This window comes from Ranitomeya imitator, chromosome 4 (genome assembly GCF_032444005.1).
Source record: "Ranitomeya imitator isolate aRanImi1 chromosome 4, aRanImi1.pri, whole genome shotgun sequence".
Lineage (NCBI taxonomy): Eukaryota > Metazoa > Chordata > Amphibia > Anura > Dendrobatidae > Ranitomeya > Ranitomeya imitator.
In genome coordinates this window covers 707,279,182-707,351,270 of record NC_091285.1, presented here as the reverse complement: position 1 = coordinate 707,351,270, position 72,089 = coordinate 707,279,182, and the positions used below count along the sequence as shown (strand labels likewise).

Here is a 72,089-nt window from a genome sequence, read left to right as displayed (position 1 = left end):
AAAGTCGGCGACTTTTGAAAAGTGCCGATCTGTTTCGCTCAACCCTACTAATTAGCCCCAAAAAACAAAAGTACAACCGGTACCTGTATGCCAGCAAATCTGATGGACCACTTATATATGAAGCAGCGGTGAACAGCCCAGAATCCATACAAATGTATGCAGATGCGCTTAATGTCCCATATGTGGGACTATAATAGCCGCATATCAATAAGGTATGCAAAGGTCCCAGGTCCAGCCAAAAAGATAGTACAAGGCAGATGAAGAAATGTCACCAAACGGGCAAGGTGAATAGAGGCAGGGATAAATATGGGGAAAGATCCCACGCGTATCGCCGTTACAAGGACGGCTTCGTCAGGGGAAGAGTGAGGGAAACGCTGACAATAGAAGCTTAACAAAATGACACAAGAGGGTATCAGTCACACACATCCATACACATAGGGATACAAAGGGGACATGATAAATGAACAATAAGAAGGAATAGTGCAAAAAAAGGGGTATTAGAACCACCTGATAAATAAAGAAACTAGTAAAACTGCATGATGTAATTATTTTATTTAAAAGAAGCCAAACAATTAGAGGAAAAACTTCAAAAATTATGTTGGCACACAAGAATACATGCCCAACATTGTATAGGGACCTAAGGAAAAAATGCCCCATGATGTCAATACAGATGGCAGAGTGATGAAAAGAGTTTTTCCTAGAGCCGAAGAGTGGTAAGGATATACCTGATAGAAAATATATACAGTATATATAGACCAGAATACAAATACAGAACCCCAAACGTCTTGAAACTAAGGGAAAGATAAGCATAGAAGGCAATGCCACAGCAATGTACACAACAATACGAAAAATATATATAAAATTATATGTAAACCCTGAAGGGGTAAGCCCAATACTGTACTGGACCATTGACCAATGAAAAATATCCCTAAACAATGTAGAATGAAGGGATATAAGTACCAATGAGAGATACAAAAAGACGTCAATTACGGTCCTAGTTGGAAGCTGGAACATACAGGTACCTCCCTATCTACATATGGCTATATCAAAAAATCAGGCTAGAAGATGGCTATATCCGGGAATCAGAGCCATAAAGAAATATTGACATCCAAGGCGTTTCATAAAAACACACAAACACAACACACAAATTTGTTCAACTTTGCCGATATTATAGATCATAGCACAAGATCCATATTCCCATACCTAGAACTAAAATCCAATCTATCCATACAGGGTCTCTCTCTATTCCAGTATTTTCAAATTAGACACTTCGCCTTAATCACTTTCCAGGGTCTACAGCTCTCCTTCCCAACCGTTTTTGAAACATTATGCAGAAACGGGACATCAACGAAGGGATTTATTTCTGCAATTTATAACATCATTCAAAAGCCTGAGGCAGGCTACCTGATGAGACATCCCTACATGCTTAGATGGGATAAATATTTGGGAAAAGCCTTGACCGATGTGGATTGGGGCCTTGTCTGATCGAGAACAGCTGTATTGGCATCTTGTGTCACATATAAAGTAAATCAGTACAAGATCCTTCATTTCTGGTATCACACACCTGAACTCTTACATAGGCTGGACACATCTATCTCTCCCATCTGCTGGAGGTGCAACCTTTTGGGAGGATTGATCTTTCACATATTCTGGGATTGCTCACTGATTAACACATATTGGAAGCAGGTGAACGTATTGATAGGCCAGGTCTTGGATTTGACGTTGACTCTGGACCCCCAGAATTTTCTCCTTAATATTTTCCCCCATTTCCTAACAGAAAAAACTACTAGGCTCCTCTTGCACATCTGCAAGATGTTTGGTGGTGTCCCAACTTCTCCTCCATCTACACTTGACTTATATGCCAGAATTAATGATGTTAGGAATGTTGAATACCAGCAGCCCTGCATAATGACACTATTGATAGATTTGATTCTATCTGGTTTTCTTGGGACTTCTTTTGGCCAAAATAAATAGATGAACCCGATTCTCTAGACTTTATAGCCACTCCCGGTCTCCCCTTTCTGATTTTCAGATACCCCCCCTTGTTAATGTCCTGTCTTGCGTCTGTTTGGTTGGTCCCTTACTTTTGAGTATACCGATTCATGTATATAATGGTTGAACATTCTGCTGGTTTATAGTTCATTATAGTGTCGCCTAATATAAAGTTGGCAACATCCTACTGGTTCATTGATTTGACAATTTATTGTTTGACACTGTTTTATATAAGAGCATGTCGATATTCATGTTATATGTTAATCACTTTGAAAATGTTTATTTTCAATAAAAATTGGCAATTATAAAGAGAGAGAGACAACTCCCAGCCACACCAGAGATGTCATGATACTGCAGCAATGTCACATTCCTACAGAACAGCTACTCCTTGCTTTCCAACAGTGTTTGCGATGCTGTAGCTGCCCTTACTAAGCACATTCAATTTTAACACTCCAATCACTTGGGCTGTCTGAGACTTCACATCTGTACTTTTATATAAAGTATTCATGCCCTAAGGTAGACATTAGATTGCGTTATTGTAGGCTGTGAGGTTTGGCCTAAACATTCGGTTTTATTGCTTTCAAAAAAATCCAAGGAATTCAAACCCCAAAACAGCCTCTTCTGGGCACACTCACTCTGCAGCTTCAGCAAACAGACTGCTCAGAGACTCTGGCTAGTCTCTCTACCAGCTATAGCTCACATTTTGGCTGGTAACTCACCAGCAGCACACTCGACTCTGCTTCGTTCAGCAGACTGACACACTTAGTGAACACTGGCCCTCGTTCTAAAGGTACCGTTACACATAACGATATCGTTGCTTTTTGTGACGTAGCAACGATATTGTTAACTAAATCATTATGCGTGACAGCGACCAACGATAAGGCCCCTACTGGGAGATCGTTGGTCGCTGGGGAAAGTCCAGGACTTTATTTCGTCGCTAGATCACCCGCTGACATCGCTGAATCAGCGTGTGTGACGCCGATTCAGCGATGTCTTCACTGGTAACCAGGGTAAACATCGGGTTACTAAGCACAGGGCCACGCTTAGTAACCCGATGTTTACCCTGGTTACCATTGTAAATGTAAAAAAAAAAAACACTACATACTTACATTCCCGGCGTCTGGTCATGTCCCTCGCCTTCAGCTTCCCTGCACTGACTGTGAGCGCCGGCCGGCCGTAAAGCAGAGCACAGTGGTGACGTCACCGCTCTGCTTTACGGCCGGCGCTCAGTCAGTGCAGGGAAGCTGAAGGCGAGGGACGTGACCAGACACAGGAATGTAAGTATGTAGTGTTTGTTTTTTTACATTTACAATGGTAACCAGGGTAAACATCGGGTTACTAAGCGCGGCCCTGCGCTTAGTAACCCGATGTTTACCCTGGTTACCCGGGGACTTTGGCATCGTTGGTCGCTGGAGAGCTGTCTGTGTGACAGTTCTCCAGCGACCAAACAGCGATACTGCAGGGATCGACATCGTTGTCGGTATCGCTGCAGCGTCGCTTAATGTGACCTTTAGTTAAAGCAAGTCATGTGCATCTAATCAAGACCTGCAGTGCTAGGATTTAGCCTTAGCCTGCCTAACTTTACTACACTAGATGCAAGGATTTATTTAGAGAGGAGTATAGTTGTTTGGTGAGATTTGAATATGCCTTGTATTGTTCTCCTAAACCAGATTTCATTTTTGTAATTTGTTACATGTAAATTAGCAAAATGGGGGCCAGCTAGATGTAATTTTGCGAAATTGTAGGGGACCAAGAAAAGGGCTAAAATAAATAATACTCATCCTGTCACTCACCTGTCCTGCCTTTGCCGCAGCCCGCCGTTCAGTCCACTACTCCATATGTCCCATGTTTTCCATCTTTCTAAGGCCCACAACATCCTATACAACCTTTTTTACTCTGCACTGTCTTCTGTTGCCAGATAAACAACCAACGTATGGCAAATTTAGTAAAGTCATTGTGCACATTGTAAAGCTACAATGTACATTGAATATGGTGCTCAGAAGACTGTAGGCAAAACATGTTCAAAATATGCTCTGTGACTTCATGACGTGTACCATGACATCAGAGGCCAGAGTGGGAAGACAGAAGTAAGAGGCCGTACCATAATGGGCAGTGAACAAGTGACCAGCAATGTATTATTATTCTCCACACCCTACATTTATTATGACTAATGTCTGGAGAGAAGTAAATTGAACTTTACTTCCAATTTTGCGCAATCTAACAAATTTGAATCTCAGTTGGATTGTTCTTTTCCAAATGTATTGCTATTATTGAAAATCACATTGTTCAGGAACGCTGGTAAAGAGCCACTCATATATTGTTAGGGTTGGCGGATTTGATTGCAGTAAATAGAAATAAATAATAAAGTGCAATCGCAACCCGGGGTCCACCGTGAAGGGATGGAAAACTGCTGCTAGTGAATGATGACGGAACAGACAGCGAGTGATTATCATTACCGCAGTGTGTTAAACGCCACAGTGTGCACAGAACTCAGAGTACCTAGCACAGAAAGGCACTGCTGAAAGTAAGTAAGAAGCTAAATCCTGTTAACCATCACAGGGATGATGGCATGTGGGTTGCATTCGCTCTGCAACAAAACTGTGTCAATCACACACAAGAATGAAGCAGATGCAGAGCCAAAGGAAAGAACTCATGTGACACTAGGTGCAATGCCCTGACGCTTTCCCTGAGAGATGCAGCCGGAGGGTTGGAATTGTTCTGTAACTCAGCTATGCTAACCGCACACATGGAGGAAACAGATGCTAAGCCAAGGGATAGAAACCCAGTCCTTACCCTACCTGCCACCTAAGAACTCAGTGTATAGAACGTCACGTGGAAACAGAGTGGTAGAGTATACACTCACAAACACCATACATAAGTGCTACTAGCATGCCCACGTGCACCGCTGAGAGGCTTTTAAACCCTAGGCTCCATCCTCAAACACTCATGCCCAGCTGGCCGTGATATCGCCCACAGGCCAATCTGGAGCTGCCACGACACCAGAGCAGCTAACGCCCGACCACCAATGAGAAGATGCCACCTCACGGACATGCTCAGTAAGGTGATCTCTGAACTTAGACTCGAATATCACTGATTCCCTTAGACTTGGCTGGAGAGCCAGCAGTAACCAAGTGAATATCACAAGCCTGAGCAAGATGCTGAGACTGACACCATTGCCGAACAGCACTCGCCTTGGCCAGACCTGAATGGGAGACCACAGCACCAGGCAATGCTTGGGATCTATCACGTGCAATGGGAGAATCCCGACGCTAAACATATACTACTCTGGAACCCTCTACCACAACATATCAGACTCTCGCCTACCATCGAAACCTTCAAAAAGAACCTGAAGACCCACCTCTTCCAACAAGCCTATAACCTGCAATAACCACCGATTGACCAAACCGCTGCACGACCAGCTCTACCCTCACCTACTGTATTCTCACCCATCCCTTGTAGATTGTGAGCCCTCGCGGGCAGGGTCCTCTCTCCTCCTGTACCAGTTATGACTTGTATTGTTTAAGAATATTGTACTTGTTTTTATTATGTATACCCCTCCTCACATGTAAAGCGCCATGGAATAAATGGTGCTATAACAATAAATAATAATAATAATATATGACCCCAAAACTCTCTATAACTTTTTATGTTTTGCTGCTTGCCAATAAGGCTTTTGCCACCAAGTAATAAGTCTTGTTTGCCAGAATGATCAAATACTTATTTCTCATTGCAAAATGTAAATACAATCATATAATTTATACAATGTGATTTTCTGGATTTTATTTTTGAAATTCTATTTCTCGATGTTAAAATTAATTTAGCCCTAAAATTATAGACTGTTCATGTCTTTGTCAGTGGGCAAATTTACAAAATCAGCAAGGGGTCAAATGCTTTTTCCTCACTGTACTTCCTCTCCCCGGTATTAAATCTCTCCCTATGCTGTCACAACCTAACACATAACTAATCTTTACTCTAAGTAGCTCTTAAAAGAGCTTTTAGGACTCAGAAACACTCCCTATATGCTCAATTCACTCTCCCCACACTGACACTACACTCTCACTACACTGTTTCCGGTTGCAATGTGCGCAAGATGGTGCTGGCAGGGGTTAAATATCCCCATATGATCCTGGAAGGCCAGCCAATCACAGTTATGTCACACCAAAGATGGCACCGGCATTACTGTGACTGGCAAGCCAGCCCATCATGTTCAATGGCTGCAAATAAAGCGCCAAACAAACTGGGCAGTCACTCGAATATACCGAGGTGAATATCTAATTACTGGCCCAGTAACGAATGGCCCAAATACTGTACTATTCGTGCGAGTAACAAATAGTGCCGAATGTATTCTCTCATCACTATTAATAGTGAAGAATCAAATCTGACCTTTTATTTAAATCCATGGGGCGATACAGTAAGTTTTGAGCATAAGGATCCAATACATCACCCTCTTCAGCAGTGATTTCCTCAAGTGGGTCTGTTAACTCTTTCAAGGGCACAGAATGAAAACTGGGTAAGATCACCCTAGCAAATTTGTTTGGAAACATTTGATCCATTCGGTGCATTTGGGTCACTGGAATCTCTGATGTTTCCTTGTTCTTTAGTTGAGTTTTCATGTAGCAAAGCCGGTATAAGATTAATTGCACTGTGCACTATATAAGCGGAATTACAATTGATAAACTGCTTTAATTTGTGCACACTATTGTCATTACAGTTATGAATTTCGAGATTTTTTTAAAGCATATCTACTGTAGGAACATTTGCTTGTTACACATTCATAGAAACCAAATTGATTCAACCATTTGGTATTGTGGTTGCTGTTATTTTTTGTTTTTAAAGGGACACTGTCACCTGAATTTGGAGGGAACAATCTTCAGCCATGGAGGCGGGGTTTTGGGGTTTTTGATTCACCCTTTCCTTACCCGCTGGCTGCATGCTGGCTGCAATATTGGATAGAAGTTCATTCTCTGTCCTCCGTAGTACACACCTGCACATGCCTGCAATCTTGCCTTGTGCAGGCGTGTACTACGGAGGACAGAGAATGAACTTCAATCCAATATTGCAGCCAGCGGGTAAGGAAAGGGTGAATCAAAAACCCCAAAACCCCGCCTCCATGGCTGAAGATTGTTCCCTCCAAATTCAGGTGACAGTGTCCCTTTAATTAACTAGGGGACAGAATATTGCCCAAGGTAGGAGCTCTCCTGGCCGAAAAGCTGCATCCATCCCGAATGATCAAATGTGGTTTCTCATCCTGGAAAAGATGTCTTTGGAGTGACATGAACCGGAGTAAAGAATAGCATTACACTCAATGTATGTTAGGGTTGGCGGATTTATAAAAATATAGTGCAATAGCAATAGCAGATATGAATCCTGCTGCTAGTGTGAATAATAACGGAAGACAACAGCAAGCGTTGCCTTGAACATGCTGAGTTAATGCCAGAGAGTGTGAACAGAACACTGAATGCCAAGCTCAGTTGCTTCTCCGAGAGGTACGGCACGAGTATGCGAAGTGCTACACCCTGTTAACGTCACAGGAATAATGGCATGATGATTGGACTAGCTCTGCAATTAAACGGTGCTAACCACACACACGAATGAAGCAGATGCTGAGCCAAGAGAGAGAGCTCTTTGACGCTAGGTACAATACCCTGTCGCATTCCCCCGAGAAAAATAGCAGAAGGGTTGAGCTTGCTCTATAACTGAACTGTGCCCATCATCCACATGAACGAAACAGATGCTAAGCCAAGCGGCTAGTTACCCCAGTCCTGACACTACTGAACCTGTGCCTGATATTGTTGTTGAAAATATTGGAGGATAATAATAAGTTAAAATAACACAGTATTTTTTGCTAATTATAAGTACATTTCAGATTGTAGGAATTACTAATTAAGTAATTTATGAAGTATGGCTTAACCGCCTCATTCCCAGATCACACAATGATATATTCATCTATATAGCAACCGTACCACACTACATGTTGAAAAAATGGATTGACATATAAAATATATTCCTTTTTCCAACAGCCACAGTAATATTAGGAAAAGAAGGCGAGTGTTTTGTACCCATGGATGCTGGAATAACTGCAAGTAATATTCACCCACAAACATAAAATATTTTCGAGTTAAGACATATTGCAAAGCTATAATAATTAACCCCTATAAATCTTGTTATTTGCACCTCAAAAATATTTCTAGAATTCAACCTTTTCTTACCTTCAACTCTGCAAAAGCTCTTACTGCTTCTCTTATTCATTCCCGTCTGGACTATTGTAACTCTCTACTAATCTGCCTCCCTCTTACCAAACTCTCCCCGCTCCAATCTGTGCTGAATGCTGCAGCCAGGATCATATTCCTCACCAACCGTTACACCGATGCCTCTACCTTCTGCCAGTCATTACACTGGTTACCCATCCACTCAAGAATCCAGTACAAAACTATTACCCTCATCCAGAAAGCACTCCATGGCTCAGCACCACCCTATATCTCCTCTCTGGTCTCAGTCTACTTTCCTACCAGTGGTCTCCGTTCCGCTAATGACCTGAAGTTAGCATCCTCAATAATCAGGACCTCCCATTCCCATCTCCAAGACTCTTCACATTCTGCGCCAATTCTTTGGAATGCACTACTCAGGTTAATATCATTAATCCCCACAGTTTTAAGCGTGCCCTAAAAACTCATTTGTTCAGATTGGCCTACCGCCTCAACGCATTAACCTAACGATCCCTGTGTGGCCCATTTAAAATTTTTACCACAACCAGGTTCCTCGTATCATGTTCTCATACACTTTATGCAGTTAATAGCCCTCTGTGTCTGTATTGTTTCATTCTTAGGCTGATAACCGGTTCATGCAGCTTTATATGAACACCCGAGCCTTACATTATGGCTGCTCCGAACAATGAAAGCAATCGTTACCATCCACCTCTCGTGTCTCCCCTTTTTCTCTAGAGTGTAAGCTTGCGAGCAGCAGGGCCCTCACTCATCTTGGTATTTGCTTTGATCTTTGTTTACTGTTATGCTGTAATGTCTATTGTCTGTACAAAATCCCTTAAAATGTAAAGTGCTGCGGAATATGTTGGTGCTATAGAAATACAATTATTATTATTACGTGTAAAAAGATTACCGATTCAAAAACAAAGAAACAGATTTAAGACTCAGGTGGTGTGATACGTAGGAATATAAAGACTCACTGTCACGGAGCTACCGCGACAGAGAGGTTCCAGAGAACCACAGCGCTCTGAGGCTTGTTCACACACGATGAACAGAAGCTCTCTTCTGAGTTCTGACCTGGCTGTCTTGTGCCAGCAGGGCAGGAGTTAAACCTTGTTACTGAAGGTGCTGAGAGCTAGGTCTCTCAGCTGATTAGGTTTTGATAATCACCGCTCCTATATAGACTCAGCTTTGTCTTCAACTGTTGTCAGTGATCAGTTCTGCTGCCTGGCTTGGAGGTTGAAGGAGCGTGGTGTTTTGGAGCTTGGAGGTTTATTTACAGAGATTGGTGTCTGCTGTTTTGGTTGCATGTTAAACATGTTTTACTTCCTAGTTTTTTCCTTCTCTTCCCTTCTCTGTGTTACTTCTGTGGTTGTGTGAGCATTTGGTGAGTTTGAGACTTTAAGTTACCTTGTCTGTATACCCTGTTTATTGTTGTATTTATACACTGGTGCAGTCCTCCTCCCTGGGGGGAGAGGGGGCCACTAATAGGGCTTGCACAGGAGACAGGGATACGCTGGTGGCTCAGGCCTCCTAACCATCATAGGTACCCCTGAGATAAGGGAAAGCCAGGGCCCCTTATAGTGGCAGGGACAGGTGCGGGTCCCCTTATGCCATCCTGCCCCCTTATCGCCATTATCGGCGTGACACTCACTATCACAGCTTAACTAAAATATTTCTTTTTTTGTGTTTTCTCCTAGATGTTTAGAATATGTTGGTATCCTGTAGGAATCAAGGACAGAGGGATATCAAAGTTTGGAAGAGAGAGTCCATCCAATGGCATAAATGTTCATTTAAAGAACCAATTCCAGCTACAACGGTCTCATTGATGGTGGGAATCCGTTCTTATGAAGCTTAGGCAGAGAATAAAAAATCGGTATAACCGGATTATCAACAAAAATGTATTCAAACAGTTTTTTTTTATAGAAAACAAATACTGGAGTCAGCAGTAGATATATATCCAACTATACAGATCAATGTATATAGTAGTTTATAGGATAAGTTGTATATATCTGATGAGTGAATGAATGGTAGACCATTCGGAAAAGTAGTGAAAACTAACAATGAAGGTCCAAAATGTGATCAAAGCAATGTGGGACAAGAATATATATAAATAAAATAACTTTATTAACAAAGTTGTAAAGACTAGCACCACATAAAAGAAGGGTCCGCACCATGCAGAATTTAAAAAAAAAACATTACATCAACAATGTTAGGTGTCAAGTTCCCGCTGCTGCACAGGGGGAATATCGAGCCATGTTCTCTGCAGTCTCCCATTTTTCCCCTGCAGCAGAGGCGTCGGTACCAGCGTATTGCTCAAGCTGATGCTGTGTGCTTGGTTACTGCTGCCGTTCCAAGTCCAGCTATTTTAACCAGCATTAATCAGCGACGAGCAGACACTCCAGGGACTAAGTCCTGCTTTTTGTCTACTGAGCATGCCTGTGGGACGACCTCTCATAGGAGGTCAGAGGTCACATGCTCAGGGCCAGACTGTGCCATCCAGCATTAGGCACGAGCATACTGTGTCTATTAGCAGCGACCGCCAGTGCGTCACTGTGCGCATCTAGTGCGCTTTCCTGGCCCTAGTTAGGGTAGTTAGTGGCATCCACCAGAACGGCGCTGTACATACTTTGTGCGGTAAATATTTATTTAGGTTTCTCCCTGGCACAGCAGGTGCGACGCTGAGCACTAGTGGTCTAGAGGGACTCTAATGCCATATCCTTGGGGCACCGTCCTGTGACCAGAACATTAGCGTTCACTCTGCGGTATTGCGGCTCTGTGATGCCTGGAAATTGTATATCACATCGCATAGAGTATTATGCCCAATAAGTAATGTAAAATCTCAGGTGAAAGGATATTAGATAGGAAAGAAAGAAAAGGTGTAAGTGTTCCTAAGGTGCAAAGGCACTTATTAATATGGAGAAGTCCAACAAATTAAGCCTGGGATAAATAGAGAGGGTGAGAAGACTTGTGCAGCCAATAAGACTCATTAAATATAAACGAAGCAGAAACGATAATGATACACACCATTCAAAAATCAGATGGGAGAATAAAGCAAAGTAAATGGGCATCAGGCAATAATACAGCCAGGGGCATATAAGCACAATGAAGAGAGGTGAATATGTTACCTGGGCAGAGGGAGGTTCCGGCGTGATGCATTTTTACTACTGATGAGCGAGCGTGCTCGCCACTACTCGTTACTCGCCCGAGTATCACTATGCTCGGTGTACTCGGCGAGCATCAAGCATTTCCGGGATTATTCGGTGGTAACTGGTGTCTCCACCCAGCATTTTTGGCGGACTTTAGAGACCCAATCACGGTGCAAGGATTGTCTGCCAGGCCATGAAACGCCGCAGCCATCTTTTTTGTGGTCGTGAGGTGATTGGCTGGGCCGCACAGCATCATCCCGAGTATAAGAGACCTGGCGCCGCCCTGCTCGCCGCATTCAGCTCCGAATTCAGGGAGAGCTGCTGCTGAGATATTGTCAGAATCGTGGTTTTAGAGATAGTGTAGGTCTGCAACTGTTACATCCACAACTCCTGAGAAGCCAACAGTCCTTCATAGGGCTAATTCGTGGGTCCCGATATTGCAGCGCTAGGTAGGCAGGGCACAGCATATCCACATCAGTGCAAGGCCTGCAGGCACTGTATGTGCGTCCATTGCTCCCGCTGCATGCCTCCCAAAGCTCCATAACTGCCTGCTGCAGCTTCTTTATTATATACCTAGTTGCAATTTTTTTTCCCCAAAAAATTCACCCCCCCAAAAAAAATATACAGTCTGTTCTGTCAGATGCCTGTTTAAAAATCATAGTTTTTCAGGCATAAGTAGCAGAGTTGTGTGTGCTAGCCTTGTTCTACTATTTTTTTTGTGTGTATTAAATTCACCAAAAAAGGCCTCATATATCTGCATGCTCCAAGTTTGTTCAGTGTAGGCCAGTTTACCACTTTTTTTGCTGTCTCTTTCTCTACTTATATACAGCATTCTTCTGCATTTAAAAAAATACAGGCCACATATTTGGCAGTGTGTTATCTCTGTCAGACGTCTGATGTATTTGTGGTCTACAAATTGTGGAAATTCAGGCCTATATTCAGCTTTATTTGCTGTCTGTTACCCTAGTTCGGTACACTATTTTAGTTTAAAAAATTTAAAAATACAGGCCACATATCGAACAGTGTGGTATCTCGTTAAAAAAACTTCTCTTTCAAGTTGTTATGGCTGCTTCATGACTCCGTTAAATGCTCCAACTACTACTACCACCATGTTAAAGGTCGAGTCCCTGCCACTGCACAGGGGGAATCTCGAGCCATTTCCGCTGCGGTCTCCCATTCTTCTCCAACCACAGTGGAACCTGCTCAGCGCAGACGTCAGTCCCAGCAACTGGCCAGTACAGATACTGCACATTTGGTTACTGCTGCACTTCCAGGTTCAGCCATTATAACTAGTGCTGTTCAGCGGCGAGCAGGCGCTCCTGGGACTAAGACCTGCTTTTCCTCTCCTGAGCATGGCCAAGGGAAGACCTCTCATTGGATGCTGGGGGTCACACGCTCAGGTCCTGTTGCAGCTCCTATTGGTCCACTAGGAAGGTCTTGAATTGTTACAGCTATGAAAGGTTCGCAAGGCCGCACGACCATGCGCTAGTATCATTTGTGTTTGGCAATTGCCAGTGGATACTCTGCCACGCTGTATATAAGTGGTGTGAGTCTGCTTAGCCTTGGGGCTGTACACTCAGGCAGGCAGCTATCGTCAGTGAGGACAATTAGCCTTGGCTTAGCATCTGGTTCCTTCATGTGTGCGGTTAGCACAGAAGAGTTCCATAGCAAGCACAATTTTCAGTTAGGGTTTTAGTTCCTGTGTACAGCACGACTCTGTGAGGTAACAGAGCTCGCTTTCATTTTACACGGGTGACGTTTAACCCACATGTGAGCTCAGTGTCCATCTGCCATTAATTGCAGCAGGTATCCCTGCACGGTGGACGCCGGGCTTCGAACGCACCTCATGTCTATCACCCTATTACTTGGTGCGTTCCGATAGCCCTAACAGTATACTAGCGCCAGGGTCTGGCTAATAATGGTGGATGAACAACAACTGCTGCGGTACATCCAGCAGCTGGAGGGTAGGTTGGTGGCTCTCAAGTGCACAACCTCAGCTGTGGATGTTTCCGCCGTAGCTATTCAGGCTGCAAGCAAGTTTGTCCACTGCCTCCCCTCTTCCGACCTTATTTTGCCTCCTGCTGCCAGATAAATAATCTTCTTCTTGTAAGGGTTCTGTGAGCCAGTGCACAATACACCTTGAGCTCCTGGCTGCACTTTTTCCCACAGAGCAGCAAAGAAGGTGGGATTCGTTATATCTCTTCTGTCGGACAGGGTGTTGCAGTGGGATACACCGCTGTGGGAGCATGGTGATCATGTGGTGCAGAGTACTCCGCTGTTCTTGAGCACTCTGAAACAGGTCTTTTTAGGACCTCGAGTCACCATGTGCTTCTTTTGAGCCACTCCTTTGTTTACTTGGCTGTATGTTTTGGTCATTGTATTGCTGGAAGACCCTGCTATGACCCATTTTTAGGGTCCTTGCGGAGGGAAGGAGGTTGTCACTCAGGATTTTACGGCACATGGCTCCATCCATACTTTTATTGATGCAGTGAAGTACTCCTGTGCCCTTAGCAGAGAAACACCCCAAAAACATGTTCCCACCTCCAAGCTGGAAAGTGGGGATGGTGTTCTTTGAGTCACAGGCAGCGAGTTGAGTTAAAGCTAAAGAGCTTATTTTTTGTTTCACCTGACCACAGCACCTTCTCCAAATAACACAGAATCATCCAGGAGTTCATTGGCAAACTTCACATGTGCCCTCTTGAGCAGGGGAACCTTGTGGGCACTGCAGAATTTTAAACCTTTATGGCATAATGTGTTACCAATGGTTTTTTTGGTGACTGTGGTCCCAGCTGCCTTGAGATTAAGGTCATGGAGAGGCCTGGCCAGTCTCAAGACCTTAATCCCATTGAAAATTTATGGAAGGAATTGCCACAAAATCTTGATGATTTAGAGATGATCTGCAAAAGAGGAATGGACCAAAATTCCTCCTGACATGTGCGCAAATCTCACCATCGACTACAAAAAACGACTGACTGCTGGGCTTGCCAACAAGGGTTTTGCCACCAAGTATTAAGTCTTGTTTGCTAGAAGGATCAAATACTTATTTCTCACTGCAAAATACAAATACATTTATATAATTTATATATTGTGATTTTCTGGATTTTAATTTTTGGGATTCTATCTCTCAATGTTAAAAATTAACTTACCCTTAAAATTATAGATGGTTCTTATAGATGTCTTTGTCAGTGGGCAAAAATACGAAACCAGCATGAGATCAAATACTTATTTACTTATTTCCCTCACTGTATATTAATTTTGTATATGTTCAAGTAAGTACAAATCCTTAACAGTATTAGCACAAATAATGTATATTTTCAAATGTGGACTCCTGCCTTGACAAATATATTACTAGCACAAAAAAAAAATTCTGCAGAAATGTGGCCTACTTTCTGGAGCATGCTATTAGAACAAACAATTGAGAGTCTAATTTGTAGCCCCCTGGACTGAGCAAAAATATGAGAACAAAATTATTATTATTACTTATTTATTATTATTATTCATTTATATAGCACCATTAATTCCACGGTGCTATACATGAGAACGGGTTACATCAAAATACAAATATCACTTACAGTAAACAAAACTAACAATGACAGACTGGTACAGAGGGGAGAGGACCCTGCCCTTGCGGGCTTACATTCTACAGGATTATGGGGAAGGAGACAGTAGGTCGAGGGTTGCAGTAGCTCCGATGGTGTTGAGGTGGCCGTGTGGTCATTACTGGCTGTAAGCTTGTTTGAAGAGATGGGTTTTCAGGTTTCTTTTGAAGGATCCAAATGTGGTGGATAACCGGATGTGTTGGGGCACAGAATTCCAGAGGATGTGGGATATTCGGGAGAAGTCTAGGAGGTGATTGGGTGAGGAGCAAATAAGCGTGGAGAAGAGAAGGAGGTCTTGAGAGGACCGGAGATTACGTGAGGGAAGATATTGAGAGACTAGTGTGGAAATATATGGAGGAGAAAGGTTATGGATGGCTTTGTAGGTCAGTGTTAGTAGTTTAAACTGGATACACTGGGAAATTGGGAGCCAGTAAAGGGATTTGTAAAGAGGGGAAGCAGGAGTGTAGTGAGGAGAGAGATTAATTAGTCGGGCAGCAGAGTTAAGGTACCGTCACACTAAGCAGCACTGCAGCAATACCGACAACGATGTCGATCGCTGCAGCGTCACTGTTTGGTCGCTAGAGAGCTGTCACACAGACAGCTCTCCAGTGACCAACGATGCCGAGGTCCCCGGGTAACCAGGGTAAACATCGGGTTACTAAGCGCAGGGCTTAGTAACTGACTGAGCGCCAGCCGGAAAGCATAGCGGTGACGTCACCGCTCTGCTTTCCGGCTGGCCAGCGCTCACCAGTCAGTGCGGGAAGCTGACGGTGGGGGACATGACCAGACACCGGGAATGTAAGTATGTAGTGTTTTTTTTTTACATTAAAACCGGTAACCAGGGTAAACATCGGGTTACTAAGCGCGGCCCTGCGCTTTGTAACCCGATATTTACCCTGGTTACCAGTGAAGACATCGCTGAATCGGCGTCACACACGCCGATTCAGCGATGTCAGCGGAAGATCCAGCGACAAAATAAAGTGCTGGACTTTCCCCAGTGACCAACGATCTCCCAGCAGGGGCCTGATCGTTGGTCGCTGTCACACATAACGATTTCGTTAACGATATCGTTGCTACGTCACAAAAAGTAATGATATCGTTAACGATATCGTTATGTGTGACGGTACCTTTAAGAATGGATTGGAGGGGTGCGAGAGTGTTAACAGGTAGGCCACAGAGGAGGATGTTGCAGTAGTCGAGGCGGGAGATGATTAGGGCATGCACGAGCATTTTGGTAGAGTGAGGGTTGAGGAAAAGACAGATTCTGGAAATATTTTTGATACTGTAATAACAATAATTATAATAGATACCGAAATGTGGCAAGCTTTCTAGAGCACGGTATTAGAACAAACAGTTTAGATTCTCAAATGCTGCCTGCTGGAAGGCAAAAAAATGTAAACATAAATTTATAATCTACTGAAATGTGGCCTTGATTCAGGAAGATGCTATTAGGACAAACAATTTGCATTTTCAAATGTGGACTCCTGCCTGACCAAACATATTTCCAGCACAAAATAGTTTTTCTGCAGAAAGGTGGCCTTGTTTGGGAACATATTATAAGCACAAATAATTTTTATTTTCAAATGTTTTCTCCTGCCTGGCCAAATATATTATCAGCACAAAATATTTTTCTGCAGAAATGTGGCCTTGTTTTTGGACCATGCTATTAGCACAAACAATTTGTATTTTCAAATGTGGATGCCTACCTGGCCAAAAATGTTATCAGCAAAAAATATTTTTCTGCAGAATTGTCGCCTTGTTTCAGGACCTTGGTATTAGCAAAAATAATTTATATTTTCAAATGTGTACTCTTGCCTTGCCAAATATATTACAGCGCAAAATAATTTTCTGCAGAAATGTTGCTACTTTCTGGAACACGGTATTAGGACAAACAATTTAGATTCTAAAATGTGAACTCCTGGACAGAGCAAAAATATGAGCACACAAAAGTTATATCCTGACATGTGCCCTGGTGTATCTGGGCCACACAATTAACAAAAATGATTGATCTTCTGGAATTTCGATTTCACAGCCACACAGGATCCTATGTACTGAACTAGCTGACTATCAACCGCCTAGATAACTTTCTGACTATCCAGTAGCAGCAGGAGCAGCGTCTATGCACTGCTATTTTGACAAAATGGTGCCAAAACAACATGTCAGCTCTTTATATGGACAGCTATATGTGACTTCAGCAGCCAATGACACAAGCCCTGTGATTGGCTGCCAGAATCTCCACGCATAAAGTTAAGGGAAAAAAATCTGTTTGTGGCTCCTCTAACCTCTACCCACCCTCTCCCCTCATCAAACACATTCCCCCGCTCATCATTCAACTCCACTATCCTAGCCAAAACCCTAACAAAAGCTTTGGTGGAAAAGCGATCATGTAACAAACTTTGGACAAATTTTGCAGGTTTTTAGTAAAAGTGCACAGGAAATCGAACATGAATCCAAATGTGTTAAGTTCATGCCAAATTTCAGATTGGCGAATGTTGGCCGGACAAGTTCTCTCATTTCTATTGGTTTCCTCTATTTACCGTCTTTTCTCCACATCCAGATAGGAGGATATGTGTTGGATATTAAAAAAGCTGCGTTTGAAGAACAGATCTCAAAATATGTTCAATTAACTCAAAGACAAACTCGGTATTCTAAACATGTTTTCTAGGCAAATATTCTTCTAAATAATGTGATTTGTGCAAATTCTTTCTTTGAAACCTAACTTGTTATTTCAATTTGGCAAAGTTAGTGAATTTGAATTTCAAAAGATCCTCTTATCTTTACTATTTATATGCTAAGACCAGTGAAATATACAATAATTTCAGATTTGTTAAATTATTATTTTTTTACTGTTGTACATTTTAATTATTTTAACTTTCTCATCGCTGCTTTATTTTACGGCAATAAAGGAAATGCACATGAACATTGTTAAAGACAATTTCATGTGTCTTATTCCTTATTGACCAGGAATACAGAAGACGCCAGAGAAAACTTAGACCGTTCCCCATGGATTCACTTCAGTATCTCAGCTCCACATTTAGTATATATACATGTGCTGTATCCACTGTGTTGTCTGTGTGTAATGATCGTGTCTTATCAGCCGAACCTGAGACACAAATTAAAGAATATTAAAATGAATTTCAGAAACATGAAAATATCTCAGGTGAGTAATGGGACTGGAAATATATTAATGATGTTATGATTGGTAGAATGTTGGGGCTTGATTACCAAAGTAAAAAAATATCATTTTAGATTGCTATCAAATGAAGGGTATTTTTTTTAATTGACCCAATCGTTTTCTTTTGGTTTTGCTGTATGAACTAAACATTTTTAACTTTTATAATTTGAGCTGATCATTTCAAAGATATTTACTGTTTTACTATAATATTAATTATTTTGCTCAAACAGCACTGACCCCCAAATTAATCCTCTAAATCCTCTATGAAGAGTGATGCCAATTATGTGTGGCTAGCATAACACAGTTCTTCACTGTATGACCCAGAACACAGACATGACTAGGTTTTTACATTAGTATTCTTCCCCCCTCAGGATTACAGCCAATCTCATCCAGGTACGCTCATTTTTAAGTGATAACTTAAGTTTAGAAAGATTTAGGATATAACAAGCAAACATTGAAGGTTGAATTTGCTAGCTTCAGCTACTTTTTTTTTTTAAATTGTTTTAATTTTACTTTTCTTCACAAGGGGAAATACATATGTTGTTCCCTGTCATGCTACTCAACCAAGCACCCAGATACGTCTGTGAAAATTTGGGTTAATTTAACATGTGCTCCAAACAGCAAATGTGATCTAAGTATGTTACTGCAAAATTTGGAAAAGATCTAGAAGTAATTTTTGTTGTAAACGTTCATTAGCATATGTGTAATCCAAAATATATCCCGGTTAACTATAATATAAAGAGCAATTTAAGGAAATTCGAGACTAAACATCATTTATTTCTACATTACATTTTGCCTTGGATGCAGGAGGACAATCTGACTTCTGTCGATGAGTTTTTTCTTTTGGGATTTCAAATGAACCCGAATTTGAGACTTTTATTGTTTTCTTTACTACTCATAGTTTACAGTGTGACAATATGTGGGAACCTCCTGATCATCACCTTGGTGTTCACCAGCAAGAACCTCCACACTCCGATGTACTTCTTCATCTCACAACTGTCCGTCAGTGACATCTTGTTGCCAACCGATATCGTCCCCAATATGCTTTACATCCTCCTTAATAATGGTGCAACCATTACATTTTTCAACTGCATGGCCCAGTTATATTTCTTTTGCATTGCAGAATCATCTGAATGTCTTCTTCTCACAGTGATGTCCTATGACAGATATTTGGCCATCTGTAAGCCCCTTCGTTACATCTCTATCATGACAGATACATTGTGTTTGAAATTAGTCGTCACCTTCTGGTTGCTCTGCTTTTCATTTTCATTCACTTACATTCTGATAATATTGGGGCTGAAGTTCTGTGGTCCAAACATCATTGACCACCTGTTCTGTGATCTTGTTCCCCTACAAGGCCTTGCCTGTTTTGATACATTTCCTATAAAACTATCAATAAATGTCCTTAGTATTACGTTCATGGTTTTTCCCAGCATTATAATAGTTGTTTCTTATGTGAAAATTGTCCATGCAATCTTGAAGATTTCATCTAATGTCAGTAGACACAAAGCCTTCTCCACCTGTAGCTCCCACCTCTCTGTGGTCTCCATATTCTACTTCACAATATTCATTGTCTATAATCTTCCAACCAAAGGACAAGCATCAGATGTTAATAAAATCCTGTCTCTGTTTTATACTGTATTTACTCCATTGATCAACCCAATTATATATAGTTTTAGAAACAAAGATATTAAGAAAGCCGTTGGAGAAACACTTAAAAAATGTTTCTAATCTTTCTTACGTATTGCGAATATACAGTGCCTTGAAAAAATTATTCCTATACCCGTGAACTTGTCCACATTTTTTTCATGTTACACTCACAAATTTATGAATATTTATTGGGACTTTATGTGATACCAACACAAAGTATCACATATTTGTAAAGTATAAAGGAAATGATAGAGGGCTTTTTAATTGTTTTAAAAATATAAATCTGAAAATTGTGATGTGTGTTTGTATTCCGCCCACTACTTTGTGGATCCACCTATCGCTCTAAATACTGCTGTAATTTTTTGGGTATGTCTTTTCCAGCTCTGTATTTAGCACCATAATAATAATAATAATCTTTATATATAGCGCTAACATATTCCGCAGCGCTTTACAGGTTGCACACATTATCATCACTGTCCCCGATGGGGCTCACAATCTAAATTCCCTATCAGTATGTTTTTGGAGTGTGGAAGGAAACCCACTCAAACACATGCAAACTCTTTGCAGATGTTGTCCAAGGTGGGATTAGAACCCAGGACTCCAGCGCTGCAAGGCTGCTGTGCTAACCACTGAGCTACTGTGCTGCCCTACACCATCAATCTAACCATGGACGCTGACCAGCTTCCCTGCCTCTGCTGTAGAAAAGCCTCCCCACAGCATGATGCTGCCACCACCATGTGCAAGCAATAGATAAGGTATGCACTCAGCATATATGAAGGTGCCAGCCGGACAGGAGAAATCTGAAAGATCAAGTGAAAGATAATCAGCCATACTCTCAGGAGATTGCAATAGTATTTGTTTTTATTTTAACAGGAAATAATCATTCACCACACTGTTGGATATTAAAACAGGCAATGATGGGTAAAATGAAAGGTGTAACTTTTCGACATAACAGGTTTTTTTTTCAAACCTTGGTATGAAAGAAATATACATATCTTATTGTGCTGTACAAATATACATGTGATAATGTCCATAAATGCAAAATGAGTACAGTGGAACAAGAAAAATACAATTACATCCACCATAACATTAGAAATATCCAAAAAACAGTATCCAATAGTATCAAGAAAAAAAAATGGACACATCAGTCTAGTTCTAGAATATATAATAATCTGTAAGAATGCCCTGTCTAAGAGAAACGGCTATTTAAAGCATCATGAGCTTTCAGCCATACTAGGACTGAAGCCCATCCTATGCATTGGGGTATGTATATCTGCTTAAAATTAGGAAATAGTTGTTAAGTGAAGCAGTAATATATAATCCCACAAACAGGAGAAAATCCAGCTCAACAAACTTCTTACTTTATTCATCAAAAATGCTCAGTGGCGGAAAAAAAAGAATCAGCGATGTAAGTTAGGTGGTATGTGACATCGACGCGTTTCAGGTGACTGTGCACCCTTAGTCATGATTACTTTACTTGAATCATTTATTTACTTTACTTCTACTTTGTTCCTCTACTGAGCACTTTTGGTGAATAAAGTAAGAAGTTTGTTTTCAAATTCATTGAGCTGGATTTTAAGTGATTGCTCTATGCCTTGATGCAGCATTTCCTGTGCTCCAAACACTTAAGGATGTCTATCACAGTGAAATGGACCTACATCTGTTCAGTAAAATATGTTCCAGAGCAGTAGGGTAGAGAGTATGTGAAAAACAGGGGAGGGAAGAAGGGGGGGATATACACACCTCACCACTTGCACGCTTGACTCGCTCCCGTCCCACCTCATCCCTAACCTCACCACACTCTTCATCCCAACCCTAACACATCTCTTCAACCTATCACTCACAACAGGTGTCTTCCCCTCATCCTTCAAACATGCTAAGATCACAACCATCCTCAAAAAGCGCTCCCTCAACCCATCCTCTTTGTTTAGCTATCGCTCAATATCTCTTCTCCCTTATGTCTCAAAATTACTGGAACAACATGTCCATCTTAAACTGTCCTCCCACCTCTCCTCCTGCTCCCTCTTTGACCAGTTACAATCTGGCTTCTGACCCCATCACTCAACTAAGTCTGCCCAAACTAAAGTCATCAATGACCTACTAACCGCCAAGAGCAAGCGACACTACTCTGTCCTCCTTCTCTTGGACCTGTTTTCTGCCTTTGACACTGTAGACCACTCCCTTCTACTGCAGATCCTCTCATCTCTTGGCATCACAGACTTTGCCCTATCCTTGATCTCATCATATCTGACAGACCGAACATTCAGTGTCTCCCTCCCCCACACCTCCTCCTCACTCCTCCCCTTGTCTGTCGGTGTTCCTCAAGGCTCTGTTCTATGACCCCTACTCTTCTCCATCTACAGCTTTGGCCTAGGACAGCTCATAGAATGCCACGATATGCAGTATCATCTCTACGCTGAAGACATGCAGATCTACCTATCCGGACCTGACCTCACCTCCTTACTTACCAAAATTCCACACTGTCTGTCTGTCTGTTATCTTGGCCTTCTTTTCTGCTCGCTTTCTAAAACTGAACATGGACAAAACAGAATTCATCATCTTTCCTCCATCTCACTCTACTCCTCCACCAGACCGGTCTATCAATCTCAATGGCTGCTCACTTTCCCCAGTCACACGCCCGGTGCCTTGGGGTGATACTCGACTCTGCCCTCTCTTTCAAGCCACATATCCAAGCCCTTGCCTCCTCTTGCTGTCTTAAACTCAAAAATATATTTTGAAACCGAGCATTTTTTGACCGCGACACCACAAAAACGCTAGTACATGCCCTTATCATCTCCCGCCTTAACTACTGCAACCTCCTACTCTCTGGCCTCCCCTCTAGCACTCTGGCACCACTCCAATCCACCCTGCACTCTGCTGCCTGACTTATTTACCTGTCTCCCCGCTATTCCCCAGCCTCTCCCCTATGTCAAGCCCTTCACTGGCTTCCTATCGCCCAGAGACTCAAGTTCAAAACCCTTACAATGACATACAAAGCCATCCACAACCTGTCTCCTCCATACATCTGTGATATGGTCTCCCGGTACTTACCTACACGCAACCTCCGATCCTCTCAAGATCTCCTTCTCTACTGCCCTCTTATCTCTTCTTCCCACAACCGCATCCAAGATCTCTATCATAGAAACCTTCAAAAAGAACGTAAAGACTCAGCTCTTCCGAAAAGCCTGCAGTGATCCTCAACCTACTGAACTGCCACACAACCAGCTCTACCCTCTCCTAGTGTATCCTCACCCATCCCCTGCAGACTGTGAGCCCTCATGGGCAGGGTCCTCCCACCTTATATACCTGTGTGCTTTTTTTTTGCTCATGTTTAATGTACTTGTCTATATTTGCCCCGTATTCACATGTAAAGCGCCAAGGAGTAAATGGCACTAATAAAATGTATAATAATAATAATAGAAATAATTAGGGATGAGCGACCTTTACTTTTATAGAATCGGGTCGGGTTTCACGAAACCCGACTTTTTCAAAAGTTGGGTCGAGTGAAATCGGCCGATCCTATAAAAAAGTCGGGGTCGGGGTCGTCCGAAACTCGAAACCCAATGCAGTGCATTGGGTTTCCATGGTTCCCAGGGTCTGAAGGAGCGGAAACTCTCCTTCAGGCCCTGCGATCCATATTTTAGTGTGAAATAAAGAATTAAAATAAAAAACATCGCAATACTTACCCTCTGACGCGCCCTGGTACTAACCGGCAGTCTTCCTTCCTTAGAATCAGCCTTCCAGGACCTGGCGGTGACGTCGCGGTGACGTCGCGGCTTGTGATTGGCCGCGCGGCCACCCATGTGACCGCTCGCGCGACCAATCAGAAGCCGTGACGTCACCGAAGGTCCTTCAAGCGCTGATTCTTAGGAAGGAAGGCTGTCGGAAGGAAGCAGGGCGCTTCTGAGGGTGAGTATATACCTATATACCTATATACCTAATAGGAATATACTCACCCTCGGAAGCGCCCTGCTTCCTTCCGACAGCCTTCCTTCCTAAGAATCAGCGCTTGAAGGACCTTCGGTGACGTCACGGCTTCTGATTGGTCGCGCGAGCAGTCACATGGGCGGCCGAGCGGCCAATCACAAGCCGCGACGTCACCGCGACGTCACCACCAGGTCCTGGAAGGCTGATTCTAAGGAAGGAAGACTGCCGGTTAGTACCAGGGCGCGTCAGAGGGTAAGTATTGCAATATTTTTTATTTTAATTCTTTATTTTACACTTTAATCTGAATTCCGATACCAATTCCCGATATCTTAATAATATCGGGAATCGGTATCGGAATTCCGATTCCAGATTCAAAAGATCGCCGACTTCATGGCCGACCCCACACTGGGGTCGGGTCGGGTTTCATGAAACCCGACCTTGCCAAAAGTCGGCGACTTTTGAAAAATCTCGACCCGTTTCGCTCAACCCTAGTAATAATAATAAATAGAGCATTATTGAACTAACCTTTGTCCAGTTAAGTCAGACATGTGAAGTAACTTCTTTGTGCATGCTGTCCACAGTAGTGTGGCATCCCAGTTGGGCTGTAAGAGACAATTCTAATAAATGGCTGAAGTAAAAGATGGCAAGAAAAGACAGAGTGGATAATATAAGTGTTACTGACAGTAAGGCAGGGCTAAAGGGGCTCCGGGTGCAGAGTGAACTGCGCGCTGTTTGTGGTGATGTGGCAGCATTGATGTCAGTGTCTTCTGAAATGGGTGCTTAGAGCTGTCCTTGTGATATGATGACAGTGAAAATGATACGGGTACTGATGCCAGAATGAGGTCTGTAATGCAGGACATGCTGACGCAGCGTTAATAGGCAGAAATGGGTGGATCATGCGCAGTAGTGCTCGGAATCAGTCAATGTCCCATGGGATGTGAACTAGGTGGGTGGAGCAGGTTCTGAATGAGAGAAAGTGTAGACTGTGTGCCGGGGTGGTCCCTCCCAGAATACAGCATGCCGCGGACAAAGATCAAAACCAGGCAATTTGTTAAGGAATTAGTTTTTACTAACAACGAAAACTGTGTTACCTCGGAAATGCAATAAAGAAATACAGTTAAAGATATTACACACCTAGCCTTGATCAGCTAGGACCCCTGCATTGCTCAACCGATAGCCCCAATATGTTTTATCGGGTATACTATAATTTGCCTGACCTGTGGTTCTGCCTAATGTGGTAACTGGGAGTTAAACAGAACAAGAGTATATTTAGATGAGTTCAAGAGGCGGCCCCTGCAGCGGTGCAGCGCAGAGATTCACAAACTTAACAATTCTCTAAAATTACAATTCTGTTATACAATCTATACACAAGCTCTCCCACTGCGGGGAGTATATAGCTAAGGTTCAAACAGCCCTCATGGCAAACAATGTCTCTAACTGAGAATTTAGGTTTGGTGCCAAATTCTTTCTAAAATTTGCATGCATGCACCCCCTGAGATCCTTGCGGTGGGGCCTGAGCTCAGGACTTACCGGCCATTAAGTGATCACTGAAGTGGCTGTCCAATCATCTGAATGGCTGTTTAGCTGCGAGACCGTGGAGTGGATCCTGGGCTTGTCACCTGGAGCACAGTTTTTGTCTGACAGTCTAACAGAAGGCCATTAATGTCACAGCCGATGCTTTGGAATCCAACTCTGCATCCAACCATAGTTGTCCCCCAAATGTGATTCTACTTCTCTGACAGGAATAACAAGAACAGTTGCACCTTTCCTCAATAATCTGACTGTCTCCTACTAATTGCATTCTATAAAGACTGCCTGTAACTCTCAGTCATCCTTCAGTTTCCAACTGTTCCTTGGGGGGTCCCAAACTGATAATTTTCCTGTGTGCCAACTGACATACAGGTGACAGTAGTATAAATCTGCAAACCGCTGCCATTTAGTGGCTAAAACACCAAAAACATCTTCTATGACTACACAGGTATCTACTAAAACCACTTTAGAAGGGGTGTGGAATGGGAATCTTCAAACACCCCCTCACATGCCACCCTACTAGATGTTGGCATCCTCAATACACCTGCACATAGCTTTGTGGGGGTATGCCTACGGTAGCCTGAGTGATTCTTCACAGGACTGGAGATGCTGACCCCCCGATGCACTCTCACTGGGGACCGTCAAAGCTTGGACTGGGACAATCATGTCTCCCTGCATATTGTCTCTGTGGAAAACCACAGATTGTGAAATAGTTTCTCTCGGGGGCAATATTGCAACAGATGGGCCCTCATTCTCTAGGGGAGCAGGTACAGCTCACCAATCATCATCTATGGGTGGGTAAGCTCTCCCTGACTCAGGTTCAGGTTCCGCCAAAAGACGCTGTTTCTCTTGTATGAATTGGTTGTTCAACATAATGGCTACCATGTTCTTTACATCTTAGTACACTTTTGGAGGAATCTGATGGTAGTATTCCCAGATTGGAGGAGTATTCCCTGTTGGAATCTCATGCTCAATGGTAGAGGAGCATCAAAAATCTTCCCAATTATGAGAGAAGGCCTCCTGAAATTCCCATAGGGTATCTTCCAGAAGCTTTTGCTGAACAGGGGTTAGAGTATTCTGATCCACCCCCATGCAATCCATTATGATTCGGCCATTGCACTCAGCAGTCTGGTTTCCTTTCCTGGCAATTTCAGCAGCATAAGTCCAGGCTGAATTCCGATTGTGCTGGAGGTTAAATCCTTTTCTTCTGAGTATTTTTCCATTAGGTACATAGACTTCAGCCAGCAGCATACCCCCGGGAATAGTGACTTCGCTATCCAGCATGTTAATGTAACGGATGGGCACACAACCATCTTTCACTGCTGCTGGTGCATGGGCCACTAAAGGTCTTGTCTGGAACTTTTCCTTGTGTACTGGCTCAATCAGCACCTTCAGTCCATTCAGCCTCAAATAGGCTCCCACAGGTAACATCAGCACTTGTTTTCTCTTTGGTCCAATCACCACTGGAATATGCGAGGATACTGTGACCAAACCCATGGGACAATTGGATGAGGCACTCTTCTGAAAGCTGCAACTTCTCACTACCTGCTGCAGGACCTCCTGGGTTGGCCAGTGGGTTGTTGTCCTTTGCCAGTACTGCGGACTTTCCTTAGTGAACAAATGGTGATGCAGATCCCATAATATATTAACCCCTTTACCCCCAAGGGTGGTTTGCACGTTAATGACCGGGCCAATTTTTACAATTCTGACCACTGTCCCTTTATGAGGTTATAACTCTGGAACGCTTCAATGGATCCTGGTGATTCTGACATTGTTTTCTCGTGACATATTGTACTTCATGACAATGGTAAAAATTATTTGATAGTACCTGCGTTTATTTGTGAAAAAAACGGAAATTTGGCGAAAATTATGAAAATTTCGCAATTTTCCAACTTTGAATTTTTATGCAATTAAATCACAGAGATATGTCACACAAAATACTTAATAAGTAACATTTTCCACATGTCTACTTTACATCAGCACAATTTTGGAACCAAAATTTTTTTTTGTTAGGGAGTTATAAGGGTTAAAAGTTGACCAGCAATTTCTCATTTCTACAACACCATTTTATTTTAGGGACCACATCTCATTTGAAGTCATTTTGAGGGGTCTATATGATAGAAAATACCCAAGTGTGACACCATTCTAAAAACTACACCCCTCAAGGTGCTCAAAACCATATTCAAGAAGTTTATTAACCCTTCTGGTGCTTCACAGGAATTTTTTGAATGTTTAAATAAAAATGAACATTTAACTTTTTTTCACAAAAAATTTAATTCAGCTCCAATTTGTTTTATTTTACCAAGGGTAACAGGAGAAAATGGACCCCAAACATTGTTGTACAATTTGTCCTGAGTATGCCAATACCCCACATGTGGGGGTAAACCACTGTTTGGGCGCATGGCAGAGCTCGGAAGCGAAGGAGTGCCATTTGACTTTTCAATGCAAAATTGACTGGAATTGAGATGGGACGCCATGTTTCGTTTGGAGAGCCCCTGATGTGCCTAAACATTGAAACCCCCCACAAGTGACACCATTTTGGAAAGTAGACCCCCTAAGGAACTTATCTAGAGGTGTGGTGAGCACTTTGACCCAACAAGTGCTTCACAGAAGTTTATAATGTAGAACCGTAAAAATAAAAAATCATATTTTTTCACAAAAATTATCTTTTCGCCCCCAATTTTTTATTTTCCCAAGGGTAAGAGAAGAAATTGGACCCCAAAAGTTGTTGTACAATTTGTCCTGAGTACGCTGATAGCCCATATGTGGGGGTAAACCACTGTTTGGGCGCATGGCAGAGCTCGGAAGGGAAGGAGCGCCGTTTGACTTTTCAATGCAAAATTGACAGGAATTGAGATGGGACGCCATGTTGCGTTTGGAGAGCCACTGATGTGCCTAAACATTGAAACCCCCCACAAGTGACACCATTTTGGAAAGTAGACCCCCTAAGGAACTTATCTAGAGGTGTGGTGAGCACTTTGACCCAACAAGTGCTTCACAGAAGTTTATAATGTAGAACCGTAAAAATAAAAAATCATATTTTTTCACAAAAATTATCTTTTCGCCCCCAATTTTTTATTTTCCCAAGGGTAAGAGAAGAAATTGGACCCCAAAAGTTGTTGTACAATTTGTCCTGAGTACGCTGATACCCCATATGTGGGGGTAAACCACTGTTTGGGTGGATGGGAGAGCTCGGAAGGGAAGGAGCGCCGTTTGACTTTTCAAAGCAAAATTGACAGGAATTGAGATGGGACGCCATGTTGCGTTTGAAGAGCCACTGATGTGCCTAAACATTGAAACCCCCCACAAATGACACCATTTTGGAAAGTAGACCCCCTAAGGAACTTATCTAGAGGTGTGGTGAGCACTTGACCCACCAAGTGCTTCACAGAAGTTTATAATGCAGAGCCGTAAAAATAAAACAAAATATTTTTCCCACAAAAATTATTTTTTTAGCCCCCAGTTTTGTATTTTCCTGAGGGTAACAGGAGAAATTGGACCCCAAAATTTGTTGCCCAATTTGTCCTGAGTGCGATGATACACCATATGTGGGGGGAACCACTGTTTGGGCACATGGGAGGGCTCAGAAGGGAAGGAGTGCCATTTGAATGCAGACTTAGATGGAATGGTCTGCAGGTGTCACATTGCGTTTGCAGAGCCCCTAATGTACCTAAACAGTAGAAACCCCCCACAAGTGACACCATTTTGGAAAGTAGACCCCCTTAGGAACTTATCTAGATGTGTGCTGAGCGCTTTGACCCACCAAGGGCTTCACAGAAGTTTATAATGGAGAGCCGTAAAAATAAAACAAAAATTTTTTCCCACAAAAATTATTTTTTAGCCTCCAGTTTTGTATTTTCCCGAGGGTAACAGGAGAAATTCGACCCCACAATTTGTTGTCCAATTTGTCCTGAGTGCGCTGATACCCCATATGTGGGGGGGAACCACTGTTTGGGCGCATGGGAGGGCTCGGAAGGGAAGGAGCTCCATTTGGAATGAGGACTTAGATGGAATGGTCTGCAGGTGTCACATTGCATTTGCAGAGCCCCTAATGTACCTAAACAGTAGAAACCTCCCACAAGTGACACCATTTTGAAAACTAGACCCCCTAAGGAACTCATCTAGATGTGTTGTGATAGCTTTGAACCCCCAAGTGTTTCACTACAGTTTGTAACGCAGAGCCTTGAAAATTAAAAAAAAAAATCTTTCCCCCCAAAATTATTTTTTAGCCCCCAGTTTTGTATTTTCCCGACCGTAAGAGGAGAAATTCGACCCCAAAAGTTGTTGTCCAATTTGTCCTGAGTACGCTGATACCCCGTATGTTGGGGGAAACCAACGTTTGAGCGCATGGCAGAGCTCGGAAGGGAAGGAGCGCCATTTGGAATGCAGACTTAGATGGAATGGTCTGCAGACGTCACATTGCGTTTGCAGAACCCCTAATGTACCTAAACAGTAGAAACCCCCCACAAGTGACCCCATATTGGAAACTAGACCCCCCAGGGAACTAATCTAGATGTGTTGTGAGAACTTTGAACCCCCAAGTGTTTCACTACAGTTTATAACGCAGAGCCGTGAAAATAAAAAATCTTTTTTTTCCCACAAAAAATGTTTTAGCCCCGAGTTTTGTATTTTCCCAAGGGTAGCAGGAGAAATTGGACCCCAAAAGTTGTTGTCCTATTTGTCCTGAGTACGCTGATACCCCATATGTTGGGGTAAACCCCTGTTTGGGCACACGGGAGAGCTCGGAAGGGAAGAAGCACTGTTTTACTTTTTCAACGCAGAATTGGCTGGAATTGAGATCGGACGCCATGTCGCGTTTGGAGAGCCCCTGATGTGCCTAAACAGTGGAAACCCCCCAATTATAACTGAAACCCTAATCCAAACACATCCCTAACCCTAATCCCAACAGTAACCCTAACCACACCTCTAACCCTGACACACCCCTAACCCTAATCCCAACCCTATTCCCAACCGTAAATGTAATCTAAACCCTAACTGTAACTTTAGCCCCAACCCAAACTGTAGCCCTAGCCCTAACCCTAGCCCTAACCCTAATCCTAACCCTAGCCCTAACCCTAACCCTAACCCTAGCCCTAGCCCTAACCCTAGCCCTAACCCTAGCCCTAACCCTAACCCTAGCCCTAACCCTAACCCTAGCCCTAACCCTAGCCCTAACCCTAGCCCTAACCCTAGCCCTAGCCCTAACCCTAGCCCTAACCCTAGCCCTAACCCTAACCCTAGCCCTAACCCTAGCCCTAGCCCTAACCCTAGCCCTAACCCTAGCCCTAACCCTAGCCCTAACTCTAACCCTAGCCCTAATGGGAAAATGGAAATAAATACATTTTTTTAATTTTTCCCTAACTAAGGGGGTGATGAAGGGGGGTTTGATTTACTTTTATAGCGGGTTTTTTAGCGGATTTTTATGATTGGCAGCCGTCACACACTGAAAGACGCTTTTTATTGCAAAAAATATTTTTTGCGTTACCACATTTTGAGAGCTATAATTTTTCTATATTTTGGTCCACAGAGTCATGTGAGGTCTTGTTTTTTGCGGGACGAGTTGATGTTTTTATTGGTAACATTTTCGGGCACGTGACATTTTTTGATCGCTTTTTAGTCCGATTTTTGTGAGGCAGAATGACCAAAAACCAGCTATTCATGAATTTCTTTTGGGGGAGGCGTTTATACCGTTCCGCGTTTGGTAAAATTGATGAAGCAGTTTTATTCTTCGGGTCAGTACGATTACAGCGACACCTCATTTATATCATTTTTTTATGTTTTGGCGCTTTTATACGATAAAAACTATTTTATAGAAAAAATAATTATTTTTGCATCGCTTTATTCTCAGGACTATAACTTTTTTAATTTTTTGCTGATGATGCTGTATGGCAGCTCGTTTTTTGCGGGACAAGATGACGTTTTCAGCGGTACCATGGTTATTTATATCTGTCTTTTTGATCGCGTGTTATTCCACTTTTTGAAGCGTTGTTTTTTGCCTCGTTTTTTTTTTTTTTTTTTCTTACGGTGTTTACTGAAGGGGTTAACTAGTGGGCCAGTTTTATAGGTCGGGCTGTTACGGACGCGGCGATACTAAATATGTGTACTTTTATTGTTTTTTTTTATTTATTTAGATAAAGAAATGTATTTATGGGAATAATATTTTTATTTTTTTTTTCATTATTTTGGAATATTTTTTTTTATTTTTTTTTACACATTTGAAATTTTTTTTTTTTACTTTTTTACTTTGTCCCAGGGGGGGACATCACAGATCAGTGATCTGACAGTTTGCACAGCACTCTGTCAGATCACTGATCTGATAGGAGTGCAGGCTGCTTCACAGTGCCTGCTCTGAGCAGGCTCTGTGAAGCCACCTCCCTCCCTGCAGGACCCGGATCCGCGGCCATCTTGGATCCGGGGCTGGAGGGAGCAGGGAGGGAGGTGAGACCCTCGCAGCAACGCGATCACATCGCGTTGCTGCGGGGGGCTCAGGGAAGCCCGCAGGGAGCCCCCTCCCTGCGCGGTGCTTCCCTGCACCGCCGGCACATCGCGATCATCTTTGATCGCGGTGTGCCGGGGGTTAATGTGCCGGGGGCGGTCCGTGACCGCTCCTGGCACATAGTGCCGGATGTCAGCTGCGATAAACAGCTGACACCCGGCCGCGATCGGCGGCGCTCCCCCCGTGAGCGCTGCCGATCGCATATGACGTACTATTGCGTCCTTGGGAAGTAAAGCCCACCCCACATGGACGCAATAGTACGTCTAATGGCAGAAAGGGGTTAATTCCCAAGGTCACGGCCATTCTTCTCTTTGGGTGCGGATTTACCAGAACCACCCCTTTGGTGCCGATGTCTTGACCACAGAGTTTCACTCTCATCCACATAATTCTCTTCACGAGCAGCTGACAATTGTTTGCTGCTGTAAGATGAACAGTGCTGCCACTTTTGTGTTCCATCATATGACCGAAAATCTCTCAAATATCTCTAGAGATATCTCTGCTGTAGGGATCTCGCTGAGGATCTGTTTATACCAAGGAAGGTGGGCAACAAAATTAATAAAGGGGATGGGAGAACTACAATACCCAGATAGATTAGCGAAATTAGGATTATTTAGTCTAGAAAAAAGACGACTGAGGGGCGATCTAATAACCATGTATAAGTATATAAGGGGACAATACAAATATCTCGCTGAGGATCTGTTTATACCAAGGAAGGTGACGGGCACAAGGGGGCATTCTTTGCGTCTGGAGGAGAGAAGGTTTTTCCACCAACATAGAAGAGGATTCTTTACTGTTAGGGCAGTGAGAATCTGGAATTGCTTGCCTGAGGAGGTGGTGATGGCGAACTCAGTCGGGGGGTTCAAGAGAGGCCTGGATGTCTTCCTGGAGCAGAACAATATTGTATCATACAATTATTAGGTTCTGTAGAAGGACGTAGATCTGGGGATTTATTATGATGGAATATAGGCTGAACTGGATGGACAAATGTCTTTTTTCGGCCTTACTAACTATGTTACAGCTGTTGGCAGTTTAAAGCTGGCGCTGTTATCTCAAGGTTAGTCCTGACAAGAACATCCCTGGCAACTTGTCCCTTATGGTACCTTCACACATTACGATTTCGTTAACGATATAGTTGCTTTTTGTGACGTAGCAACAATAACGTTAATGAAATCGTTATGCGTGACAGCGACCAAGATCAGGCCCCTGCTGAGAGATCGTTGGTCGCTGGGAATGATCAGGACCTTTTTTTTGGTCGCTGATCACCCACTGACATCACTGAATCACCATGTGTGATGCTGATCCAACGATGTCTTCACTGGTAACCAGGGTAAACATCGGGTTACTAAGTGCAGGGCCGCGCTTAGTAACCAGATGTTTACCCTGGTTACCATTGTAAAAGTTTAAAAAAACAAACACTACATACTTACATTCCAGTGTCTGTCCCCCGGCATCAGCTTCCCTGCACTGTCAGCGCCAGCCGGCCGTAAAGCAGAGCACAGCGGTGATGTCACCGCTGTGCTCTTCTTTACGGCCGGCCGGCACTGACACAGTGCAGGGAAGCTGACGGCGCGGGACAGACACCGGAATGTAAGTATGTAGTGTTTGTTTTTTTAAACTTTTACAATGGTAACCAGGGTAAACATTGGGTTACTAAGTGCGGCCCTGCGCTTAGTAACCCGATGTTTACCCTGGTTACCCAGGGACTAAGGCATCGTTGGTCGCCGGAGAGCTGTCTGTGTGACAGCTCTCCAGCGACCACACGATGACCTAAACAGCGACGCTGCAGCGATCAGCATAGTTGTCTATATCGCTGCAGCGTCGCTAATTGTGATGGTACCTTTAGGAATTTATTAGCTAACCCAGCAATTAACTGATCCCGCAACAGCCTATCTAACTCCTGGAAAGCTCCCATAGCCTTGGGATCCTGCTGTACTTAAATCAGCGTTTCTTGCAAGGCATTGGAGCATTGCATTACAGTCTCACCTTCCTGCTGCAGCTGATTGAAAAAGAAACTTTGCAGTAGAGTCACTTTGGCACGCCCCCCATGGGTTCCTACCAGCAGCGGGAGTATTTTGTCTAAGGTGTCCCTTTCGGACTCAGGCCGTACCATTACTGTGCATTTGGCATCGCGTTCTAAGGCATTCAGTGCTGTTTCTGCTCGCATCTCTGGGACCAAGTTGCGCTCAGCACCCTTTCTGTCCAGTTTTGCAATGTCATGTTTTTACCATCTTATTTTGACAAATTCTGCAATAGTGCCCCAGCTGATAAGTACCATGCTGTAACCAAGGCTGTGGCAGGTGGGTTCAGCACCTGAGCCAGGGCCACTGGCAATAAGGGATTGTCTCCCTCCATGTTCCTGTCCATGACGATTGCTGTATCCTGCTGACTATGTGAAGTTGTAGACCGTGTACCAGAATACAGCAGGCCAAGGACAAAGAACATAACCAGGCAATATTTTAAGGAACTTGTTTTTACTGACAATGAAGACTGTGTTACCCTGGAAATGCAAGAAAGAAACACAGTTAACTATCACACAAACCTAGCCCAGATCGATAGGCCTAGTATGTACTATCGGATCCACTATAATTTGCCTGAACAGTGGTACTGCCTAATGTGGTAACTATAGACACACTTTTTTCATCCAAAAATGTGGAGGATAATGGAGGGTTTGTCTCGTAGTCCGAATGTATCGGCTCTGGCTGTAGTGGGAAGGTAGGGGTGCGGCATCAGGGGAGCAGCTGGTCACAGGTGGCGGGAGCCGGTGGCTGCCACTAACTCCTGTGTTCGCTGCTAAAGAGAAATGAATATTCACTGCATTCCATGCCATGGGCGTGGGGGGCAATGAATATTAATTTCTCTTTAATAGCGTCTTGGTATGATTGGCCCCCAACCCCGGGTCTTGTATGCATGGCCCCATCCTTATGACTGGCCCCCACCCAACCCAATCCTGGTATTCATGGCCCCATCAGAAAACATTAAAAAACAAGCCATTACACTTTCCTTAACGGCGCTCCTACACAACATCTTGTTCCGATGCCACCAGCTGCTTTATGCTTGTAAGCAGTGTATGGCAGGGATGTCATGCTTTGCTTGCAATCCAAAGGGCAGCTGCTGTGATATTCGATGCTCCCCATGCCATGACTGTGAGTGCAGAGAGCAGTGAGTATTCATTGCTCTTCAGTCTCGGGTAGTGTTAGCCGCCGGCTTCCTATTGTTGCCGGTGGTCACATGTGCCGCTACTTTAGAGCAATGTATATTCACCTCTCTCCATGCCCAGAGAGGTGAATATTCATTTCTCTTAAGTAGCGGCACACATGACCACCTGCAGCTGCAGGAAGGCTCCGGCTGACACTGTGTGCGCTACTGAAGAGCAATGAATACTCACTGCTCTCTGTGCACACAGTCCCGGCACGAGGAGCAGTGTGTTTTCAGGCAGCTGTGCCCTGCTTGTTAGCAGCACTTGACGTCCCTGCCATGCACTGCGTACAAGCATAAAGCAGCTGCTGGCACCAGAATAAGATGCTGCGAGGTAGCGCCAGGAAAGTACCGTAAGTGTAATTTTTATTTGTTTGTTTTTTATGTTTTCTGATGAGGCCATGCATACCAGGATGGGGTAGAGGCCAATTATAAAGATGGGACCGTGCATACCAGGACCGGGATGGGGGACAATCATACCAGAATAGGATGGGGCCATGTATACTAGGAGTAGATGGAGGCCCTGCAGCCCTAGAGACTGCTAAACAAAGGCTCACTGCACTCACTGCACTACTAGGGAGATACACTAGAGAAGCTGAAGCCAAGAAGATATATGCCCTGTTCTCCAAAGAACCAACCAAGGTGTATTCCAAACTACAGAGTAAAGGCAGCAACTCCACCAATAGCAGAGACCGGACAATACTGGAGGAACATACGGGAGAAATAAAAAAACATACACCAGCGCAATGTGGCTGCAAGACATAGTAACATAGTGTTAGGTGTCGAGTTCCCGCTGCTGCACAGGGGTAATCTCAAACCATATCTGCTGCGGTTTCCCATTGTCCTAAAGCCACAGTGGAGCCTGCTCAGCGGAGATGTTGGTCCCAGCATCTGGCTCAGGCTGATACTGGACAACTGGTTACTACTGCCCTTCCAGGCTGTACCTTTGTAGCCAGCAGTGTTCAGCAGCAAGCAGGTCTTTTTGGGACTAAGTCCTGCTTTTCCCATACTGAGCATGCCCACGGGATGACCTTCCATTGGAGGTTGGGGGGTCACATGCTTAGGTCCTATTGGACCACTAGGAAGGTCCTTGTCTGCTGCAGCTATAAAAGGTTCGCATGGCTGCACGGCCATACGCTACTATCAACCTTTGTCATAAGCTTTACTGCTTTAGTGGTCATGTCTGCAAGAGGTTAGGGTTGGCTGAAATAAGCCTCTAGAATACTGGCACCTGAAGTAACAGAGCTCGCTTATACCGCCATATAGTGCCACCAATTCTAGCAGCAGGTTACTCTTCTGCACGGTGGACCCCGGGTTGCGAAAGCACCTATTACTACATATATATATATATATATATATATATATATATACTAGATTGTGGCCCGATTCTAACGCATCGGGTATTCTAGAATATGCATGTCCCCGTAGTATATGGACAATGATGATTCCAGAATTCGCGGCAGACTGTGCCCGTCGCTGATTGGTCGAGGCAACCTTTATGACATCATCGTCGCCATGGCAACCATTATGACATCTACATTGATACTGTGCCCGTAGCTGAATCAGAAACGCGGGATTTCTACGTCCTTCATGACATCATCGTCGCTGTGCCCGTCGCTGATTGGTCGAGGCCTGGCAGCCTTGACCAATCAGACGCGGGATATCTACGTCCTTTATGACATCATCGTCGCTGTGCCCGTCGCTGATTGAATCAGAGACGTGGGATTTCTACGTCGATGATGTGCCCGTCGCTGATTGGTCGAGGCCGCCAGGCCTCGACCAATCAGAGACGTGGGATTTCCAGGACAGACAGACAGACAGACAGAAAGACAGACAGACAGACAGACGGAAAAACCCTTAGACAATTATGTATATAGATATATATATATATATATATATATACTTGGTGCGTTCCGCCAACAATAACACATAGTAACATAGTTAGCAAGGCTGAAAAAAAACATTTGTCCATCTAGTTAAGCCTAAATTCCATCAGAATGAATCCCCAGATCTACGTCCTTCTAAAGAACCTAATAACCGTAAGATACAATATTGTTCTGCTCCAGGAAGACATCCAGGCCTTTCTTGAACCCCTCGACTGTGTTCGTCTTCACCACCTCCTCAGGCAAGCAATTCCAGATTCTCACTGCCCTAACAGTAAAGAATCCTCTTCTATGTTGGTGGAAAAACCTTCTCTCCTCCAGACATAGAAAATGCCCCCTTGTGACCGTCACCTTCCTTGGTATAAACAGATCCTCTGAGAGATATTTGCATTGTCCCCTTATATACTTATACATGGTTATTAGTTCGCCCCTCAGTCATCTTTTTTCTAGACAAAATAATCCTATTTTTGCTGATCTCTCTGGGTATTGTAGTTCCCAATCCCTTTTATTAATTTTGTTGCCCTCCTATATACTCGTTCTAGGTCCAATATATCCTTCCTGAGCATCGGTGCCAAAAACTGTACACAGTACTCCATGTGCGGATTTGTACAGAGGCAGTATAATGCTCTCAACATGAGTATCCAGACCTCTTTTAATGCACCCCATGATCCTGTTTGCCTTGGCAGCTGCTGCCTGGCACTGGCTGCTCCAGGTAAGTTTATCATTAACTAGGATCCCCAAGTCCTTCTCCCTGTCAGATTTACCCAGTGGTTTCCCATTCAGTGTGTAATGGTGATATTGATTCCTTCTTCCCATGTGTATAACCTTATATTTATCATTGTTAAACCTCATCTGCCACCTTTCGGCCCAAGTTTCCAACTTATCCAGATCCATCTGTAGCAGAATACTATCTTCTCTTGTATTGACGGCTTTAGATTTTTGTATCATCTGCAAATATCGATATTTTACTGTGTAAACCTTCTACCAGATCGTTAATAAATATGTTGAAGAGAATAGGTCCCAATACTGACCCCTGCGGTACCCCACTGGTCACAGCGACCCAGTTAGATCATATACCATTTATAACCACCCTCTGCTTTCACGAAGCCAGTTAATTTCCCATTTACAATAAACTTGGCACACACCAATGCGTAAATGCAGTGAAGAAGAGGTTTTTTTTAGTGAGGTAGAGTACATACAGTAGTAGACGTTTCGGTCTAATCACTAGACCTTCATCAATGTACCTCACTCTATTAATTAATAAGGTACCCTGGGTCAGTGAATGGACAGGGGGTTCCTGTTGCTGTGAATGGCTCCTAAGGGTTAAAAGGGAGCAGACCGCGAAGTGAAGGTGGGCTGATGTATGCAGACCACTGGACAAGTGGTGGATACTGCGTCCATGGTCCGCATACATCAGCCCACCTTCACTTCGCGGTCTGCTCCCTTTTAACCCTTAGGAGCCATTCACAGCAACAGGGACTCCCTGTCCATTCATTGATGAAGGTCTAGTGATTATACCGAAACGTCTACTACTGTATGTACTCTACCTCATTAATAAACCCCTCTTCTTCACTGCATTTACGCATTGGTGTGTGCCAAGTTTATTGTCATATGCATTACGGCTTGGCCCCTACTTGAGCACCACCCTTTCTTAGTAGTGCCTACATCTACGTCTTAATTTCCCATTTACACACATTTTCCCCCAGACCAAGCATTCTCATTTTGTGTACCAACCTCTTGTGCGGCACGGTAACAAACGCTTTAGAAAAATCGAGATATACCACGTCCAATGACTCACCGTGGTCCAGCCTATAGCTTACCTCTTCATAGAAACTGATTAGATTGGTTTGACAGGAGCGATTTCTCATAAACCCATGCTGATATGGAGTTAAACAGTTATTCTCATTGAGATAATCCAGAATAACATCCCTCAGAAACCCTTCAAATATTTTACCAACAATAGAGGTTAGACTTACTGGCCTATAATTTCCAGGTTCACTTTTAGAGCCCTTTTTGAATATTGGCACCACATTTGCTATGCGCCAGTCCTGCGGAACAGACCCTGTCGCCATAGAGTCCCTAAAAATAAGAAATAATGGTTTATCTATTACATTACTTAGTTCTCTTAGTACTCGTGGGTGTATGCCATCCGGACCCGGAGATTTATCTATTTTAATCTTATTTAGCCGGTTTTGCACCTCTTCTTGGGTTAGATTGGTGACCCTTAATATAGGGCTTTAATTTTTTCTTGGGATTTCACCTAGCATTTCATTTTCCACCGTGAATACCGTGGAGAAGAAGGTGTTTAATATGTTAGCTTTTTCCTCGTCATCTACAACCATTCTTTCCTCACTATTTTTTAAGGGGCCTACATTTTCAGTTTTTATTCTTTTACTATTGATATAGTTGAAGAACAGTTTGGGATTAGTTTTACTCTCCTTAGCAATGTGCTTCTCTGTTTCCTTTTTGGCAGCTTTAATTAGTTTTTTAGATAAAGTATTTTTCTCCCTATAGTTCTTTAGAGCGTCAACAGTTTTAGCAGTTGAAATGATTCTTTTTATTGTTAGTTGCCCCTCTTACTTCTTTGTTTAGCCACATTGGGTTTTTCCTAGACCGGAGAAAGAAACACAGCAACCACCTAGAGCAAGAACCAGTCACCATTACAGAAGCAGGCATTCAACATCAGGTCAAGAAAATGAAGAGCTGCACAGCACCTATCCCAGACATGATCCACACCTACTGGCTAAAGAAATTAACAGTGGTACATGAATGCATGGCAAAGAAGATGAACCACCCACCTTAGCTAACACAAGGAAGAACAGTGGTGATCAAGAAGGATCCTCAAAAAGGAACAGTTCCATCCAACTACTGCCAAATAACCTGCCTTACAACATTCCCCCGGTTGGTAATAAAGAGAGGCAAGGTAGTCAAGACTGATGGAGTGCAATTACCAGCAGGACACATAGCATATGTACAGACAAGCTACAAGTACTTCGGAATCGCACAGGGATATGGTAACCATGATGAGGAGGCAAGGAAAGCAGCAACATCCAAATACCATCAAAGGGTAAGACAGGTCCTGAAGAGCCAGCTCAATGGGAAGAATAAAATCCACGCCATCAATATATATGCCCTGTCAGTTATTAGATACCCTGCTGGCAAAATAATAATAATAATAATAATAATAATTTTATTTCTATAGCACTGACACATTCCGCAGCACTTTTCCTTATAGAGGGAACTTGTACAGAGACAATAAAAGACATTACAGAATAACAATAATCACATAAAAAACAGATGCCAAGAGGAGTGAGGGCCCTGCTTGCAAGCTTATAATCTATGAGGAAATAGGGGAGACACGAGAGGTGGATAGTAACAATGGCTTTCATTGTTTGGACCAGCCATAATGTGTGCTGGCCAAGAGATGGAAGCTGCAGGTGTGAAGACACGAACGCTCCTCACAATGTATGGAGGTCTCCACCCTAAGTCTAACACCTGAAGCATGAATTCAACATTAACATTTTGGGACCAGTATAGCATTCAATATTTTCACATTTGGTAAATGACCTCTCCATTAGAGTTGAGCGACTTTTACTTTTTTAGGATCGAGTCGGGTTTCGTGAAACCCGACTTTGTCAAAAGTCGGGTCGGGTGAAATCAGCCGATTATTGCGAAAAGTCGGGGGCCGACTGAAACACGAAACCTAATGCAAGTCAATGGGGAATCATATCCGGCAGTGAGTGGAGGACAGTAAAACACCTACAGTGCCCATTTTAATGCCAAAAACATCAATTCATATTACTGAAGCTTGTCAATCTTAATTTACTTTATATTAATAGTTAGGCATTGAAAACAGGGGTCCCTTTGTGTATTATGAGGGGCCCTGTGCCAGTGATGTCACCAACGAGTATGTCCCCACACCTGATGAAGGAACCTGCACCTTCATCTGCACCTTCCTCTCTGTCCCCGTGTAAGGTGGTATGGTATGCGGGAAGGGGAACCTGACTTTCAGCAGGGTCAGATTCAGGCTCTGTAGAATGCAAGGGAAATGTAGTGGTCTGGGTCAATGTACCAGCAGACTCATCTAGCAGTGGCTGGGCAATGGGCAGGATGAGGAGGAAACACAGATATAGGCCCAAATAATAAAATAAGCTAAATGCAGTTCAAAATTGGTAACAGGACTAAACAGGTGGCATTGCTTTGTTCAGTGGAGGAAAACTGTAATGAGTGGCAGACACAGTTAGTAGGCCAAAATACTAAAGTAGGCTAAAAGCAGTTCAAAATTGGTAACAGGACTAAACAGGTGGCATAGCTTTGTTCAGTGGAGGACAACTGTAATGAGTGTCGCAGACACGATTAGTATGCCCAAATACAAAAGTAGGCTAAAAGCAGTTCAAAATTGGTAACAGGACTAAACAGGCATCTTAGCTTTGTTCAGTGGAGGACTGCTGTAATGAGTGGTGCAGACACGGTTAGTAGGCCCAAATACAAAAGTAGGCTCAAAGCAGTTCAAAATTGGTAACAGGACTAAACAGGCGGCATAGCTTTGTTCAGTGGAGGACAACTGTAATGAGTGGCGCAGACACGGTTAGTATGCCCAAATACAAAAGTAGGCTAAAAGCAGTTCAAAACTGGTAACAGGACTAAAAAGGCGGCATAGCTTTGTTCAGTGGAGGACAACTGTAATGAGTGGCACAGACACGGTTAGTATGCCCAAATACAAAAGTAGGCTAAAAGCAGTTCAAAATTGGTAACAGGACTAAACAGGCGGCATTGCTTTGTTCAGTGGAGTATAACGGTAATGAGTGGCGCAGAAACAGTTTGTAGGCCCACAATAAAAAAGTAGGCTAAATGCAGTTCGAAATTGGTAACAGGACTAAACAGGCGGCTTAGCTTTGTTCAGTGGCGGACAACTGTAATGAGTGGCGCAGACACAGTTAGTAGGCCCAAATACAAAAGTTGGCTAAAAGCAGTTCAAAATTGGTAACAGGACTAAACAGGCGGCATAGCTAGGTACTGGGGTGGGCTCCTCTGCTGAGTAGCAGACAGTGGTAGTAGGCGCAAAGTATTAACTGGTCAAAATGGAGGCCAGGGCCCCTGTATATTTTAACTATCATCTATACTTTCAACAAATTTGTATTGGCAGTGCCATTGAAGGATTTAACAGCATAGACTACACAGTGGTGGAGCAGAGAGAGGTAAGTATTGCAAGTGGTAGAGCACTGTTTGAGCTGGGGGGAACACTCTGTCGTGGGCGGCGGTACTGGCACAGGGCCCCTCATATTACGACGGTGTGTCTGACGTTGGTTGTGCACCACCACCATCAGAGACACTTCATTGTACTATGAGGGACCCTGTGCCAGTGCCGTCGCACAAGAGTGGGGGCAACCTGTCCAGGCAAAGAGCACTCGCACTGGTGCTTGCGGCAGGTGGTGACCACGGCCCTGTGGGGGCAGTCAGCCCATTTAGGGAGGTATAAAAATGGCCTATGGTGGACATTCAGCAGCTGCAAATGGCGGAATTGAAGCAGTCAGTAAGAGGAGGCCAAAAGCAAGGCATTTTTCAGGCAAGCTATGTGTCAGCGAGAGAAGGTGGAGCAAAATAATTTGAAATCCATGATTGGTTCATTTTAATGAAGGCTAGATCATCAACATTCTAGGTAGCCAGATGTGTCCTTTTTTCGGTCAGTATTGAACCAGCAGCACTGAAGACTCTTTCTGATAGCACACTAGCAGCTGGGCAAGCGAGCTCCTGTAATGCATATTCTGACAATTCAGGCCAGAACCTGTCGTGTCAGCGGTCATTGCGAAATCACTCCACAACCTGGTCATAAAACCCCTCTGTCCAATGCCATTTCGGATTTGTGCACCTCTAACACCTCTGCCATGTTGCCCCCTACGGCTTGTGTGAGAACCATCACCGCCGCTGTGTGCTGGGAATGCCTGAACCAAACAATCTACAAGAGTTGTTTGTTTGGTAGCCAATATTTGCTCAAGGTTCTCATGTGGCATGATACTTTGTAATTTTCCTTTATATCGTGGATCCAGGAGGCAGGCCAACCAGCAATCATCATCAGTAGGGTTGAGCGACTTTTCTATTTATAGGATCGGGTCGGGTTTCACGAAACCCGACTTTTTCAAAAGTTGGATCGAGTGAAATCGGCCGATCCTATAGAAAAGTCGGGGTCGGCCGAAACACAAAACCCAATCCAGTGCATTGGGTTTCTAATGGTTCCCAGGGTCTGAAGGAGAGGACACTCTCCTTCAGGCCCTGGGATCCATATTTAAGTGTAAAATAAAGAATCAAAATAAAAAATATTGATATACTTACCCTCGGACGCACCCTGGTTCTCACCGGCAGCCTTCCTTCCTAAGAATCAGCGCCTGAAGGACCTTCGATGACGTCGCGGCTTGTGATTGGTCAGGTGAGCGGTCACATGGGCATCACGCGACCAATCACAAGCCGCGACGTCATCTAAGGTCCTTCAGGCGCTGATTCTTAGGAAGGAAGGCTGCGGGTTAGAACCAGGGCGCGTCCGAGGGTGAGTATATACCTATTAGGAATATACTCACCCTCGAACGCGCCCTCGGACGCTTCCTTCCTAAGAATTAGCGCCTGAAGGACCTTAGATGACATCGCGGCTTGTGATTGGTCGCATGACGCCCATGTGACCACTCACGCAACCAATCACAAGCCGCGACGTCATCGAAGGCCCTTCAGGCGCTCATTCTTAGGAAGGAAGGCTGCCGGTGAGAACCAGGGCGCATCCGAGGGTGAGTATATCAATATTTTTTTATTTTTATTCTTTATTTTACACTTAAATATTAATTCCGATACTGATTCCCGATATCTTAAACATATCGGAACTCGGTATCGGAATTCCGATTCCAGATCAGAAGATCGCCGACCTCATGGCCGACCCCACACAGGGGTCGGGTTGTGTTTCATGAAACCCGACTTTGCCAAAAGTCGGCGACTTCTGAATCTGGCCGACCCATTTTGCTCAACCCTAATCATCAGTCATTATTTTGATAATGCAGGGGTCCCTTTTTAGGATACGCAAGGCATACTCAGCCATGTGGGTCAATGTTCCAGGTGTCAATTCACTGCTTGCGCTGGGTTGAGGAGCACTTTCTTGCAAATCAACATCACTTGTGTCCCGCAAAAACCCTGTACCTGACTTTGCAATGCCACCAGTTTCTATTGCCCCTTGCGAAGCATCCTCCTCCCATAAATATTTATCCCCATCATCCTACTCCTCCTCCTCCTCTTCATCCACCACCTCGTCCAGGAGAGGTCCCTGAGCAGACAATGGCTGACTGTCATCAAGGCTTCCATCCTCCTCGTCTGCAGATGCCAGCTCCTTAATGTGCGTCAAACTTTGCATCAGCAGACGCATTAGTGGATGCTCATGCTTATGATGGCTGTTATGATAAGATAATTCAGTACCACAATGGACATAGAGGTCAGAGCACATACAGTGACCTGACAATAACCCAAAAACATAGAACGAGCTCTGAGACATGGGAACTCTGCTGACCGCAATCCCTAATCCTCTCCAACAACACTAGAGGCAGCCGTGGATTGCGCCTAACGCTCCCTATGCAACTCGGCACAGCCTGAGAAACTAGCTAGCCTGAAGATAGAAAATAAGCCTACCTTGCCTCAGAGAAATACCCCAAAGGAAAAGGCAGCCCTCCACATATAATGACTGTGAGTAAAGATGAAAAGACAAACGTAGAGATAAAATAGATTTAGCAAAGTGAGGCCCGACTTTCTGAACAGAGCGAGGATAGGAAAGGTAACTTTGCGGTCAACACAAAACCCTACAAAAACCACGCAAAGGGGGCAAAAAGACCCTCCGTACCGAACTAACGGAACGGAGGTACACCCTCTGCGTCCCAGAGCTTCCAGCAAGCAGGAAAAAACAAATAGACAAGCTGGACAGAAAAAACAGCAAACAAAATAGCAAAGCAAAACTTAGCTATGCAGAGCAGCAGGCCACAGGAACGATCCAGGAGGAAACAGGTCCAATACTAGAACATTGACTGGAGGCCAGGATCAAAGCACTAGGTGGAGTTAAATAGAGCAGCACCTAACGACTTCACCACATCACCTGAGGAAGGAAACTCAGAAGCCGCAGTACCACTTTCCTTCACCAACGGAAGCTCATAGAGAGAATCAGCCGAAGTACCACTTGTGACCACAGGAGGGAGCTCTGCCACAGAATTCACAACAGTACCCCCCCCCTTGAGGAGGGGTCACCGATCCCTCACCAGAGCCCCCAGGACGACCAGGATGAGCCATATGAAAGGCACAAACAAGATCGGGAGCATGGACATCAGAGGCAAAGACCCAGGAATTATCTTCCTGAGCATAACCCTTCCACTTAACCAGATACTGGAGTTTCCGTCTTGAAACACGAGAATCCAAAATCTTCTCCACAATATACTTCAACTCCCCCTCCACCAAAAGCGGGGCAGGAGGGTCAACAGATGGAACCATAGGTGCCACGTATCTCCGCAACAATGACCTATGGAATACGTTATGTATGGAAAAAGAATCTGGAAGGGTCAGACGAAAAGACACAGGATTAAGAACCTCAGAAATCCTATACGGACCAATGAAACGAGGTTTAAACTAGGAGAGGAAACCTTCATAGGAATATGACGAGAAGATAACCAAACCAAATCCCCAACACGAAGTCGGGGACCCACACAGCGTCTGCGATTAGCGAAACATTGAGCCTTCTCCAGGGACAAGGTCAAATTGTCCACTACATGAGTCCAAATCTGCTGCAACCTGTCCACCACAGTATCCACACCAGGACAGTCCGAAGACTCTACCTGCCCTGAAGAGAAACGAGGATGGAACCCAGAGTTGCAGAAAAACGACGAAACCAAGGTAGCCGAGCTGGCCCGATTATTAAGGGCGAACTCAGCCAAAGGTAAAAAGGACACCCAGTCATCCTGATCAGCAGAAACAAAGCATCTCAGATATGTTTCCAAAGTCTGATTGGTTCGTTCGGTCTGGCCATTAGTCTGAGGATGGAAAGCCGAGGAAAAAGACAAGTCAATGCCCATCCTACCACAAAAGGCTCGCCAAAACCTCGAAACAAACTGGGAACCTCTGTCAGACACGATATTCTCTGGAATGCCATGTAAACGAACCACATGCTGGAAGAACAATGGCACCAAATCAGAGGAGGAAGGTAATTTAGACAAGGGTACCAAATGGACCATCTTAGAGAAGCGATCACAGACCACCCAAATGACTGACATCTTTTGAGAGACGGGAAGATCTGAAATAAAATCCATAGAGATATGTGTCCAAGGCCTCTTCGGGACCGGCAAGGGCAAAAGCAACCCACTGGCACAAGAACAGCAGGGCTTAGCCGGAGCACAAATCCCACAGGACTGCACAAAAGTATGCACATCCCGCGACAGAGATGGCCACCAAAAGGATCTAGCCACGAACTCTCTGGTACCAAAGATTCCAGGATGACCAGCCAACACCGAAAAATGAAAATCAGAGATAACTTTATTCGTCCACCTATCAGGGACAAACAGTTTCTCCGCTGGGCAACGATCAGGTTTATTAGCCTGAAATTTTTGCAGCACCCGCCGCAAATCAGGGGAGATGGCAGACACAATTACTCCCTCTTTGAGGATACCCGCCGGCTCAGATAAACCCGGAGAGTCGGGCACAAAACTCCTAGACAGAGCATCCGCCTTCACATTTTTAGAGCCCGGAAGGTACGAAATCACAAAGTCAAAACGGGCAAAAAACAGCGACCAACGAGCCTGTCTAGGATTCAACCGCTTGGCAGACTCGAGATAAGTCAAGTTCTTATGATCAGTCAAGACCACCACGCGATGCTTAGCTCCTTCAAGCCAATGACGCCACTCCTCGAATGCCCGCTTCATGGCCAGCAACTCTCGATTGCCCACATCATAATTTCGCTCAGCAGGCGAAAACTTCCTGGAAAAGAAGGCGCATGGTTTCATCACCGAGCAATCAGAACTTCTCTGCGACAAAACAGCCCCTGCTCCAATCTCAGAAGCATCAACCTCGACCTGGAACGGAAGCGAAACATCTGGTTGACACAACACAGGGGCAGAAGAAAAACGACGCTTCAACTCTTGAAAAGCTTCCACAGTAGCAGAAGACCAATTGACCACATCAGCACCCTTCTTGGTCAAATCGGTCAATGGTTTAGCAATACTAGAAAAATTGCAGATGAAGCGACGATAAAAATTAGCAAAGCCCAGGAACTTTTGCAGACTTTTCAGAGATGTCGGCTGAGTCCAATCATGGATGGCTTGGACCTTAACAGGGTCCATCTCGATAGTAGAAGGGGAAAAGATGAACCCCAAAAATGAAACCTTCTGAACACCAAAGAGACACTTTGATCCCTTCACAAACAAAGAATTAGCACGCAGGACCTGAAACACCGTTCTGACCTGCTTCACATGAGACTCCCAATCATCCGAGAAGATCAAAATGTCATCCAAGTACACAATCAGGAATTTATCCAGGTACTCTCGGAAGATGTCATGCATAAAGGACTGAAACACTGATGGAGCATTGGCAAGTCCGAATGGCATTACTAGATACTCAAAATGGCCCTCGGGCGTATTAAATGCAGTTTTCCATTCATCGCCTCGCTTAATACGCACAAGATTATACGCACCACGAAGATCTATCTTGGTGAACCAACTAGCCCCCTTAATCCGAGCAAACAAATCAGATAACAACGGCAAGGGGTACTGAAATTTAACCGTGATCTTATTTAGAAGGCGGTAATCTATACAAGGTCTCAGTGAACCATCCTTCTTGGCTACAAAAAAGAACTCTGCTCCTAATGGCGACGATGACGGGCGAATATGCCCCTTCTCCAAGGACTCCTTCACATAACTCCGCATACCGGCGTGCTCAGGCACAGATAAATTAAACAGTCGACCTTTTGGGAATTTACTACCAGGAATCAAATCGATAGCACAATCACAATCCCTATGCGGAGGTAGGGTATCGGACTTGGGCTCATCAAATACATCCCGGTAATCAGACAAGAACTCTGGAACCTCAGAAGGGGTGGATGACGAAATAGTCAGAAATGGGACATCACCATGTACCCCCTGACAACCCCAGCTGGACACAGACATGGATTTCCAATCTAATACTGGATTATGGACTTGTAGCCATGGCAACCCCAACACGACCACATCATGCAGATTATGCAACACCAGAAAGCGAATAACCTCCTGATGTGCAGGAGCCATGCACATGGTCAGCTGGGTCCAGTACTGAGGCTTATTCTTGGCCAAAGGCGTAGCATCAATTCCTCTCAATGGAATAGGACACTGTAAGGGCTCCAAGAAAAACCCACAACGCCTAGCATACTCCAAGTCCATCAAATTCAGGGCAGCGCCTGAATCCACAAATGCCATGACAGAATATGATGACAAAGAGCAGATCAAGGTAACGGACAGAAGAAATTTTGACTGTACCGTACCAATGGTGGCAGACCTAGCGAACCGCTTAGTGCGCTTAGGACAATCAGAGATAGCATGAGTGGAATCACCACAGTAGAAACACAGCCCATTCAGATGTCTGTGTTCTTGCCGTTCAACTCTGGTCAAAGTCCTATCGCACTGCATAGGCTCAGGTTTAAGCTCAGGTAATACCGCCAAATGGTGCACAGATTTACGCTCACGAAAGCGTCGACCGATCTGAATAGCCAAAGACATAGACTCATTCAGACCAGCAGGCATAGGAAATCCCACCATGACATCCTTAAGGGCTTCAGAGAGACCTTTTCTGAAAATAGCTGCAAGCGCACCTTCATTCCATTGAGTGAGTACGGACCACTTTCTAAATTTCTGACAATTTACCTCTATCTCATCCTGACCCTGACACAGAGCCAGCAAATTTTTCTCTGCCTGATCCACTGAATTAGGTTCATCGTACAGCAATCCGAGCGCCAGGAAAAACGCATCGATATTACTTAATGCAGGATCTCCTGACGCAAGAGAAAATGCCCAGTCCTGAGGGTCGCCACGTAAAAAAGAAATAATGATCCTAACTTGTTGAACTGGGTCACCAGAGGAGCGAGGTTTCAAAGCCAGAAATAGTTTAAAATTATTTTTGAAACTCAGAAATTTAGTTCTATCTCCAAAAAACAAATCAGGAATAGGAATTCTCGGTTCTAACATAGAATTCTGAACCACAAAGTCTTGAATATTTTGTACTCTTGCCGTGAGCTGATCCACACATGAAGACAGACCTTTAATGTCCATCGCTACACCTGTGTCCTGAACCACCCAAATGTCTAGGGGAAAAAAAAGGCAAAACACAGTGCAGAAAAAAAAAATGGTCTCAGAACTTCTTTTTTCCCTCTATTGAGAATCATTAGTACTTTCGGCCTCCAGTACTGTTATGATAAGATAATTCAGTACCACAATGGACATAGAGGTCAGAGCACATACAGTGACCTGACAATAACCCAAAAACATAGAACGAGCTCTGAGACATGGGAACTCTGCTGACCGCAATCCCTAATCCTCTCCAACAACACTAGAGGCAGCCGTGGATTGCGCCTAACGCTCCCTATGCAACTCGGCACAGCCTGAGAAACTAGCTAGCCTGAAGATAGAAAATAAGCCTACCTTGCCTCAGAGAAATACCCCAAAGGAAAAGGCAGCCCCCACATATAATGACTGTGAGTTAAGATGAAAAGACAAACGTAGAGATGAAATAGATTTAGCAAAGTGAGGCCCGACTTTCTGAACAGAGCGAGGATAGGAAAGGTAACTTTGCGGTCAACACAAAACCCTATAAAAACCACGCAAAGGGGGCAAAAAGACCCTCCGTACCGAACTAACGGCACGGAGGTACACCCTCTGCGTCCCAGAGCTTCCAGCAAGCAGGAAAAAACAAATAGACAAGCTGGACAGAAAAAACAGCAAACAAAATAGCAAAGCAGAACTTAGCTATGCAGAGCAGCAGGCCACAGGAACGATCCAGGAGGAAACAGGTCCAATACTAGAACATTGACTGGAGGCCAGGATCAAAGCACTAGGTGGAGTTAAATAGAGCAGCACAACGACTTCACCACATCACCTGAGGAAGGAAACTCAGAAGCCGCAGTACCACTTTCCTCCATCAACGGAAGTTCACAGAGAGAATCAGCCGAAGTACCACTTGTGACCACAGGAGGGAGCTCTGCCACAGAATTCACAACAGATGGCGTCGTCTGCACTTACCAGTCATGTGCATTCCTCAAAACACTGAAGGACTTGACAGAGGTCTTGGAGCTTCGACCACTGCACACCAGACAACTCCATGTCTGCCATCCAACTGCCTGCCCGTGTATGTGTATCCTCCCACAAATTAATTACAGCACGCCTCTGTTCGTACAGCTTCTGAACCATGTGCAGAGTGGAGTTCCACCTTGTTGCAACGTCGATTATTAGGCGGTGCTGGGGAAGATTCAGCAATCATTGATGGTTCAGAATACGGCTAGAGTGTACGGGCGACCAGCGGATGTGCGAGCAAAGTGTTCTCACCTTCAGGAGCAGGGCTGGTAACTCAGGAAAAATTACTTGGAAGCACTGCACCACCAGGTTCAAGGTGTGAGCCAGGCAAGGTATGTGTTTAAGTTCTGAAAGGGCTATGGCAGCCATAATATTCCTTCTGTTATCACTGACTACCTTGCCTGCCTCAAGATGTACACTGCCCAGCCATGACTGACTTTGTTGCTGCAAGTATTCGGCCAGTACTTCCGCGGTGTGTCTGTTGTCGCCCAAACCCTTCATTTCTAACACAGCCTGCTGACGCTTACCACTAGCTGTTTGATAATGGGACACCTCGTGTGCAACACTGGCAGCTGCGGATGGAGTGGTCGTGTGACTGCGCTCTGTGGATGAGCTTTCGCTTCTGGAGGAGGAGGAGGGGTGGCGAACGCCTATATCCGACCGCTTCCTAGACCGTGGGCTAGGCAGAACTGTCCCACTATGGCTGTCCCCTGTGGACCCTGCATCCACCATATTAACCCAGTGTGCCTTGATGGACACGTAACGTCCCTGGCCATGCCTACTGGTCCATGCATCTGTTGTGAGGTGCATATTTCTACTGACTGATTGTCTGAGTGCATGGACAATGCGGTCTTTTACATGCTGGTGGAGGGCTGGAATGGCTTTTCTCGCAAAGAAGTGTCGACTGGGTAGGTCATAGCATGGTACTACGTAGGCCATCAGGGCTTTGAAAGCTTCACTTTCAACCAACCGGTAGAGCATCATCTCTAACGAGATTAGTCTAGCAAGTGGGCATTCAAACACTGTGTACGCTGATGAGAGGATGAGTACTTTCTTTAACTAATGAGAGTCTTTGTAGGGTGAGCTGGAGTGGAGAGGCGCATATGGTGGAAATAGCGATGGTGGTGATGGTGGTGGACATCGCGGATTGAGAGGGTTGGTGATGGTATTCTCGATGTTGGCCTACATACAGTGTTTCCTACCAAGAACCTTGTGATTCCCTGACTGCTTTGGCCTTGTGACGATACCTCCACATTTGCTGCTGGTGGTGTCCTAAGCGCTGGGCTTACAGTGCGGGAAGCAATGTAGTGTTGCTGACTACCTTCTTTCTGAGCAGGTGCTCCAACGGTACGGGACGTTTGGTAGTTAGTCCAGGCTTGCAAGTGCATGCTGGTTAAATGTCTAAGCATGCACATTGTATTTAAATTTCGAAGATTCTTCCCTCTGCAAAAGGTCTTTGAGCATTTGTAAGGCTACGTTCACATTTGTGTTGTTGTGTGCTGCGTCGGCGACGCAACGCACAACACACGCAAAAACGCATGCAAAACGCAGCAAAACGCTGCGTTTTGTGACGCATGCGTTCATTTTTATAGCGCAAAAAAAATGCAACAAGCAGCGTCCTCACGCCCTGGTTTGGGGTGAGCTGGACCACAGAGTGAAGGCAAAAGGGCCAACAAGTGCTAAACATCTCTGAGAAATCCTTCAAGATTGTTGAAAGACCATTCCCGGTGACTACCTCTTGAAGCTCATCAAGAGAATGCCAAGAGTGTGCAAAGCAGTCATCAAAGCAAAAGGTGGCTACTTTGAAGAACCTAGAATTTAAGACATAATTTCTGTTATTTCACACTTTTTTGTTAAGTATATATTTTCACATGTGTTAATTCATAGTTTTGATGCCTTCAGTGTGAATGTACAATTTTTTGTCATGAAAATACAGAAAAATCTTTAAATGAAAAGGTGTGTCCAAACTTTTGGTCTGTACTGTAGATGGCTTCAGCGGATCATCCTCCTCTGCTTCTGAGCTACTGGCAGCGGCACCCTCTTCCCCCAATGGCTGTAAATCTGGGTCAACAACTGGGTCATCTATCACCTCCTCTTCAATGTCATGTGCACCTTCCTCTGTGTCAACGTGTAAGGTGCTCTAGCATTCGGAACGAGGCACCATAGTCTCATCAGGGTCAGATTCTGGCTCAGTACACTGTGAGGGCAATGTAGTGATCTGAGTCAATGGAACAGCGTAATAATCTAGCTGTGGCTGTACATCTGTGCACTCCATGTCCGATTCATCTTGTAATGGGCAATTAACAATTTCCCTTTCTAACTTAGGCACGGTATGTGTAAAGAGCTCCATGGAGTAACCTGTAGTGTCGCCTGACGCATCCTTCACTTTTGGTTTGGGTGAAGGACAAAAGGAAACGTCTTGTTCTTGACCGGGAGCATCCACTGACGACTTGCTGCTTTTATATTTGGAACTTTCTGAAGAGGAGGCGAAAGAGCTAGAGGCTGAGACAGCAAGGAAAGCCAAAACTTTTTCCTGCTGCTCCGGCTTTAAAAGCTGTTTTCCTACTCCCAGACAAGAGAGCCTTCGAGGCCTTGTGTAGCCAGACGATGACGCTGGCTCAACACCTCCAGCCTTAGGTGCTATTGTGCTTTTGGCACTACCAACAGATGCACCACCAACACCACCACCATCAGTACCAGCTGGCAACCACCGCCCACGGGCTCTTCCACCAGACTTCCTCATTTTTTGTAAAATCTAACCAAAATAACAACCGTTATATGGTACTGTCAAAAAAGTTAGAAGGTGTATATAAACATGTTGATAATTTAAATCTCCCTTTTTTGGGGGGAGACTGAACCAAAACTCAGGCCCTGTGTATAAAACAACACAATGTAAGTGGCAGAAAGTGGCTGGAAGATATACAACAAACTATCAGGACTGAGGTATTTCCACTTTGTGAGAATTTAAATCTCTCTTTTTTTGGGGGGGGACTGAACCATAACTCAGGCCCAGTGTATAAAACAACACAATGTAAATGGCAGAACGTGGCTTGAATATATATGACAAAATACAAGGACTGTAGTACAATTTCAATCTCCCTACAATGATCTCAGGACTAGTGTTGAGCATTCCGATACCGCAAGTATCGGGTATCGGCCGATACTTGCGGTATCGGAATTCCGATACCGAGATCCGATATTTTTGTGATATCGGGTATCGGTATCGGAAGTGTAAAATAAAGAATTAAAATAAAAAATATTGTTATATTCACCTCTCCGGCGGCCCCTGGACATCAGCGGGAGGATCCGGCGTCCGGCACGGCTTCTTTCTTCAAAATGCGCGCCTTCAGGACCTGTGGAATGACGTCCCGGCTTCTGATTGGTCGCGTGCCGCCCATGTGACCGCCACGCGACCAATCAGAAGCCGCGACGTCATTCCTCAGCTAAAGTCCTAGAATGAGCGCCTTCTAGGACCTGAGGAATGACGTCGCGGCTTCTGATTGGTCGCGTGGCGGTCACATGGGCGGCACGCGACCAATCAGAAGCCGGGACGTCATTCCACAGGTCCTGAAGGCGCGCATTTTGAAGAAAGAAGCCGTGCCGGACGCCGGATCCTCCCGCTGATGTCCAGGGGCCGCCGGAGAGGTGAATATAACAATATTTTTTATTTTAATTCTTTATTTTACACTTTAATATGGATCCCAGGGCCTGAAGGAGAGTTTCCTCTCCTTCAGACCCTGGGATCCATGAGGATACATTCCGATACTTGATGTCCCATTGACTTGTATTGGTATCGGATATCGGTATCGGCGATATCCGATATTTTTCGGGTATCGGCCGATACTATCCGATACCGATACTTTCAAGTATCGGACGGTATCGCTCAACACTACTCAGGACAAGTATGGCAGCAATAAAAAGGACTGCTGCACACAAAAGTGTGGACAAATAAACAAAAGAACTGTGCATAACGGAGAAACAGGATTTTTGCTTTTAAAAAAGCAGTTGGTTTGCACAGCACCGTGCACACAGCAATGCAGCTATCAGGGAGCCTAATAAGACAGCCTAATAAGCTACAGAGCTGATGCACAAAAATGTAGCTTCCACTGTCCCTGCAAAGAAAAGGTGGTGTTGGACAGTGGAAATCGCTACAGCACAAGCAGTTTTGGGGTTAATCTTCCCTCCCTAACTATATCCCTTCTTCTGATGAAACTGCAGCAACCTCTCCCTATGCTAAGATCGGCAGAAGTAAGATGGCGGTCGGCGGGAACGCCCCTTTATAGCCCCTGTGATGCTGCAGAAAGCGAGTCCTATGTCATCACGCTGCCCACACTCTGCGTCCTCCTTCATTGGTTGAAAAATGGCGCTGAAAGCGTCATACGAAACACGACTTTGGCGCGAAGATCGCCGACCTCATGGCCGAGCCCACACTAGGATCAGGTCGGGTTTCATGAAACCCGACTTTGCCGAAAGTCGTCAATTTTTGAATTTGTCCGATCCGTTTCGCTCAACCCTGCTCTCCATTATTACTATTTTTTATATGAATTGATGAATTTTTCTATCTTTATTTCTTATTTACTTTCTCTTCCTTTATTTATTTTACAGCAAGAATGCTATATGGAAATTATTGGTAGCAATTTTAGTTTTCTATTCAGTAATGACCAGAAATAAATGAGACACAAGAGATCATTAATAAAAATCTCCGTGGAATCACCGCACGCAATATCCCGGCGTCAGACTGAGTATATACAGTACACGTGCTGTATCTGCTGTGTGTAATGTCTGTGTCCTTGTCCGCCACGTGACATATTGAATCACACTGAGCTTCCTGCTCTCTGGTCGAACGTTCCTAAGAATGGGACAGAAATAAAAAGTTTTTAAAAATATATTGCCAAAACATGAATATTACAAATGTAAATACTGCGACTGGAAAGCCGTTACCCAAACATTATACATATACGACGTGTCTATGGCTTGGTGTCCAGAGCACATTTTACCAATTTAGGCGCCAATCCTTTGAAGGATATCGTGCTATTCATGTCCCATTCTTTTATTTGAGATTTTGCAGGAAACATTAATCATCTGTTTGCTATTGGTGCGGATACGTTCATGGAGAAATACAATTTTCACAATATATTTGTAAGGTATTTTTATTTTATTAATACTGATGCAAAAAAATGAGTCCTGCAATCCCTCCATGCACAGTGATGCCTAATATGTGTGCATGGTACAATATAGGACTTCACTGTATAATATAGTCTTGGCTTGAGCCATTTCTTAAGTGTAGCTAGTTTTGCACAACGTTCATTTTGCACAACGTTCATTTTGCATGATACAAATGATTGATTGCCCAGAACACATGACAAACTGGTTTACTTAGCTTTTGTCTTGTGGGATAAATATTCGTATTATTTTGTGCTCTTTTGCATAGAGGAAAGTGTTCTAGTTCCTGCCTCGGGAAACTAACAGTAAGTCAGTTATTGGGCTGATGGACACTTGTGTTTTTTACTAAACAAATTTAATAGATAAATCTCAATCAGAATTAATTAGAAAAATTACATTACAACAAATGTTCATATATAATTTCATTAGAACTTTGAAAGAAAACCAATTGTTGATCTAATCGTTCTCTAGGATTTATGTAATAGAACAATTGCTTGTTGCAGTAGGTTGGAAAACAGAATTTATCCAAATTGGAGGCTAATTTTAATTTACGTCTGATTTGTAGGAGAACAATCTGACTGAGGTCAACACATTCTTTCTCTCATTCTTTCAAGGCAGCCAGAAACTGAGAGTGTTTGTGTTCTTTTGGCTTCTTGTGGTTTATAGCGTTACAATATGTGGGAACCTCCTGATCATCACCCTGGTGTCCACCAGCAGGAACCTCCAGACTCCAATGTACTTCTTCATCTCACAACTGTCCATCAGTGACATCTTGTTACCCACAGATATTGTCCCCAACATGCTCCATATCCTACTGAATAATGGGGCGACCATTTCTTTTGCCAACTGTATGGCCCAGTTATATTTCTTCTGCATTGCAGAGTCATGTGAATGTCTTCTTCTCACAGTGATGTCCTATGACAGATATGTGGCCATCTGTAAGCCCCTTCATTACATCTCTATCATGACCGGAACATTGTGTACGAAGTTGGCCGTCATCTTCTGGTTGCTCAGTTTTTTTGTTTCATTCATTTATACAAAAATAATTTTAGGACTAAAGTTCTGTGGATCCAACACGATTGACCATTTCTTCTGTGATCTTGTTCCCCTACAGGACATTGCCTGTTCTGATACATTCCCTCTAAAACTAGAACTATATTTATTAAGCATACCATTTGTGGGTATTCCGAACCTGATAATAATTATTTCTTATGTGAACATTGTCCGTGCCATCCTACAGATCCCATCTAATATCAATAGACAGAAAGCCTTCTCCACCTGTAGCTCCCACCTCACCGTGGTCTCTGTATTTTATATGAGTCTCTCCAGTGTGTATATCCTTCCCAAAAGTGGACAAACATCCGACGTTAATAAAATCCTATCACTGCTATATACTGTGTTTACTCCGTTGATTAATCCCATTATATACAGCTTTAGAAATAGAGATATTAAGAAAGCCGTGCAGGAAATAATTCAGAAATATTTTTAATCTTTTTTAATTATCTACAAAATAGGATAAAAATGGGATGCAAAAAATTATTGTAGTCGGAAATTGATTGATTTTGTATAAACAAATTGTGAAGAGAGGAAAAACTGTCACTCACCATTCACTAAAATCTTCCTCTATTCGTGAACATTAAAAAATGTTAGCAGGTTGAGAATGCATCTCAGCAAGGACGACTTATGTTTAGAAGAAAACAAAACAGATAATTATGCAAATGCCTTGGGTAAAGTTATTTTCTGAATGATCGGTCCAGTTGATCGACAATTGGGATCATGATGGAAATATTTGTTCTTTGTGTTGGATCATTCATTGTGGTTGTACATCACATAGCGGCTATGTGCACACGTTCAGTTTTTTTTGCATTTTTTTGCGTTTTTTTCACAGTAAAAACGCAATAAAAACTCATTAAAAACGCATACATTATGCATCCTATCATTTAGAATGTATTCTGCATGTTTTGTGCACATGATGCGTTTTTTTCCACGAAAAAAACACATTGCGGTAAAAAAAGCATGTTCATTAATGTTCATTAATTTTGCGTATTTTCTGCGTTTTTCCTGCTATTCTATGCATTTTGGAAAAAACACACTAAAAATGCATCAAAAACGCATGAAAAAACGCAAAAAAAAACGCATTCGGATTTCTGGCAGAAATGTCCGGTTTTTGTCAGGAAAATTTCTGCCAGAAATCCTTACGTGTGCATATGCCCTAAGAGATAGAGACTTTTTTTCCAGTGCAGAGCACTAATTACATTCATATTATTGTAATTTAATAGATATTTGCATGCTGTGTTTTATTAATGATTAGCTTGTCCGTCAGTTCATCCTCAGGAATCAATATTTCTATTCAGCGACAGCATGCAGAAGAAGGCCAGACTCTACTAATCTCATTTGTGTCTCAAGGTCTCGCGCCATTGTACTCCCAGCCCTAGGCCTATGGTGTGGACGGAGATTGAAGACCCAGGGCACCTGTCACCATTGTGGGGGTCTCACATACAGTCCCAGGTGATTGAATATGCTTCCTTCCATGAGCTAAAGGAAAATGTTTAAGTGGAAGGGAGAAAAAGACACATAGGTTGAATCTGGCAGTTGTTGGAGGGACTTCAAAGGGAGAGGATCCAAGCTAGGATGGATGGACGGTCTATGAAGTTTTGAAAATTGGTTGCCGGCTGGGCTGGTCAGTCCTGCTATGGTCTGTCATCAGGGTTTAAGAAATTTTCTAAAGGATTGGTGATCTTGCATACATGGGCATCGATTGTGATATTTGTCATTTGGAGCAGCCTGGACTGTGACTACAGACTATACTGGTGGGAGATACAAAACCTGTGGACTAACTGAAAGTTGGAAGACAGTGAGTATCGCCTGATACCTGGGTAGTGGGACTATTGGCCCCGGGGAAGGGATCTCGTGTATTGAGGACATTGTATTTTGGACATCTACCTAGATTTGTTGTACAACCATGGATGTATGGAATACAAAATTGTTGCATCGTTAACCTGCCTAGTTTATTTTTATAGTCCACAACCTCAGATGTTCACAGTCAGTATTTTCCATTTTTTTTACGTTGGCCAATTGCCACTGGATAATAAAAATGGGCACAAAATAGGACCCTAGAAGCCCATAATAAACTCTATGATAATTCTCTGTCTTCTGTTATTAAATTGCTCGAACTAATTCTGACCATGTGTCTGCCTCACTTTTAATTTGAAATAAAATACAGGAGCATATTAGGGTCTTATCCTAATATAAAAGAGAGAAGAATGAGTAAGATATGCTCACATTACAAGGTCATGTGTGACAAAACCACTAAAAATAACAGATGCCGCAGCTTTCATATGAAGTTTCAGAAGTGATATTGCCAGGAAATGGAAGTGTTCTTGTCAAGGTGAAAATATATATTTTTATACACTTTTGCACTTTTATTTACTTATGCTGCGAAACAATAAGTTTTTCTTCCCTTTGCTTGCTAATGCAAATGTAACTGTATTTAACATGGCTGCCAGTATTCACCTTTGCCCTAAATTCTGATTCTGCTAAAGAAGAAAGTTTCACATTCCAGAAGCCAAGTATCATTTCTCTTGAAATCGAAACTTAACGCGACGTGGAGACAGACGGATCCATCAGATGACGTCAGACCAACCAGAGGGACTGAATACTAGACATATTGCTTAACCCCGCCTAACCCCGCCCTCTGCATACCTTCCCCCAATGGACCATATAATGTTGTGTATCAGGAAATAAAGTCAGTTGCTGTGACGTTGCCACTACGTGTGGAAGTACGAGCATGCAATGAGATTGAACCAGCCTTTGTCTGAATCATTCTTATCCGGTACCAATGCTCTTATTCTGATTTGGAATGACTGGTGAAGAAAGGGTATTGTCGTGACGACCCCGACAATTTGGCGCAACCAACGTGGGGCGTAGCCGGCGATCCGAGACCCCCTGGACCCATGCCTGGACGTCCGTGGACGACACCCGTAGTGGCTGACCTCGAGGACTGATCACCCTCCAAACACGGTAAGTGGAGATCACATACTATGTATGTTAGTCTGTGGTCTCCTTGGGTCTGGGGAGTGACCGGTCGAGTGGTGAGACCGAGCGCGATCCCGTGCCATGCTTCGAACCAGCAACTGAGAGACGTCGCATTCTGCGCGTCCTCGTGTACACCACACCTCCTCCACCGGTCATTGTACTCCATTCAACCACCCTACCCATGACTATTGCCTAGTAGTGATAGAGTGAAAGATTGAGAAGTTTGTGGATTGGGGGCGGATGAGAGAAAGGGACAGGAGACGCAGCCTCTGTGATATTGTACCAACTAGGTAATTAAGACGTCCCGAGAGGGGACCACCTGTATTTCTGTGGAGGGCTCTCACTAGGAGACCGCCTCCCGACTGTTTAGAATATCATGACAGGGCAGACTGTAATCACTGGTGTTCAGGTTAGGGAAAAATATTGAGCGCGAGGCTCTTTATTCATAGCACGTCGAACACGAGGCTCCGTGTTTTTTTGTTGGGGACACAGTGTTGTTGTCACTGTCAGCGATCCTGAGCTGCAGCAGGGCGTAGTATTCTGTGAGTCATGATGCGTCTCTTGAAGCAGAAGAAGTCCATGCCCCATAAGATAGGGTAGTTTCACACTTGCGTTTTTTTCCCTATATTTAACATTGAAAACGCATGCGTTTTTTTGTGTACGCGTTTGGTCGCGTTTTTTGACGCATGCGTTTTTTTACTGCATGCGTTCATTTTCTGAAATGCTACTTGTAGTATTTTTAGAAGCGTTTTTTGGACCAAAAAAAAACGCATGCGTTTTCATGCGGTTTTTTTGGGTCAAAAAATACATTGGAGTCAATGGGGACGCATGCGTTTTTTTGTGCATGCGTTTTTTTTGCGTTAAAAAACGCATGCGTTTTTTTATTAAAAAAAACAGAAAACACACTGATATGCCACCCCCCAACATAAAGGTGATAAAGGGAACCTAACCCTACCCCTAACCCTACCCCTACCCCTAACCCTACCCCTAACCCTAACCCTAAGGGATCCTAACCCTAACCCTACCCCTAACCCTAACCCTACAACTGACCCTACCCCTAACCCTACCCCTAACCCTAACCCTACCCCTAACCCTAAGGGATCCTAACCCTAACCCTAACCCCTTTATGGTTAGGGTTAGGGTTAGGATCCCTTAGGGTTAGGGTTAGGGGTAGGGTTAGGGTTAGGGGTAGGGTTAGGGGTAGGGTTAGGATCCCTTAGGGTTAGGGGTAGAGTTAGGGGTAGGGTTAGGGGTAGGGTTAGGATCCCTTAGGGTTAGGGGTATGGTTAGGGGTAGGGTTAGGGTTAGGATCCCTTAGGGTTAGGGGTAGGGTTAGGGGTAGGATCCCTTTAGGGTTAGGGTTAGGGTTATGATCCCTACCCCTAACCCTACCCCTACCCCTAACCCTAACTATTTCTGTTTATTGTACCAACTAGGTAATTAAGACGTCCCGAGAGGGGACCACCTGTATTTCTGTGGAGGGCTCTCACTAGGAGACCGCCTCCCGACTGTTTAGAATATCATGACAGGGCAGACTGTAATCACTGGTGTTCAGGTTAGGGAAAAATATTGAGCGCGAGGCTCTTTATTCATAGCACGTCGAACACGAGTCTCCGTGTTTTTTGTTGGGGACACAGTGTTGTTGTCGCTGTCAGCGATCCTGAGCTGCAGCAGGGCGTAGTATTCTGTGAGTCATGTTGCGTCTCTTGAAGCAGAAGAAGTCCATGCCCCATAAGTTAGGGTGGTTTCACACTTGCGTTTTTTTCCCTATATTTAACATTGAAAACGCATGCGTTTTTTTGTGTACGCGTTTGGTCGCGTTTTTTGACGCATGCGTTTTTTTACTGCATGCGTTCATTTTCTGAAATGCTACTTGTAGTATTTTTAGAAGCGTTTTTTGGACCAAAAAAAAACGCATGCGTTTTCATGCGTTTTTTTTGGGTCAAAAAATACATTGGAGTCAATGGGGACGCATGCGTTTTTTTGTGCATGCGTTTTTTTTTGCGTTAAAAAACGCATGCGTTTTTTTATTAAAAAAACAAAACACACTGATATGCCACCCCCCAACATAAAGGTGATAAAGGGAACCTAACCCTAACCCTAACCCTACCCCTACCCCTAACCCTACCCCTAACCCTAACCCTAAGGGATCCTAACCCTAACCCTACCCCTAACCCTAACCCTACAACTAACCCTAACCCTAAGGGATCCTAACCCTAACCCTAACCCTACCCCTAACCCTACCCCTAACCCTAACCCTACCCCTAACCCTAAGGGATCCTAACCCTAACCCTAACCCTAATCCCTTTATGGTTAGGGTTAGGGTTAGGGTTAGGATCCCTTAGGGTTAGGGTTAGGGGTAGGGTTAGGGTTAGGGGTAGGGTTAGGGGTAGGGTTAGGATCCCTTAGGGTTAGGGGTAGGGTTAGGGGTAGGGTTAGGGGTAGGGTTAGGATCCCTTAGGGTTAGGGGTATGGTTAGGGGTAGGGTTAGGATCCCTTAGGGTTAGGGTTAGGGGTAGGGTTAGGGGTAGGATCCCTTTAGGGTTAGGGTTAGGGTTATGATCCCTAACCCTACCCCTACCCCTAACCCTAACTATTTCTGTTTATAGTGGGTTTTTTACTTTATTTTGATGATTGGCAGCTGTCACACATTTCTCAGCATGCGTTTAAAAAACGCAAACGCATGTAAAAACGCATGTAAACGCGTCAAAACGCCGCGTTTTTTTCACCACATGCAAAAACGCATGCGTCAAAAAAACGCAGCGTTTACACGCATTTACATGCGTTTTTTTCACCATGCGTTTTTTTGCATTTTTACCGCAAAAACGCACCCCAAAAAACGCCAATGTGAAACCAGCCTTAGATGAGGATGCTGTGGAAGTCAAGACAATAGTAGAGTCATGGGAGGGCAAGAAGGCAGTCAAGAATGTTGAGAGGTTGTACAAGCATGTAGGATTGCCCTCGTCAGGGAGATTGCAGCCGTCTACATGGCACCATCTCATAGAGAACAAAAAGGGCATGTTGAAAGATAAAGGATTGTTAGAGCAAGCGCAAGCTCATCTGCGAGTTGCGCAAGGTTTAAAGAATGAGGGATGGAAAGAGGTTGATGGAGAGGGAGGATCATAGGATGCAGAGCCCGTGTTTGGTTATAAAATGTCCCAATCATTGGTTTTTCTAAGGTGTTCTGGCATATGAATTGTGTGAAGGTTTTGTAGAAATCAATTGAGTCTGAGAACTGCTGTATTCCGTTACTCTGTGTGGTTTTCCGAGACACCCGATGGAGGGGTCAAACAGCTGCGCTATTGCTTTCTTTTGTATTGAGGAATGCTCTGATGTTCTTATCTGTTCCGTGTTTCTGGTATGGAGGGGGCGAGTCGCTGCGTCCTCTCCTTGTGTAGTAAGAATTATTGTAAGTTTAAAGCAAAATATGGTGTTTTGTTTTAGAAGGAAAACTTGTAAGAGATTGTTTGGTTATCAGTGTAATTGAAAGATTGGTAAAAGATTTATCTGTTTCAGGTTGAGTGGTTGATATATATATATATATATAGCAAATTAAGGATTAACAAAGGACGTGAATTTGGATTTGTTTTTGTTATGTTGAAAAAGGAAAATTATTGTCTTTTGCTATGACAAAAACTGGATGTTTGTGGTGAAGGAAAGAACTGAGAAAGTGACTGAGATTAATGTGGTGGGAAAGCAAACAATCAGAAATTTGGTACAGGGGGGCTCCCTTTTAGATAATATGGTCCCTCCCCAGGAAATTAAGTCTCTTCTCCCGACTGTATGCCCTATGCCCCTTAACCCCAAAGCTCCAATATATCCTGGGTTGCCAAAACTTAGTGCGCCCCCATCCTATGGAGCTCCCAGCTCCGTTCCTTATCAGTGGCCCACTAGACTCCAGCTCCAGCCCCCCTCCCTTACACAAATCCAGTCTCATACTCCAATATCCATTTTAACCCTGTGTCTGGAAATCTCCCTCGCCATGTTAATTTTCAGACCAAGAGCTTGTTTTAATTAGAGTAGATGGCAGACCCAATAACTATACTTTCACAAAACCCATCCCTGTGGGAGCTTTCCCTGAAGTTACTGCTCAGTTTGTAATCTCTCCCTCATGTCCGGTACATTTACTGGAGACAGATTTATTATCACAGTTCCGCTCCAGAGTATAATTCCAAGATGATGGTCAGATGGTATTTACGTTATATAACCCCTATGCAGATGAATATAATGAGATGTGTATCTTACACGCCCTTTCCCAATCAGTTTGCAAAAAAAAAATGGGCGAGTGTCTTTAACCCTGACAGTTAGAATATCCTTATGTCACGCTGCTTCATTATGTGGGTGATCTTTTGATGTGTGCACAGACAGAGCAGGAAGCCATTGTTGCCACTGTTGGCCTCCTCAAGTATCTGGCAGATCTGAACTGTCGGGTTTCGGCTTCGAAACTTCGGTTCTGCCTTGGTCAAGTGATATTTTTGGGTCACTGTCTCCTTCAGGGTGCCAGACACCTCACAGAAGAAAGAAAAATAGCCGTCAGCTCCCTTTCTTTCCCAAAAGATGAGACTGAACTCCAGCGTTTTCTTGGACTATGTACCTATTGTTGTCAGTGGATACCGGACACATCCCGCATAATGCAACCTCTCTACAAGGCCCTGAAAGACTGTTCAAGATATCGTGATGATTTTGGCAGATTTCACACCGGATAAGCTGTTACTACGGAAGATACTGTATTGCCCAGAGCTGCACTCCCTCCCTCACTGTCAGCACAAGAAGTAGAACTTCAGGCTCTGTCCACTACATGTACTTTGGCCAAAGACAGGCGGGCTAATATACACGGACTCACAGTATGCATTTGGTATTGCTCATGATTTCGGAGCCCTATGGGCCAATCGAGGATTTGTTACTACCGCCGGGACTCAGTGGAGAATGCTGAAGCTGTTAAAACCCTCACGGACTCAATCAAATTACCTACCCAGGTGGCCATTATCAAAGTTAAGGAGCACGATACTATGGAACAGGCCACAGACTGTTGATAACGCCTGTGCGGATATGCAAGCAAAAGCTGCTGCTCTCCTACCCGTTGAACTAACCATACCAGCTATGGTGACCACACGCTCTCAGCGTAAACAGTTACAAGAAACACTGACTCTACAGGAAACTGATGATCTACGTCAGACTGAGGTCTTCTGTCGGACCCCGCGAGACGGCTTAATGATGATGCAGAGAATGTCTCCAAAGGAAGAAATGAAGCAGTGGAAGGCTGATGGAGCACGTATGGACAATGGTCACTGGAAAAAGGACCAACTTGTGTGTTTCCCTAAGCGGATGTACCCTGCTATTGCCACGTGGGCACATGGGCCCACACATTGAGGAAAAAACAGGCCCTAGACCTGGTACAAAAATTCTACTGGGCTCCAGGTATTTCTACAGTCCTGACAGCACTCAACCATGCATGTAATATCTGTCAGACCTGCAATCCCGGTCAACTTCAACGTGTACCCCCAAAGCATCTTGCTAAGCCCGACTATCCTTTCCAAAGGCACCAGGTGGACCATATCATGTTGCCTAAGTCTGGAAGGTATGAATATTGTCTGGTGGTTGTCGACATGTTCTCCAGTTGGCCAGAAGTATTCCCCGTTACCAACGTGACTGCAAAGACCACAGCAAAGAAACTGGTGATGGAAGTCAAATGCAGATATGGTGTTCCAGAAGTTGATGAAAGTGACCAAGGCCCGGCCTTTTCTTCTCATGTGTATCAGGAGGTTCTGACAATGCTTGGATCCACTGCAGCCCTCCATATTCTCCACAATCCAATGGGAAAGTTAAGAGGCTGAACGGCACACTGAAGGAACAATTGACCAAAATGATGCAGGAGACTACGGCTCCATGGCCAGGGCTCTTACACATTCGTACTGCCCCTATTGCAAAATATGGCCTGTCCCCATATGAGATATTGTTTGTTGCTAGGTTCTCAGTTGCAAATTTTCAGTCTCAGTAGTTATCAGAAGAAACTGACCGTGCTGTTCAATATGTTATTCAGCTTAGTAAAAATGTTGCTAACACCCATGTTTTAGTTTCTTCTTTCCTTCCAGATTCAGCAGAAACCGACACTGGTCACAATTTGAAGCCTGGTGGTTTTATGGTCGTGAAAAGCTATGTTAGAAGACACGGACTAGAAACCTTGTATGACGGTCCCTACCAGGTCCTCCTCATCACTCCTATGTCAGTAAAACTTCAAGGAAAGAGCACCTGGATCCACGCCTCACACTGTAAAAGAGACCGGACCAGCACTTAGTCACAGCAGTGATTGAAGGAAAATTTTGTTGTTGTTTTTGGTCCTAGGGCCAGGGACCATCCTCGCCCTTACCTCTTCGGCCCCTATTGTAAATAAGAATTCCGGTGCTACTATTCTCTGGGTAAATCTAACGGCCCCGGTAAATATCTGTCGATTTGATTTCTGCGATGTAGTATATAAGTGTTACCAGAGATAACAATTGTACCTGGAAGATATTTTCATAATGTATTTAATGGTGGATACTATGGGAATTTAGGCCATATATAGCTCCAGGATATTAGCCTCAGACCAACCAAGGCCCCATTACCAGTACAGCTAAAACAGGCCTAAGTGAGAGTTTGCAAAATGTAGTTAACGAAGTAATCCCCATTCCAGGTCTTAGTTGGCAAGAAGTTTTTTCCATAGAAACACAAACAGCCCCAAGGAAAAATTTATGGTTAGAAAGGGTAAGATACAATGTAAGAGTCCAGAATATTTCTGTAGGATGTATTGCTTGTGCTGCAGCAAATACACATCTATACACACATGCATTGTTTTTTCCTGATGACAATACCACTGCCTGCGTTATGAATCTGTTGAAGGGTCTAAAGTCCACTGATTGCTCAGATTATGTCCCACTAATTCATGAAGCACCCAAACTAAAGGTCCCAGGAGGGATAACTGTATTAGCTGATAATTATACCTGCTATAATTCCCACGACACTACAGGTACACCAGTAGGGGTCTTCGAGACAGGTTTCTGCAAAGAGAACAGTTCCCTAGATACTGATTTGCTAGTTAATTATACACAGTACATGTACAACATTTATTGGTTATGTGGAGATGGTAAGCTCCGTCCTAGGTTGCCTAATGCCTGGATAGGTCAATGTTAAACTAGCTATGCAGTTCAAGATTTTACCTTGGGATCCAGAGATACCTGATGAATATACCAGAAAGAGGAGAAGTCTCGATCAGCTCCACATGAGTTATGAAGAAGATCCATTAGTATATGTCGATGGCATTGGAGTGCCAAGGGGGGTGCCTGACCAATTTAAAGCCCAGAACCAGATTTATGCTGGCTTTGCTTCCATAATCCCACAAGTGCAGATTAACAAAAATGTTGATAGGATCAATTACATATATTACAGTGAACAAAGGTTTGTCAATTTTACCGGTGATGCTTTCCAGGGTATAGTTAAGGAGTTGGGCCCTAACACTAGAATGACCCTCCAAAACCGACTAGCCCTTGATATGATCTTAGCTGAGAAAGGAGGAGTCTGTGGGATGGTGGGAGAGGAATGTTGTACCTATATCCCTCAGAACTCTGGGGTAAATGGAAAGACCATGATAGCCCTTAAAAAGATAAAATGGTTAGCAGCAGAATTAAAAACTAATGCTGGAGTAGACACATCTTTCTTTTACGGTTGGTTGGGTGGGCTCAAAGGATTTCTTCAACAAGCTTGTCTGGTACTGATTGCCCTTCTTGTAGTTGGATCGATAATCCTCTGTTGTGTTATTCCCCTGTATAAAAAGGTTATTGCTGAAGCAACTCCGACTGGCACCTTCCTCAACCAAGAGGTAGACTCACTAGAGTATGATGGCACTGATCCAGGGGAGATCCCCAAGTACATCCCCCTTAAGAAATTAGACAAAACCCCTTACTCTCAGATGAAGCTAAGAGATTTAGTTTAGGCACAGTAGGAGAACTCCATGTGAAGCTAGTGAAGGGTTCAGCTGCCTGGAGGCCTCTCACAAGGGGAGAGCTTCTGAGGTGTCTGGATGAAGAAATCCACCTCCCCTTTCCCCATCACATGGACAGTCTCAAAGGATCTTTCTTTTTGGGGAAAAACTTAGTGTTTAGGGGGGATTGTCAAGGTGAAAATATATATTTTTATACACTTTTGTACTTTTATATACTTATGCTGCGAAACAATAAGTTTTTCTTCCCTTTGCTTGCTAATGCAAATGTAACTGTATTTAACATGGCTGCCAGTATTCACCTTTGCCCTAAATTCTGATTCTGCTAAAGAAGAAAGTTCACATTCCAGAAGCAAAGTATCATTTCTCTTGAAATCGAAACTTAACGCGACGTGGAGACAGACGGATCCATCAGATGACGTCAGACCAACCGGAGGGACTGAATACTAGACATATTGCTTAACCCCGCCTAACCCCGCCCTCTGCATACCTTCCCCCAATGGACCATATAATGTTGTGTATCAGGAAATAAAGTCAGTTGCTGTGACGTTGCCACTACGTGTGGAAGTACGAGCATGCAATGAGATTGAACCAGCCTTTGACTGAATCATTCTTATCCGGTACCAATGCTCTTATTCTGATTTGGAATGACTGGTGAAGAAAGGGTATTGTCGTGACGACCCCGACAATTGTCTTATCCTAATATAAAAGAGAGAAGAATGGGTAAGATATGCTCACATTACAAGGTCGTGTGTGACAAAACCACTAAAAATAACAGATGCCGCAGCTTTCATATGAACTTTCAGAAGTGATATTGCCAGGAAATGGAAGTGTTCTGATCTTACGGGAAGGATGACATCCACAATCTGATATGATGGTTTATTGGAAACCATCATATTATTGACAATTACAGGTCAATGAGCCTTACTTCTCTAACAGGAAAGATATTTGGGCAAATTATTAAACAGCATGTGTGTAAGTACTGGGATTAGAATACAGTAATTAACTAGAACCAGCATGGGTTTGTAGCAAAAAATATATAGGAAACTTGGCACTCAAAATATGAACAATACAAGTTCCTTTTATTATGCATCCAGACACCAAAAAGTTTGTTGAACGTTTTCCATCCGTCACACGACCTTCATCAGAACATTCCTTAACATGAACTAGAAAACACCCATGGAATTAGGAGAAAATAAGAACAAAAATCATGTCACATAATGCACTAAACAACCATTTAAGTATTGGCGTATAGTATTCACGTAAATGTTCTCATAAGAAGCGAAGGTGAGTTGGTGACAAAAATTTAATCCAAAAGTACTCGGAGAACCAGTGTAGGAATCATCCGTGGAACAGTTAACGAAAAATAAAAGTAACGGTCCAAATATAAAGTTATGCACAGATTAGTGTACTATAGTGCAACGTGGAGGTAAAGTGAAGGATACTATGTGACGTCGTTTGGAGAGTGACGCTGATGGAGTTCTATGTGGTGAACTTAAGTGGCTATAAGTTGAATACCTGAAAAAGAAAATGCTATACAATATCATAATAATACCGAACGGTATCTACAGTGCTACAAAAAAGAGTTAGGCTACTTTCACACTGGCGTTTTTTGCCAGACGTCGCAATGCGTCATTTATGGCAAAAAACGCATCCTGCAAAGTTGTTTGCAGGATGCGTTTTTGCCCCATAGATTAACATAAGCGACGCATTGCGACGCTTTGCCAGACGTCGCAACCGTCGTGCGACGGTTGCGCCGTGTTGTGGCGGACCGCCGGGAGCAAAAAACGTTACATGTAACGTTTTTTGCTCCTGACGGGCCACTTTTTCCGACCGCGCATGCGCGGCCAGAACTCTGCCCCCACCTCCCCGCACCTTACAATGGGGCAGCGGATGCGCCGGAGAAATGCATCCGCTGCCTCCGTTGTGCAGTGCGTTAAACGCTAGCGTCGGAATCCCTGCCCGACGCATTGCGACGGGGAGATTCCATCGCTAGTGTGAAAGTAGCCTAAGTGATAAAAGATGCTATATTTGTGACGTTGCTGCCTGAAAGAGCCATATGCAGACCTAATGCAAGTGTGGACCCAATTCGTGGAAGTGAGTATAATGGCAGTTAGATTGATAAATGTGATGGGGCTAATTGTACCTGGATATAAAGAACACTTGTATGTGGAGGAATGGCGTCCGATTAATGAGCCCGATGTGGCGGGTAAGGCTAGGTAAGGGGGGGGACACAAATAGAGCAACAATTGAGAATGGATGTTATACTGTATATAAGTAGGTAAGAAGATGAAAAATTGCATAAAAATGCCCAGCACTGGTGGCCGTATTGGGAGGAACGTGTTACCTAAACAGCTGCTAGGTACCGCGTGGCCGGTACAAGCGCTAGGGATAAGGGTAACTGTGTTACAGAAGAAGGGGGCTGTAATCAAATGAATAGTGTCATGAGCTATAGCAAGGGAAAGGGAGTACAGCATAAAGCCTCGTCTCCCTTTATAACCTGGCTGCCACGGTCCGCAATGCAGAGTTGGAGAATGGGAACGCTGTGCTCCCACTGTACTTCCGGGTGTAAATCTCGGCCAGGGGCTGCGTCACATGGGTCGGCCACGACATAGCGGTCATGTGATGGCCTGAGTCATAGGCACAATGCTATGGATGGGCTGTTGAATGGAGCAATTACAATTACCAATTATATACGCACAGCAGTAGCTGGCGTGTCAAAAAAGGGAAGATAAGCGGAGAATGTTCCTTACGGTCCCAAGGCCAATAATGGCCTTTATAATGTACGGGACAATTGCAGCAACAAGATGGCACAGGGGATAGTAGCGTAGTTTTGTGTCATTATGAATCTAAGGGTAAACGAGGGAAAAGGGTCATATCATCATAGGCATATGCGCATTCTGCATGGCATAGCAAAGAGGCATATATACTGCACCGTAGGTGATGTGAGTTGTGCCCAGTGAATAGTAGGTTGTGGAGTTTTAACGTTTCTAACAAAATGAGAAGAGAGAAGAAAATTAGACATGAAAAACAAATGTATGCATATTAACCAGCTGCATGTAAATACTAAGATATAAAGCGAATAAAAATAGGCTATCGTGACACAGTAGTAACAAACATGATCACATAAAGGCTGAAACATCATGTTCTCTATTGAGCCCTTTCGGCTCGAGGGTTTCCAAGGTGAAAATCCAATATGCTTCCCTTTTTTTTGAGGATTTTTATCCTATTTTGGCCTGTCCTAGTGGGATCTATCTGCTCAAGAACCTGGAACCTGAGCTGGGATATGTTATGGTTTAGTTCATGAAAATGGTGTGATAAGGGGAGGTGTACTTTTTTACAGTGGATGGTCGACTTGTGTTGAGATACCCTATCCCTGACCGGCTGGGTGGTTTCCCACACGTAAGCAAGACCACAAGGACACTTGATTAAATAGATTACGCATGAGGATTTGCATGTATAGTATCCCTCTATTGGGATGCCTTGTCCTGTGTGGGGGTGGAAAACCTTAGGGCCCTTCTGCACATTGTTGCACTGCAGGCAGTTAAGGCAGGGGAAGGTGCCCTGCCTCTGTGTCTGCAAAAATGTCTGTTTGGGTAAGAGCATTTTGGAGCCTACATCTGCCTTTACCAGTCTGTCCTGCAAATTTCTGGCCCGTCGGAAACAGGGGAGAAAGGGTAATCTAAACTCAGGGATGTCAGGATAGCTTTTGGTTAATAAACTCCAATGTCGTCGAATAGTGGATTGTATGAGATTATAAAAGGGGTGGAAGGTACTGACAAATGGGATGCGTTTGCCATTATTTTTTGGCCTGCTGGGTACAGTATGTTGTTTAGCCATAGACAGTATATCAGATGGGTATCCCCTGTGTGAAAATCTGATTGTTTAATGCATTATGTGACATGATTTTTGCTCTTATTTTCTCCTAATTCCATGTGTGTTTTCTAGTATATGTTAAAGATTGTTCTGATGAAGGTCCTCTGACAGACCGAAAACATTTAACAACCTTTGTGTCTGGATGCATAATAAAAGGAACTTCTATTGTTCATATTTTGAGTGCCAAGTTTGTTATATTATACATGAACTGGTGGGTCATTTGCACAAAAGCTGTTCCGTCCAGCGTGTCCACATGGATATTCCCTTTCTGAGCCCTGCTTATACAGGTACTATACATATGACCAGGTTTTTAAATACATCAGATAGGGACAGCTCTATATGGGTATGCCTTGATGTTTGGTGGAGCAGCTTAGTATATTTTTTTTTTGCAAAAAAATTATCAACTAAATACCCTGTTTTTTCCATCTTTTTACTAACACTTGCTTATTACTGTGATTTTTTTTTTTTTACTACAGAGTATTTTTGGCCTCACTGTGCTCTTTTGTGTCTTCAAGTTTCTTGGTGGTGTGTGAACATGTTCCTACAGACTTGTTCACTCTGCAAGTAGCCCATGTGTTTCTATTTCCATAATTGTTCTCTTGTGTCTACAAGACTACGGAGTCCACCTCTCCTTGTGGGTCATTTGCACAAAAGCTGTTCCATCCAGTGTGTCCACATGGATATTCCCTCTCTGAACCCTGCTTATACAGGAACTATACAGATGATCAGGTTTTTAAACACATTAGATAGGGATTATATACATCTGTTAGGACTGCTCTACATGGGTATACCTTGACGTTTGTTGGAGCAGCTTAGTATACATTTTTTTGCAAAAAAACGTATCAACTAAATACCCTGTTTTTTCCATCTTTTTACTAGCACTTGCATATTACTATGATTTTTTTTTACTACAGGGTATTTTTAGCCT

General features: G+C 43.8%; 2 protein-coding genes across 2 annotated transcripts; both read left to right on the top strand.

The window, feature by feature from the left end:
* The first annotated feature begins 13,262 nt into the window (after window positions 1-13,262).
* On the top strand, window positions 13,263-19,849 carry LOC138674842 (olfactory receptor 5G3-like). Its single transcript, XM_069762659.1, has 2 exons — window positions 13,263-13,308; window positions 19,020-19,849. Exons 1-2 carry the CDS (start codon window positions 13,263-13,265, stop codon window positions 19,847-19,849), a joined length of 876 nt encoding a protein of 291 aa, XP_069618760.1.
* A 19,970-nt stretch (window positions 19,850-39,819) lies between these two features.
* LOC138674841 (olfactory receptor 10A7-like) lies at window positions 39,820-56,767 on the top strand. Its single transcript, XM_069762658.1, has 3 exons — window positions 39,820-39,866; window positions 55,547-55,583; window positions 55,844-56,767. Exons 1-3 carry the CDS (start codon window positions 39,820-39,822, stop codon window positions 56,765-56,767), a joined length of 1,008 nt encoding a protein of 335 aa, XP_069618759.1.
* The last annotated feature ends 15,322 nt before the right edge of the window (window positions 56,768-72,089 follow it).

Bases quoted from the DNA above. Each gene is read 5' to 3' on its own strand.
- LOC138674841 (XM_069762658.1), top strand. From the start codon at position 39,820: ATGATGAGGAGGCAAGGAAAGCAGCAACATCCAAATACCATCAAAGG. The intron at 39,867-55,546 runs GTAAGACAGGTC...TCTTTTGCATAG, and splicing joins CATCCAAATACCATCAAAGG to AGGAAAGTGTTCTAGTTCCT. The intron at 55,584-55,843 runs GTAAGTCAGTTA...TCTGATTTGTAG, and splicing joins CCTGCCTCGGGAAACTAACA to GAGAACAATCTGACTGAGGT.
- LOC138674842 (XM_069762659.1), top strand. From the start codon at position 13,263: ATGGTGGATGAACAACAACTGCTGCGGTACATCCAGCAGCTGGAGG. The intron at 13,309-19,019 runs GTAGGTTGGTGG...TACTACTCATAG, and splicing joins GTACATCCAGCAGCTGGAGG to TTTACAGTGTGACAATATGT.